The following is a 72,089-nucleotide window of genomic DNA, read 5'->3' as shown; positions in this document are numbered from 1 at the left end:
CATGAAGATCATGCATGAGTATGTCTCTGAAGTCCAGACAGTTTCAAAGAAACTGAGGAAGGACGTCACAACCATCCAGAACCAAATAAAGGTTCCAAATAAAAATAACATTCCTCTGAGAACTCAGTACCAAGGTACTCGGCAGAGATGGAATCCCCAGCGAAAAGTCCAGTGTGACTTTTGTGGTAAGTTAGGACACACCACTAAGGTGTGCTGGCACGCTCAGCACTGGGGTGCTGACAAGTCAGTAAAAAATCCTAAACAGAAGGTCAGTTGTGACTTCTGTGGAAAGAATGGCCATACTGTCCATGTATGCCGCCATAAAATAAAGTATGATGCTATACCTATTGCACCTAACAAGTCAGGACCCAAAAAGAATTGGGTACCTAAAAGTAACTAGTTACAATGCAGGTAAGCCTGAGATGTGCCGAGAAGTCAAAGATGTGGTATATTGACAGCACATGCTCAAGGCATATGACGGGTGATGAAACTCAGTTCATCACGTTTGAACGTAAACGAGGAGGGAGCGTAAGTTTTGGAGACAACAAGAAGGGTAAGATAGTAGGCTCAGGAACCATCGGAGGTAATCCTACTATTGAATCTGTCTCCCTAGTCAGCGGACTCAAATATAACTTACTCAGCGTAGCTCAGCTATGTGACAATGGGAGAAAAGTTATATTTGATGCTACTGGATGTAAAATATACGAGGGTAAAACAAATGAGTTAATTTTAACTGCCCCTCGGATAGATAATGTCTTTATGCTAGACTTAGAGAAAAAGTTTTCAAAAACTGTGTGCTTAGTAACAAAGGAAGAAAATTCCTGGCTATGGCACAGGAGACTTGGTCATGTAAGCATGGACCTCCTGGCCAAACTAGCAAGAAAGCAATTGGTTGAGGGACTGCCCGAACTTAAATTTCAAAAAGATCAATTATGCCACGCTTGCCAAGCTGGAAAACAAACCAAACAATCTTTTTTACAGTAAAAACATTGTCTCAACTAAACGTCCGTTAGAGTTGCTCCACTTGGATCTCTTTGGTCCAGTCCAGCCGCTGAGCCTGGGTGGAAGAAGATTTTTCTTGGTCATTGTAGATGACTTCTCTCGGTTTACGTGGGTCATCTTGCTGACCAGCAAGGATGAGACTTTTGAGACATTTTCAAATTTGGTTAGAAAAATTGAAAATGAAAAAGACCTAAAATTAGCTCATATCCGTAGTGATAACAGTGGAGAGTTCAAAAACCAAAAGTTTGTTGAATTCTGTGAAGCCAGCGGCATTGACCACAATTTTTCTACTCCTAGAACACCTCAGCAGAATGGGGTTGTGGAAAGGAAGAACAGAACTCTGGTTGAAATAGCCAGGACAATGCTGGATGAGCATAGGTTTCCAAAGTATTTTTGGGGAGAGGCTGTTAACACAGCATGCTACATTCTTAATAGGGCTCTAGTTAGACCTATACTCAAGAAAACCCCCTATGAACTTTGGAAAGGACGAAAGCCCAATATTGGATACTTTCGTGCCTTTGGCTGTAGATGTTTTATTTTAAATACCAAAGATAGCTTAGCAAAGTTTGATTCAAAAGCTGATGAGGCTATCTTTTTGGGCTACTCAACAAATAGCAAAGCATACAGAGTTTTTAATAAGCGAACTCAAGTGTTAGAAGAGTCAATACATGTAGAGTTCGATGAAACTGACCCTGCAGGTAGATACCAGCCGCTGACCGAAGATGATCCAAACTCAGTAACCATCGCTGACCCAGAACCAGCTACTGAGTCATTCACGAAAAGGCTGACCAAGAGTAAGAGTGAACCTAAGATTACTTTTACTGACCCATCTACTTCTGCAGAGATTGTTGAAACGGGAACAACACAAGACGTAAATCTACCCAAAGAAATACGGATTCCAAGAGGGCACTCCGAAAGTGCAATCCTTGATTCTGCTGGGAATACCCTGATGACGAGGAATCAACTCAGGAAGTACCTCAGCAATGTTGCTTTCGTCTCAGTACAAGAACCGAAGAATTTCGCTGAAGCTGAGTACGATGAATTTTGGATGAACGCAATGCAAGAGGAGCTCGATCAATTTCGAAGAAATGATGTATGGGAGTTAGTGCCTCATCCAAAGAGTCAAAAGACCATCGGAACAAGATGGGTCTTCAGGAACAAGATGGACGAACAAGGAAACGTAGTCAGGAACAAAGCAAGGCTTGTAGCTCAGGGCTACAGTCAGCAAGAAGGTATAGACTAAGGTGAGACCTTTGCCCCAGTGGCAAGGCTAGAGGCAATTAGAATATTATGTGCATATGCATCTTACATGAATTTTAAATTATTCCAAATGGATGTCAAAAGTGCATTTCTTAATGGAGTTATAAACGAGGAGGTTTATATAAATCAACCTCCAGGTTTTGAGGACCCTAAGTTCCCAAACCATGTTTACAAACTCAAAAAGGCTCTGTACGACCTCAAGCAAGCACCACGTGCTTGGTATGAGAGGCTGACCAGTTTCCTGCTGACTAGAAATTACGTCAGGGGTAAAGCTGAGACAACCTTATTCATTAAGAAAAAGGGTAAAGATACCCTGCTTGCCCAAATTTATGTTGATGATATAATATTTGGTGCAACTAACGAATCAATGTGCAAGGAGTTTAGCAAACAAATGCAGACTGAGTTTGAAATGTCTATGATGGGAGAACTCAACTTCTTCCTTGGTCTTCAAATTAAACAAGGAAAGAATGGCATCTTCATCAGTCAAGCCAAATATGCCAAGGAGATCTTAAAGAAATATGACTTGGAAAATTGCAAACCAATATCCACTCCTATGGGCACTGACACTGTCCTCTGCGCTGATGAGAATGGTAATTCAGTAGACAGCAAGTTATATCGAGGTATGATAGGCTCTCTACTTTACTTAACAGCCAGCAGACCGGACATTCAGTTTTCAGTATGCTACTGTGCTAGATATCAATCTAACCCTAAGGAATCTCATTACATTGCTGTAAAAAGAATCCTTAGATATTTGCAAAGCTCAGTGAACGCAGGTTTGTGGTATCCAAATACTCATGATTTTACACTCATCGGATACACTGATGCTGACTATGGACGAGATAAGCTGGAACGAAAAAGCACCTCTGGAGGATGCCACTTCTTAGGAAGCTGTCTTGTATCCTGGTTCAGCAAAAAGCAGGCGTCAGTAGCCTTGTCCACCACTGAAGCTGATTACATCGCTGCTGGTCATTGTGTTGCTCAAGTCATATGGATCAAGCAACAACTTGAAGATTATGGTGTTCAAACGAAGACAATTGAAGTCAAATGTGACAACAAAAGTGCAATTGATCTTTCCAAGAACCTAATTCAACACAGCAGAATGAAGCATGTCAGCATCAGACATCACTTCATTAGAGACCATGTACTCAAGGCTGAGATCAAGCTGACCTTTGTCCCAACGGACGAACAGGTTGCGGATATCTTCACGAAGCCACTGGCCCGTGAGCAGTTCAGCATACTGAGAGAAGCAATTGGTATGTTTAATCCTCTTCAGTAAATTCCTGTGCTAAATGAATATGAATGCTGAGTGAATTACATGCTGAATGATTTATTGTTTGCTGAGTAACTCATCGAAACTGACTGAATATACAATACTGAGTAAACTTGCACGCTGAGAAACTTAGTTTAGAACTTGAACTTAAAATCATCCTTAAATACTGCACTGACCACTCAGAATATCAAACGCTTGATATTCTAAATACTGAGTGATTAATCCGTTAGCATAAATGCAAAGCACACGTATAGCCTAGGATGACGTATTCGCCGTAATGTGTCATAAATGCCAGGATCGTTGTCGGTACATGATCCCAAGGCAAAACTGACACATGGATTCGATTAAGATCCACACCGTTCATTTCGTCTATAAATTATGGGTATTTCCCCATCTTTTACTCTTTACGCTTAATCAATTCTTAAGGCAAAGAAATCACTTGGAACTTCTTTTCTCTCAAATTCCTCTAATTCCTCCATCTTCGAAGAATGACTAAGTTATCTTTCAACGTCTCCGGTGCCGGCCACCAAAAGTCCAGCTCCGATGAACCTTCACAAAACCCCTCTACACCGAGCAAGGGTAAAACTGGCCAAACTTCTGGAAAAGGGAAAGCTGTTAAGATCAGGACCTACTCCAAGGTCTTCGAAAATGTCCGCGAATGGAAGGTTGAGCCCTCCAGATGGGTCTCTAAGCATTTCGTACAACATGAACAACCATTTGCCGAATGGATCTCCAAAAACGAATGGACTGGGCTGTTCTCGGTCAGAGATGAGACATATCCTGACCTGGTAAGGGAGTTTTACCACAACCTCAAGGTTGCCAGTGACTCCACCGACTACCTAAGCACTGAAGTAAGAGGAAAAACCATCTTCATCAACCCTCTGTACATAGGAAATCTCCTCCAGCTCAAAACTGAGGGAGTAGGGCTGAGGAAGTCAGGAGATCAGGACAAAACCAACTACGTCCATACCTTCTGCAAACCTGAGGGTCACTCAGGAGAGATCTCAGCATCTTCAATGGGACAGCACCAGAAGATGGCTCACTACCTGCTGAGCTATTTTATTTACCCAAAGATCAACTGCACTACATCAGCAACAAACTTTGAATAGTGCTTCATATGGCACATGCTGACGTACACCCCCATCAACATGCCGGTCTTCTTAGTTGCTGGGTTCCTACGCAGCACGGGTACGCTGAGGCTTGGGTCACTCATAACTCGAATTCTTCTTGACCACAAGATTGATCTTGAAGGCGAGGAATCCTTCAAAGGAACTGAGATCACAGCTGCCTCGCTGAGGGCACTGAAATTTGGGCAACCCTTGAAGAAAGGAAAAGCTGCTGCTGCTGGCCAAGCTGGCCAAACTGAGGAAACTGTTGCTGAGCCTAAGAAAGGGAGAAGAACTAAGGCTCCAGCTTCTCGCAAGAGAAAATCTACTGAGTCATCAAATGTTGAGTCTCCTGCAAAGAGGCAGAGGTCAGCTGGAAAGTCAGCTAAAAAGAGAACCAGGCAAGATGAGCCTGGAACTGAGGAAGCTGCTGAACTACCTCAGAAGAAGCAAAAGACTTCAACATTGGCACCTCTGGACGTTATACTGACCGACTTCATTATACCGGATGATTCTCATTTCACTCAATGCCAAGGTACTGATGCTACGGAAACTGAGGTCCAGTTAGATGACCACTTCATCTCCCAAGTTGAGGAAGAACTTGACGGAGATAGTTCTGAGGAGGAAGAGGAAGATGAAGAAACCAGCGGTCAGGATGACGCTGAGGATTCAGAAGAAACTGCTAGCGAAATTGAAGCTGAGGATGCTAACACTGGGTTAGCTGGCGGAAATGTGCAAACTGACACTGAGTTAGCTGCTGGAGTTGAGCAAGTTGAGCAAGTTGATGAAGCTGACCAGACCCATACTGAGGAAAAGGAACCTACTCCTACTCACTCAGAAGAACCTGCTCATCATACCACTCCACCACGTAGAAGGCGAAAGCTGGTTAAGGCCAGTGAAGTGATGGTCAGTGAACTTCCTGTGCAATCACCATCTATTCCTGAACTTGTCCTCTCTAAGACAACAAAGGACCCTTCTACTGTTCAACTAAAGTTTTTCAAACGGCCATCAACTTCCTCTACTACAATGCCGTTGGAAAAACAAGCCTCTGTTTCTTCTCAATAGGAACATGCCGACCATACCACTTCAACCACTTCAACAAGTCACGTTGAACCAACCACTGTCCATGCTGTCTCCTCAAGCATGGTGCCGACTCCCCATCTTTCTGCTGTCAGCACAGACAGTGTTCGGGTTATGTCTTCCTTCAACAACCTCTCTGCTGATCAATCAACAATTCCTTCAACTCAAGTGCAGATTGAGCCAACTCATCCAGTCACTGACCAGGGTACTCCTTTCACTCCACTTTCTTCTGGTCATACTGATGTACATCGGGATGCCACTAAGTCCGGCAAAAAGCTTATTGACTCAGTGCAAGCACTCATCCACGATCTTCAACATTCCGCTTCGCCTGCTGCTGGATCTTCAATTCCTGAGACAACTCAGCTCTCCCAGGTCACTCTACTTCTCAACGAAGTCAAAGGACTCAAGGATCTGCTGAATGTCGTCTTGTCATTCCAAGCCCAACAAGCTAAGCAGGATACACTTGCCAAGTTGGTAGAGATACAGCTGTCAACAATTCAACATCTGAACTCTCTCCATCAGCAAGTTCAGAAGTTGTCTGCTGTAAACACTGACTATGCCACTTCCTCAGAACTCAAGATGCTTTTTGCTCAGCTTCATACTGAGCAGCTTAAGACAAATGAGCAAATGATGTCCTATAGTCAGTGCTCAGTCGAGCAAATCGGTGAGGCCATCAGGCTACTTAACCTCAACAAGCAAGAGATGGATACTGACGCCTTGAAGCAGAATGAGTTGCTGTCTCTCGCACAGCAATCCTTCAATCACATCCGTCATAATAATATCCAGCGTCATCATTATGACTCAGCCCTCTTGAAAACTTTCCACCAAGTCTTTGCTGGCCTCTCTGAAGCTCTCATCTGGCAAGCAAAAGCTCAAGCTTTCAGTGTAAATATGCTCAGTGCTGCTGATCTTCGCATACCAGTCGAAGTATTAGCTAATGGAGTTGCCATCTTTGATGGCGTCAATGAAAGTGCTGACAAACTAAAAGAGCTTTCCCAAGAACTTTCTCGTGCTGTCTTAACCGATGCGTTCAAGCTCCCTGAAGTTGACAAAACGGGGGAGAAAGCGCAAGCTGCTATGAGCGACGTCAGTATGAGCGAAGTCAGTCACAGGGCAAGAAGAAGAAATAGATAGGCTAGCATAACTTAGGTAGTATCAGTGTAATCTATTTGTCTAGTTTATTTATTCTACTGTGTACTTGCTGACTTCTTTCAATATATATCATACTTATTTTTCTTATTCCAATACTGAGTTATGATATATGCTATTAAGTACTGAGTTATTATGTATCTTCATTTATATAATATTTATTGACTAAATGATATGCTGATAACATGTTTGACATTAACCTATGTACTTATGAAACATTCTGATAAGAACTCATTGAACAACAAATTACTCAGCGCGCTCTATATGTCTAAAACTTCCGCTTAACACTGAGTAAATAGAATATGTGATATAGCTGACCTATACCTAAAAACTGACCTTAGACTTACTCATTTAAATCCTTAAATGTTTTAAGTAAAACTAAGTCAGTAGCTCAACCCTTACGGGGGAGTTTGCTAAAGTATATTAGGTCAACTATCATGGGGGAGCTCATACTGAGTTCATTGCTGAATAGTTTTGCCAACATCAAAATGGGGGAGTTTGTTGAAACACCTTTCCACATAATTTTGATTTGACAAAATTGGTTAAGTATAATATATATACATATTCTAAACACACTAAGTTTAAATGCTTTGATTTAATTCTACTAATGTGTTTGTTCAATGTTGAGTTAAAATACTATAAGACATAAGAATCGAAAGGCCCAAGCCCAATACGGAAGCCAAGGCCCAAGTCAAACAACTCAGTACACTCGGCTCGCGTATGTCAAGACGTTGCCGTTTTTGAACAAAAACGCAACTCAGCAAACGGAAGGATCTAGAAGACCTTCGGGAACAACTTCACAATGAAGCTGCTGAGTCGTCTCGACAAAGCGTACAAGACAGCAGCTGGCAAAGGAAAACTTCCAGACAAAGTGTTTCCTCTTTTGGCAAAGTTCAGACGACACAGTATACTGCCTAGTTGACTTTACCATAAAAGGAGAGACCATCTGCTGAGCTGACCGAGGACAGAAGATACACGATTGTGATTGGCCGACAGCTCTGAGCAAGTCAGGATAACAACAACACATAGCCGTTTCCCTCCAACGGTTATTTCGAAATTCGAAATGACCGATGCCCAGACATCTCTATAAATAGTGCCATCACAAGCTTCACAAGACACAGAACTTGATCAAGCCATTACGCTGACCAAATCTCTACAAGTCCTGCAAGCAAGAAGCAAAGCAAAAATTCTTACACTACATTTCTCATATCTGTGTAAAAGTCTAGAGTGATTGTAAATCGTCTAAAGTGTCTTAGCACATCTTTGTATTAGGACAAAACACTTATCATTTCTAGAGATAGAAAGGAGAGGCTGAGTACTCGGTTTTAAGTACTCAGCGGAGAGATTAGGATTGAGTAGAAGTATAGAGGAAGGTACTCTTATCATACTCAATTGCTGATATTGTAAAAGGTTTGAGGCTCTACCTTTAAAGAGCTCAGTAGAGTATTTGAAATCTCGGAACGTGTTCCGGGGACAGGACGTAGGCTTAGAAGAAGCCGAACCTGGATAAATCTGCTGAGTGAAGTATTTCTTACCTTAACTCCTTATTTATATTGCTTGCTTTAAATAATCAAAACTGACCAAGTAAAGAGGTCAAGTTGAGTTGTGCGCGTTTGATGCGGTTTCTAGGAAACCTCACTAAGGGATAAGTGTACCCTGTCATTATCAAGTAATAAATTTCTGGTTTAAGTCCAGGTTATCGTCCACAGGATTTATTTCTGCAAGTACCGAGCTACTCGATCTCGGATGTTATCTAGGCTTAGGGGGTTTTGAGTTTGGTTTTGTTTAATTAATCTACTCCTAGGTTGAATTATGCTAATCCTAGCTAAGTTATCTAATTCTAACTAGTTATCTAATTCTAGCTAAGTTATTCTATGCCTAGCTAAGTTACTCTACCCCTAATTGATCTTTTACCAATATAATTAACTGAATGAACATGAAGGGATACGATGATAACAATGATAGAATGTTTAAGCAATTGAATTGAAACTAAGTCGCTTATGTCCAAGGCGATTAACCCGACCTATTCTCCTAAAGTCCCTAGTTCGTGATTCCCTTGTAAGGCCGAAACTAGCTCTAAGGCTCAGTAATTTGGGCTTAATCTTCTATAGGGTCGTCAATCCTATAGGCACTGACTAGGTCAGATTCAGCTCGCAATATGTTCCAACCTAATTTTGGGATTATCGAATGAGTTAAACCAATTAGACAAAGCGTAAGACAAAGATTAAAACATCAAAACAATTGAATGAACAAAAACTATATTATATATCAAAGATGGATGTATTGTCACGAAGTTACAATAAACCTAGAATTCATAGTATGTATCAGAGGTTAGACAGAATATAAAAGAAGAAAAATCCCTTTCAGGGAACCTGTCTACCAATGCAGGCGTCTTTCTAGGATTTAAGGATGGAGCTTGAGTAATCCTCGGTGAACGGAGCTTCGGAGGTGTCTTCAATGGAGGTTTGAAGGATATGGAGGAGGTGGAGAGGATTTCTCAAGGTGGAAGCTAAGCTAATTACAAAAGTAACAGATGTCTAATTTACAATTGAAAATTCCTATTTATAGACGCATCTCGGGTCTCGTTTTGACCTATTTTCGTATCCTTGTTAGTGTAGGAAGATGTGGGGCTGAACGTGGTTCCGTAGGGGCGGAATTGGTCTTTTTGACCAATTCCCGCAGGGCTGCTCGCCGAGCAGGAAAGGCTGCTCGGCGAGCAGGGCTGCTCGCACCGAGCAGCCCCCTGCTCGCCGAGTAGGCGCCTGGCGCCCTGCTCGGTGAGCAGGCCTCTGGCGGCCTGCTCGGCGAGCAGAAATGGCCCGGGGGGCCCTGCTCGCCGAGCGTTTTCGCCTGAAGCGCGCTCGATCCGTGCTGAATGACTTCTATACCCTTTTTCGTCCGAACTTACACCTGCACACGCATAAAAACTCCAGAAAACATTAGTCCAAAAGCCAAATTGATCCGTCAATCGCTTATTTTGAGCAAACGCTTCGTTTGGTGCGACTTTTGACGGACCAATTAGCTTCAAAAGATAACGGAATTCTAATACGCATGCTATTTCGGCCGTATTTGCCTAAATTGATTACAAAACGAGCCTAAACGACGAAAAGTAAATAGAATGTTCTCAATTCCTAACTTACTCACACAAAAGCATTTAAATGCGAGAATTGCTCGCTTATTAGCCAAATAACCCTAAAAACCGTCCTAAAACCGTACCCAAAGATATGGGTTTTTGACCCCTATCAAACCTCCTCGCACTTAAAACTTTACTTGTCCCCAAGTAAACTAAAAAAAACTAAACCCGCCATCACAAGCAAGCTAGAAAACTTCCCAGTTTGACTAGGTGCTTGACATAATTTCGAGTATCTGTAATTACATGCATTCAGAAGTACAAAGTAGAGACACGATATCCAAAAGCCGCATTTCCATTATCATGGGTTATAGTTTTAAGCAAATGGACACATGTTCAATTAAACGAGCTTGAGGGGATCGCTAAGTAAAACACCTCACCATAGGTAGTTCACTCATTCACACAATTTTTGGTGGCTAAGGTGTTTACTCTCGGCTTATGTTCTTGCTTAGGATTACGTTGATTTTGCACGTTCATCCGAGTTCCTCTACTATGCTATATGACTCCGATGATATCAAAAACAGCCTCTAATTGGGGTTGTAATGTGGTTAGAGGGTTAAAGGTACAACAAGGGTTAAATGTTCTAGCGCTACAAAAACAGAGTTAAAATGGCTTTAGCAATCATGAAGTGACTGAGCTTTTTATTCATCCCTTATTATTTTTGTTTTCTTTTGGGATGCTCTCTTGAGACGTTTTTTATTTTTAGGAACTGGGGAATGGAGTTCTTCCCTTTTGTTCGTCTTTTTTCTTTTTCTTTTTCTGTTTTTCTTTTCCCCTTTTTTTTCTTTTTGGGATAGTAATGCTCATTCACTTCTTAGCCTTTTGGCTTGCTACTGTAATGCCATAAACAAAGATAAAGCGCTAGAAGAAAACAAAGGCTCAGTTCGAGCTTTGCAAAAACAAGGGTTAAGTGGCGAACCAAGTTGTGGTTCGCAAAAACGGGTTAGAACGAAAGAAAAATCTACAAACTACAAAAATGTCGGCTCAAAGGGGCTTCCTAGAGTGGATGAAAAAGAAAAACAAGGTAAAGAAAAGGGTTAATTCTAATGAGGCTGATTCATCGTTTATCATCTCAAATCATTGCATGTAGGTTCAACACAGTATTAGGTGCAAAATCTGTAATCTTCCACAAGTCAAAGCATTCACACAAAAAATGTCAAGAAAAAGAGCTTTTTGGTGTTCGCTCTTAGGCTCAAATTCAGCTCACAATTCTTTGGGTTTCAATTTTGTGTTTACTAGTTTTCCCCAAACTCAAGTTTAATATCACATGCCTTCAATTCTTAAGTTATCTACCTAAGTAATGATTTTAGCATTTCTTCAAAAGTAGGGTCTAAATGCAAACTGTAGCTCATGCTTTTACAGATACAAGAGTTGTGTCTTACGCCTAAACTAGTTGTCATGCAATTTTAGATTCAGTTTTCAGCCCTCAAAGACAAATAACGAAGTTTAGATTCGAAGGAGGTTCACGGTTTCAGGACCTAAACATGCAAAAACATAAATAAAGCAAAAATAAAACACCAAAACGCAAACCTAAACTAGACACGACGCAACAAAAATTTAAAAATTTATACAATTTATACAATTTTGTAAGTTTGTCTACCCCTCCTCCTCACACTAAAAATATGCAATAAGTTCCAACATTGCATCATAAATCATGAAGTACGAGTGTAAAAAGTTAGGGTGGAGAAGACAACTTACTGATCATCCTGAAGCCGGAGGGTATGGCCAAGGCATGTTGTAGCGCTGGCAGTAGTCTGCTGCTACGTACTCAAGACCCGAAAGCCTTCGGTCCATGTTCTGCTCAAAGTTGGTGAACCGTTGGTCCATCTGCTGAACAGTGTTAAAGGTCCGTAGGTTAAGATCTCGCATTTCTGCCATCATGGTGTTGATGGCTTGGAACTGGGCCTCCGTCCCCGACGCTTGGTGTTCCCTTTGGTCTCCTGCTGACGCAGGTTCTTCTTCCTCAGGTTCTTCATCCCTTCGCAGTTGTGGAACTCGTGCTCTTTTTCTTCCTCCTCCGCTGGAGCTTGCTCCTCCAGTTGGGTTCCTGTTTAAGACTCCTTGAAAAGTAGATTTCCCCAAAAACTTGGAGTTGAGCAGAGTAGGATAAATAGCAATTTCGGGATTATCTAAATTCTTGAATTGGCTCTCAAGTAGGTTGGTAACTAAGTGCCCAAGACCTAGGGAACCGCGTTTTCTACTTGTTTGGCTTGAGAAGCCTTCAAATATGGCCTTGACATTGTCCACGTGTTTGTGGTTGGCCACGCACCACAGTATGAGCAATTTCGTCTTTGAGACTTTATTGCTCTCGTTTTTGCCCAATAAGTTGTGTGCCACAAATTTGTGGACAAGATTGAGAAGTGGGTCTAGGAGAGCGATTGGGCTAGCAGTCTGGGAGTTAAAGTCTGATATGCCTGTGAGTTGTTCCCAAGCTATATCTTTTGTTATAGGCTTCTCAAAGTCTGAGATCGCCCCTGGGTGATTATAAACTCCCATTAGGGCTGCTAGCGTGGTAGCATCAAGGCGGTAAGGTTTACCATTTAGCCTAAAGGAATGCTTCCCACCGCCCAAGGGTAGCTCCTTTTTCCAAGTGGTCAAGAATTCTATGGTGAAATTGTGATAAACCGGAGTCTGTGTTGTGGCTAGCCTATACCAGCCGTGGAATTTGAGGATTTCATTGAAATCCTTCTTTAAGCCTAGACTCGATAAATAGGTTTGATCGACAACTACATGTGTAGCAAGGTCTTGCTTGGAAAACCTATCATACAAAAGTCCCTCACGTTCATCAATAAGGCCAAAGGGTGGATCATACTTAGCTTGGAGGCTCTCGTCGAACTCGACCTCCGATTCGGCTTCGTTCTCGACAACGATCTTAGCTTTTCCTTTCCGACCCATATTTCCTGAGGAATAGACCAAAAATGGAAGAGTTAGAAAATATTTACAAGTTTCAACATAAACCCCTAATAAACCATTCATAGGCACAACCATAGCTTTAGGCACTTAGGGACTAAATCATACGTATTTGGTCCCTAAGTGTTTTACCCGAAATTCACAAAATTCATGCAAAATTGAAGATACCCAATGACTAAAATATAAAAAGAATGCAATTTACAACCTTTTTTACAAGTTTCTAACTATAAATTGAATAGTTGAACTTTGAGCTAAAATGGGGATTTTTCCCAAATTGAGCAATTTCTCCAAATATTCACAAATTGAGAATAGAAATCACACCCAAACTATAGATTAATCATTATGTTAACATAAATTGCAAGGAAATCAAGAATTTAGAAGCAAACAAGACATTAATTTGAGAAAAGAGAAAAGAAAATCCAAAACTTAGGTTTTTCTCAAACCTCAAAAATTATCACCCTAAGCTAAAATCTAAACCTATAAACATGTTAGAAATCAAAAATAAGTAAAGATTCATACCTTATATCTTGAATTCGGGTTAGAATGAAGAATTTGGGGGGTTAGGTTTTGAAGAAACAAAAGAGAAGGAGAAGAGAAGAATGAAGATAAATGTGATAAAAAGAAAAGAAAGAAGAGAGAAGGGAAGAAGAAGGTGGGGAAGGGGATGATGAGTCATCCCCCCCCCCTTTTTTTTCTCTTTTCTCACTCTTTTCTTTCTTTTATTTTATTAATTTATTTTTTTGGCTCGGGATTTTTAAAATCCCGAACAGCCCTTGTCGGCTGAGCCGGCTGGATCGGCCGACCAGCCCGGCGAGTTAGGCAGTGCCCAGCTCGCTTGGGTTGGGCGAAATTCTCTCTCTTTTTTTTAATAGAGTGCGGGGGAACAAAGTTTGACAGAAAAAAAACAAACGAGATCAAAATTCAATTAACCAAAATAATAAAAGGAAACAAAAAGGAAAGAAAATGCAGAATCAAATTGTTCAAACTTGGATTAAAAACCGAGGAGATCCCGATTTCTCCCCCTTACTCAATCCTTTCTCAGGATCTTTGGGTTCTTCTCCGTTGTGCTAGGGAGAGAACACTGTGGCCTTTCCTGCCTGTCCCTATTAATCTGAGCCACCTGATTGCTCAAGTCCTTGCAGAAGGCTTCGTTGTTGGCAAGCCTAGTTGAGATCTCCTTCAGAAGAGTGATCACTTCGTCAGATTCCTTAGGGTGTTGCACTGGCCCTTGATTTTGCTGTTGGTATGGGGGCATGCCAAGCCCCTGCTCTCTATGCTCTTGAACAAATCCGCTAGGAGGTCGGAGCACATTCTGATTTGAATTCCCGTAAGAGAGGTTCGGGTGCTGAGGCCTCCTGTAGTTGCCATTGTTGTTGTAGGAGTTGTAGTTGTTGGGGTTACCGTTGTTGTAGTTCTGATTGTATCTCGGCTGCCCCCCAACGTAATTGACCATCTCCACCCCATCTCCAGCGAAAGGGCTACCTGCTTGACAATCCTTTCCATTGTGGTCGCCGCCACAGTGAACGCAGGTGGGAGGTCGGCTAAGCGTAGCCAACAGTACATCCATCTTCCTACTCAAATCTGCAACAGCTGGATTTTGTTCCTGTTCTTCCACAGCAAATACCCGCTGCCTAGTGGGGCCGGCGAGCTTCTGTTCTTGCTATTGCACGCTCTTTCTGGCCAGCTCATTAATCATGTCATATGCCTCTGCTGCTGTCTTTCTAAACAAATCTCCACCCGCTGCGGAGTCGACAATGGCTCTGTTTGTGGGTGTCAGTCCGTGATAGAAGACGCTCACTAACTGATGCTTAGGTATGTCATGATGAGGGCACATGCACAGCATTTTCCTGAATCGAGTCCAAGATGTGTGGAGCGCCTCATGCTCGGGTTGGTGGAAGGATGTGATCTCACCCCTGAGCATTGCTGTCTTCGAGGGAGGGAAGTAGTAGGACAAGAATTCCTTCTCCAACCCTGCCCATGTTGTGATTGAACCAGGCTCCAGTGTTCTCAGCCACTCCAAAGCTTGCCCCGTCAGAGAGAATGGGAAAAGTTTCAGTCTAGCAGCATCTTGGGGGACCCCGTTGGTCCTTGCAGTGTCTGCGCACATTAGGAAGCGATCCAGATGATCATTCGGGCTTTCATGTTCTTCTCCTCCAAACAGTCCAGTCTGTTGGATCAAGTGAATTATACCAGACTTGATTTCGTATGTATTTGCCTGAATGTTTGGAGCAGCAATGCCTGACAGATGCTGATGTCGGTGCGGTGCCAGGATCTCACTCATTAGACGAGTGTTGGTTTCTGGTCCGGTGTTCTCAGGGTGCCGCTCATTGTTCCGTTCATTGTCAGTCATCTTGAGAGGCTTGATAGGCTCGATGATCTCGTCTTGCTTCAGCTTTCTGATCTGTTTGCTCCTGCGAAGAGTACGTTCAAGTTCAGGGTTAAGAGGGACAACCGGTATTTTTGCTGATCTCGTAGGCATACACTGAGAAAAGATAAATACAGAAATAAATGAAAGCTGAAGGGAAATCATACAAATCATACAGTTTTGTACAAGTATAAGAATGGTATAGATAAACATATACAGACACGCATAGGTAAAGTTGATAGCTACATGTTCGTACAAACGAATACACACAAGTGCAAGTTTAAACAAGGATGGTTATCATAAATGAGTATATATAAGTGAGTGTATATAAACAAGTATAAACGATATAGAAACGTAATAAAAAGAATCATGATTATAAACAAGCATATATGATATTAACAAAGAAAGTATTCACAAAGAATGCCTAAACTAACAAGTCGACCTTTGGTTCGATATTGCAGAAGAAATAAATCCCCGGCAACGGCGCCAAAAACTTGATGCGGTTTCTAGGAAACCTCACTAAGGGATAAGAAATTTTGCATAGTTCGGCATCTCCTCTAGTGCTTCCATTAATGGAATGTTTATTTCTAATCTACTAAGGATTTCCGAGAACCGGGCAAATTTCTTATCTAGGTTGGCCTTTTTCTGCTTCTGAGGGAATGGCAGTTTTGGTGTATAAGGCCTAACCACTTTTTCTACAGCTTTTTCAGAGGCTGAAGTTTCAGATGCGGGACCGGGGTTGCTTACCACTTCCGGTTGCCTACTTACCTGAGGTGACAGAGGCATTTGCGATGGAGATGCCACGAGTGTGTCCACTTCCTTGCCGCTCCTTAGGGCGATGGTTTGAGCCGCTTCTTCTTGCAAGAGGAACGCCTCATGGCATTCCCTTTCTTCTTGTCTGATTGTGGCGAACTGGTCACTCAGGGTCCTGCATGCCTCCTCATTGGCTGCCAGTCGAATGGATATCTCTTTTAGGAGAGTCATTATTCCTTCTGAGCACCCTGTCTGCCTGCCATAAAAATCAGAGTTAGAATGAGGACATGGAAGGGTATCCATAGGTGCCATGTAGGGCGCCGGTGGATATCGTGTATGCTCCTGATCGTAGTAGTTGTAAGTTGAGGGTTCAGAATTATACCTTTGATGATTACCCAAATAACTTACATTCTCACCTCTAGGTACGTAATAGTTGATGTGGCATACCCTACCGGGGTGATTCTGGCCGCATCTCTCGCAGAATGGTATCTTTGGTTGGTTATTTTGGTTGTATGAAGCCACCAGGAAGTCCATTTTTGTGTTAAGATCGTTCATGGATGGGTTTGATGCTCTGTTGTCCATGATTGCTGGAAGAACGATCCAATTTAAGTAATAGTATATCAACAAGTATATATATCTATACAAAAATGAACGATCCAAAAACTTGATGCGGTTTCTAAGAAACCTCACTAAGGGATAAGTGTACCCCGTCGTTATCAAGTAATAAATTTCTGGTTTAAGTCCAGGTTATCGTCCACAGGATTTATTTCTGCAAGTACCGAGCTACTCGATCTCGGATGTTATCTAGGCTTAGGGGGTTTTGAGTTTGGTTTTGTTTAATTAATCTACTCCTAGGTTGAATTATGCTAATCCTAGCTAAGTTATCTAATTCTAACTAGTTATCTAATTCTAGCTAAGTTATTCTATGCCTAGCTAAGTTACTCTACCCCTAATTGATCTTTTACCAATATAATTAACTGAATGAACATGAAGGGATACGATGATAACAATGATAGAATGTTTAAGCAATTGAATTGAAACTAAGTCGCTTATGTCCAAGGCGATTAACCCGACCTATCCTCCTAAAGTCCCTAGTTCGTGATTCCCTTGTAAGGCCGAAACTAGCTCTAAGGCTCAGTAATTTGGGCTTAATCTTCTATAGGGTCGTCAATCCTATAGGCACTGACTAGGTCAGATTCAGCTCGCAATATGTGCCAACCTAATTTTGGGATTATCGAATGAGTTAAACCAATTAGACAAAGCGTAAGACAAAGATTAAAATATCAAAACAATTGAATGAACAAAAACTATATTATATATCAAAGATGGATGTATTGTCACGAAGTTACAATAAACCTAGAATTCATAGTATGTATCAGAGGTTAGACAGAATATAAAAGAAGAAAAATCCCTTTCAGGGAACCTGTCTACCAATGCAGGCGTATTTCTAGGATTTAAGGATGGAGCTTGAGTAATCCTCGGTGACGGAGCTTCGGAGGTGTCTTCAATGGAGGTTTGAAGGATATGGAGGAGGTGGAGAGGATTTCTCAAGGTGGAAGCTAAGCTAATTACAAAAGTAAAAGATGTCTAATTTACAATTGAAAATTCCTATTTATAGACACGTCTCGGGTCTCGTTTTGACCTATTTTCGTGTCCTTGTTGGTGTAGGAAGACGTGGGGCCGAACGTGGTTCCGTGGGGGCGGAATTGGTCTTTTTGACCAATTCCCGCAGGGCTGCTCGCCGAGCAGGCGCCTGGTGGCCTGGTCGGCGAGCAGGCTCCTGCTCGCTGAGCAGGCGCCTGGCGCCCTGCTCGGCGAGCAGGCTCCTGCTCGCCGAGCAGGCCTCTGGCGGCCTACTCGGCGAGCAGAAATGGCCCGGGGGGCCCTGCTCGCCGAGCGTTTTCGCCGGAAGCGCGCTCGATCCGTGCTGAATGACTTCTATACCCTTTTTCGTCCGAACTTACACCTGCACACGCATAAAAACTCCAGAAAACATTAGTACAAAAGCCAAATTGATCCGTCAATCGCTTATTTTGAGCAAACGCTTCGTTTGGTGCGACTTTTGACGGACCAATTAGCTTCAAAAGATAACGGAATTCTAATACGCATGCTATTTCGGCCGTATTTGCCTAAATTGATTACAAAACGAGCCTAAACGACGAAAAGTAAATAGAATGTTCTCAATTCCTAACTTACTCACACAAAAGCATTTAAATGCGAGAATTGCTCGCTTATTAGCCAAATAACCCTAAAAACCGTCCTAAAACCGTACCCAAAGATAGGGGTTTTTGACCCCTATCAGCGTTGAACGTCTGAGCTCAGGAATAGACTCTAAGTGCTATCTCCTGACTCAAGCTAAGAAACTGACCTAGTCACCTGTTGACTAAGCCAGTACCTTACTGTTTACTCAGCGCCGCTGTTCAAACTCTTTTTAAAAAAAAAAAAAAAGTCTGCCTAAATTGCAAAAAGTTTAAATAGTTCCTAACCCCCCCCCTTGGAACTATACTTGCAACTAAACAAGGGACCAACAATTACAACCCCGATTAGAGGCTGTTTTTGATATCATCGGAATCATATAGCATAGTAGAGGAACGCGGATGAACGTGCAAAATCAACGTAATCCTAAGCAAGAACATAAGCCGAGAGTAAACACTTTATCCACCAAAATTGTGTGAAATGAGTGAACTACCTATGGTGAGGTGTTTCACTTAGCGATCCCCTCAAGCTCGTTTAATTGAACATGTGTCCTTTTGCTTAAAACTATGACCTATGATAATTGAAATGCGGCTTTTGGATATCATGTCTCTACTTTGTATTTCCGAATGCATGTAATTACAGATGCTCGAAATTGTGTCAAGCACCTAGTCAAACCGGGAGGTTTTCTAGCTTGCTTATGATTGCGGGTTTAGTTTTTTTAGTTTACTTGGGGACAAGTAAAGTTTTAAGTGCGAGGAGGTTTGATAGGGGTCAAAAACCCCTATCTTTGGGTACGGTTTTAGGACGGGTTTTAGCGTTATTTTGTTAATAAGAGAGCAATTCTCACATTTAAATGCTTTTATGTGAGTTAGTTAGAAATTGGAAACGTTTTATTTACTTTTCGTTGTTTAGGCTCGTTTTATGATCAATTTAGGCAAATACGGCCAAAATGGCATGCATATTATAATTCCGTTATCTTTTGAAGCTAATTGATCCGTCAAAAGTCGCACCAAACGAAGCGTTTGCTCAAATAAGCGATTGGCGGGTCAATTTAGCCCTTGGACTAATGTTGTTTGGAGTTTATGTGCGTGTGCAGGTTAAAACATGATCAATTTCAGGCAAAAATTGTTTCTCGGGGACCCCCGGCAGTCGCTCGGCGAATTGAGCATCGGCGCGCAGCCCGGGCGCTGCTCGGCGAGCAGCCCAGGCACTGTGCCTGCTCGCCGAGCAGGCTGTGCCTACTCGCCGAGCAGGCCACCAGAGGCCTGCTCGCCGAGCAGAATGCCTGCTCGCCGAGCAGAATGCCTGCTCGCCGAGCAGAATGCCTGCTCGCCGAGCAGGGCGCTGCTCGTCGCGAGTAGGGCCTGCTCGTCGAGCAGCTCGCCCTGCTCGGCGAGCAGACCTGCGGGAATTGGTCAAAAAGACCAATTTCACCCCCACGATGCCACGATGGACCCCACGAATTCCTACATCAATAAGGACACGAATTAGGTCAGGAAAAGGGCCTGAGCCGCGTCTATAAATAGAGTTTTTCCAATGTAAATTAGATATCTTTCGTTTTTGTAAATTATTTTAGCTTTCCCCTTGTAATTCCTCTCCATCTTCTCCATATCTTCTTCAACCTCCATTGAAGCTCCTTCAAAGCTTTTCCTCGAGGAATTATCAAGGTCCGTCCTTAAGATTAAGTCGCCGGCTGCAGAGTAAACAGGTTCCCTGAAAGGGATTTTTGTATCTCCTTTTATCTTTCCTTGTTTGTACTCTTTGATACAGTTGCCGAACTTGACTTATTGTATCTTGTGACAATTATCTTCGCCTTTGATAATAATTTAGCTCTTGTTTTGTTCTATGATTATTTGTTTAATCTCTGTCTTACGCTTTATTCAATTGGTTTAACTCATTCAAAAGCCCCAAAATCTAGTAGGCACATATTGCGAGCTGAATCTGACCTAGTTAGAGCCTAGGAGATTGACGACCTCTTAGTTGATTAAGTGCCAATTTACTGAGCCTTAGACCTAGTTTCAGCCTTAGGGAATCACGCGCTAGGAACCTCAGGAGGGTAAGTAGGGTTAATCGCCTTGAATACAAGTGACTCAGATTAGGTTTTTATTCAATAGACTTGATAATCTATCTTCATTATTATCGTTCATACCATGTTCCTTCGGATAATTTCATTAATGAAAGATCAATTAGGGGTAGAGTAACTTAGTTAGGCGTAGAATAACTTAGTTAGAATTAGATAACTTAGCTAGGATTAGTATAATCCAACCTAGGAGTAGATTAGTTTAAACAAACCAACTCAAAACCCCCTAAGCCTAGATAACATCCGAGATCGAGTAGCTCGGTACTTGCAGAAATAAATCCTGTGGACGATAACCTGGACTTAGACCAGAAATTTATTACTTGATAACGACGGGGTACACTTATCCCTTAGTGAGTCTTCACCGAGGACGCATCACATATTTAGCTTGACTGATGAATATGCCATTTTTCCCTTGTTTGATTTGAAGTCCAAGGAAGAAGTTGCGTTCTCCCATCATCGACATTTCAAACTCAGTCTGCATTTGCTTGCTAAATTCCTTGCACATTAACTCATTAGTAGCACCGAAAATAAAATCATCAACGTATATTTGAGCCAGCAGGGTATCTTTACCCTTTCTCTTAATGAATAAGGTTGTATCAGCTTTGCCCCTGACATAGTTTCTAGTCAGCAGGAAACTGGTAAGCCTCTCATACCAAGTACGTGGTGCTTGCTTGAGGCCGTACAGAGCCTTTTTGAGTTTATAAACGTGGTTTGGGAATTTAGGATCCTCAAACCATGGAGGTTGATTAACACAGACTTCCTCGTTTATAACTCCATTAAGGAATGCACTCTTAACATCCATTTGAAACAATTTAAAATTCATGTAAGATGCATATGCATATAAAATTCTAATAGCCTCTAGCCTTGCCACTGGGGCAAAGGTCTCACCATAGTCAATACCTTCTTGCTGACTGTAGCCCTGAGCTACGAGCCTTGCTTTGTTCCTGACTACGTTTCCTTGCTCATCCAGCTTGTTGCGAAAGACCCATCTTGTTCCAATGGTCTTCTGACTCCTTGGATGTGGCACTAGCTCCCATTCATCTTTCTTTTGAATTGGTCAAGTTCCTCTTGCATTGCACTCATCCAGAATTCATCTTCCTCAGCATCAGCGAAGTTCTTAGGTTCCTGAACTGAGACGAAGGCTACGTTGCTGAGGTATCTCCTGAGTTGGTTTCTTGTCATCAGGGTATTCTCAGCGGCATCAAGGATTGCACTCTCTGAGTGGCCTCTTGGAATTCTTATCTCCTTAGGTAGATTTATGTCTTGTGCTGTCTGTGTTTCAACAATCTCTGCAGGAGTAGACTGGTGATAGGGGTCAAAAACCCCTATCTTTGGGTACGGTTTTAGGACGGGTTTTAGGGTTATTTAGCTAATAAGCGAGCAATTCTCGCATTTAAATGCTTTTGTGTGAGTTAGTTAGAAATTGGAAACGTTTTATTTACTTTTCGTTGTTTAGGCTCGTTTTATGATCAATTTAGGCAAATACGGCCAAAATGGCGTGCATATTATAATTCCGTTATCTTTTGAAGCTAATTGATCCGTCAAAAGTCGCACCAAACGAAGCGTTTGCTCAAAATAAGCGATTGACGGATCAATTTAGCCTTTGGACTAATGTTATCTGGAGTTTCTATACGTGCGCAGGTGTAAATTCGGGCGAAAAAGGACATCGAGGTTGTTCGGCACGCTTCGGGAGCATTCCGGGCGAAAACGCTCGGCGAGCAGGCCGCCAGAGGCCTGCTCGCCGAGCAGGAGCCTGCTCGCCGAGCAGGCCGCCAAGCGCCTGCTCGCCGAGCAGGGGGCTACTCGTCACGAGCAGCCCTGCTCGCCGAGCAGCTCGCCCTGCTCGGCGAGCAGCCCTGCGGGAATTGGTCAAAAAGACCAATTCTGCCCCCACGAAGCCACGATTGGCCCCACATCTTCCTACACCAATAAGGACACGAAAATAGGTCAAAACGAGTCCCGAGCCGCATCTATAAATAGGATTTTTCCATTGTAATTTAGGATCTTTTTCCTTTGTAATTTTCTTAGCTTTTCACCTTGAGAAATCCTCTCCACCTCCTCCATATCCTTCAAACCTCCATTGAAGACACCTCCGAAGCTCCATTCACCGAGGATTGCTCAAGCTTCATCCTTAAATCCTAGAAAGACGCCTGCATTGGTAGACAGGTTCCTTGAAAGGGATTTTTCTTCTTTTACATTCTGTCTAGCCTCTGATACATGCTATGAATTCTAGGTTATTGTAACTTCGTGACAATGTTTCCATCTTTGATATATATTATAGTTCTTGTTTATTCAATTGTTTTGATGTTTTAATCTTTGTCTTACGCTTTGTCTGATTGGTTTAACTCATTCGATAATCCCAAAATTAGGTTGGCACATATTGCGAGCTGAATTTGACCTAGTCAGTGCCTATAGGATTGACGACCCTATAGAAGATTAAGCCCAAATTACTGAGCCTTAGAGCTAGTTTCGGCCTTACAAGGGAATCACGAACTAGGGACTTTAGGAGGATAGGTCGGGTTAATCGCCTTGGACACAAGTGACTTAGGTTTCAATTCAATTGTTTAAACATTCTATTTTCATTATCATCGTATCCCTTCATGTTCCTTCGGTTAATTGCATTGGTAAAAGATCATTTAGGAGTAGTTTAACTTAATTAGGGGTAGAGTAACTTAATTAGGCGTAGAATAACTTAGTTAGAATTGGATAACTTAGCTAGGAGTAGCGTAATTCAACCTAGGAGTAGACTAATTTAATCAAACAAACTCAAAACCCCCTAAGCCTAGATAACATCCGAGATCGAGAAGCTCGGTACTTGCAGAAATAAATCCTGTGGACGATAACCTGGACTTAAACCAGAAATTTATTACTTGATAACGACGGGGTACACTTATCCCTTAGTGAGTTCTCATCTAACCTTAGGTGAGGGCGCATCAACTGGTCAGTGAAAACAATCTTAGGTTCACTTTTACCTTTGGTCAGCCCTTGAGGGAATGACTCAGCGATTGTATCTTGATCAGCGGATGCTGAGTGTGGATCATCCTCGGTCAGCGGCTGGTATCTACCTGCAAGGTTAGTTTCGTCGAACTCAACATGTACTGACTCTTCTAAAACTTGAGTTCGTTTATTGAAAACTCTGTATGCTTTGCTGTTTGTTGAGTAGCCTAAAAAGATAGCTTCATCAGCTTTTGAGTCAAACTTAGCTAGGCTATCTTTAGTGTTTAAAATAAAACATTTACAGCCAAAGGCACGAAAGTATCCAATGTTGGGCTTTCGTCCTTTCCAAAGTTCGTAGGGGGTTTTCTTTAGTATAGGTCTAACAAGAGCCCTATTAAGAATATATCACGCTGTGTTAACAGCTTCTCCCCAAAAGTACTTTGGAAGCCTATGCTCACTCAGCATTGTCCTGGCTATTTCAACCAGTGTTCTGTTTTTCCTTTCAACAACCCCATTTTGTTGAGGCGTTCTAGGAGCAGAAAAGTTATGGTCAATGCCGCTGGCTTCACAGAATTCAACAAACTATAGGTTTTTGAATTCTCCACCATTATCACTTCGGATGTGAGCCAGTTTTAGGTCTTTATCATTTTCAAGTTTTCTAACCAAATTTGAAAATGTCTCAAAGGTCTCATCCTTGCTACTCAGCAAGATGACCCAAGTGTACCGAGAGAAGTCATCTACAATGACCAAGGAAAATCTTCTTCCACCCAGACTCAGCGGCTGGACTGGACCGAAGAGATCCAAGTGTAGTAATTCTAACGGACGCTTAGTTGAGACAATGTTTTTGCTATGAAAAGATTGTTTGGTTTGTTTTCCAGCTTGGCAAGCGTGGCATGATTGATCTTTTTCAAATCTAAGTTCAGGCAGTCCCTCAACCAATTGATTTCTTGCTAATTTGGCCAGGAGGTCCATGCTTACATGACCAAGTCTCCTGTGCCATAGCCAGGAATTTTCTTCCTTTGAAACTAAGCATACAGTTTTTGAAAACTTTTTCTCTAAGTCTCGCATAAAGACATTATCAATCCGAGGGGCAGTTAAAATTAACTCATTTGTTTTTCCCTCGTATATTTTACATCCAGTAGCATCAAATATAACTTTTCTCCCATTGTCACATAGCTGAGCTACGCTGAGTAAGTTATATTTGAGTCCGCTGACTAGGGAGACTGACTCAATAGTAGGATTACCTCCGATGGTTCCTGACCCTACTATCTTACCCTTTTTGTTGTCTCCAAAACTTACGCTTCCTCCTCGTTTACGCTCAAACGTGATGAACTGAGTTTCATCACCAGTCATGTACCTCGAGCATGCGTTGTCAATATACCACATCTTTGACTTCTCAGCACACCTCAGGCTTACCTGCATTGTAACTAGTTACTTTTAGGTACTGATAGGGGTCAAAAAAACCCTATCTTTGGGTACGGTTTTAGGACGGGTTTTAGCGTTATTTTGTTAATAAGCGAGCAATTCTCGCATTTAAATGCTTTTGTGTGAGTTAGTTAGAAATTGGAAACGTTTTATTTACTTTTCGTTGTTTAGGCTCGTTTTATGATCAATTTAGGCAAATACGGCCAAAATGGCATGCATATTATAATTCCGTTATCTTTTGAAGCTAATTGATCCGTCAAAATTCGCACCAAACGAAGCATTTGCTCAAATAAGCGATTGGCGGGTCAATTTAGCCCTTGGACTAATGTTGTTTGGAGTTTATGTGCGTGTGCAGGTTAAAACATGATCAATTTCAGGCAAAAATCGTGTCTCGGGGACCCCCGGCAGTCGTTCGGCGAATTGATCATCGGCGCGCAGCCCGAGCGTTGCTCGGCGAGCAGCCCAGGCACTGCCCAGGCACCGCCCAGGCACTGCCCAGGCACCGCCCAGGCACTGCCCAGGCACTGTGCCTGCTCGGCGAGCAGCCCTGCGGGAATTGGTCAAAAATACCAATTCCGCCCTCACGAAGCCACGATTGGCCCCACGTCTTCCTATACCAATAAGGACACGAAAATAGGTCAAAACGAGGCCCGAGCCGCGTCTATAAATAGGATTTTTCCATTGTAATTTAGGATCTTTTTCCTTTGTAATTTTCTTAGCTTTTCACCTTGAGAAATCCTCTCCACCTCCTCCATATCCTTCAAACCTCCATTGAAGACACCTCTGAAGCTCCATTCACCGAGGATTGCTCAAGCTTCATCCTTAAATCCTAGAAAGACGCCTGCATTGGTAGACAGGTTCCCTGAAAGGGATTTTTCTTCTTTTACATTCTGTCTAGCCTCTGATACATGCTATGAATTCTAGGTTTATTGTAACTTCGTGACAATGTTTCCATCTTTGATATATATTATAGTTCTTGTTTATTCAATTGTTTTGATGTTTTAATCTTTGTCTTACGCTTTGTCTGATTGGTTTAACTCATTCGATAATCCCAAAATTAGGTTGGCACATATTGCGAGCTGAATCTGACCTAGTCAGTGCCTATAGGATTGACGACCCTATAGAAGATTAAGCCCAAATTACTGAGCCTTAGAGCTAGTTTCGGCCTTACAAGGGAATCACGAACTAGGGACTTTAGGAGGATAGGTCGGGTTAATCGCCTTGGACACAAGTGACTTAGGTTTCAATTCAATTGTTTAAACATTCTATTTTCATTATCATCGTATCCCTTCATGTTCCTTCGGTTAATTGCATTGGTAAAAGATCACTTAGGAGTAGTTTAACTTAATTAGGGGTAGAGTAACTTAATTAGGCGTAGAATAACTTAGTTAGAATTGGATAACTTAGCTAGGAGTAGCGTAATTCAACCTAGGAGTAGACTAATTTAATCAAACAAACTCAAAACCCCCTAAGCCTAGATAACATCCGAGATCGAGTAGCTCGGTACTTGCAGAAATAAATCTTGTGGACGATAACCTGGACTTAAACCAGAAATTTATTACTTGATAACGACGGGGTACACTTATCCCTTAGTGAGTTCTCATCTAACCTTAGGTGAGGGCGCATCAGGTACCCAATTCTTTTTGGGTCCTTACTTGTTAGGTTCAACAGGTAAAGCATCATATTTTATTTTATGGCGACATACTTGGACAGTATGGCCATTCTTTCCACAGAAGTCACAGCTGACTTTCCGTTTAGGATTTCTCACTGACTGGTCAGCACCCCAGTGCTGAGCGTGCCAGCACACCTTTGTGGTGTGTCCTTTCTTCCCACAGAAGTCACATTGGACATTCCTCTGGGGATTCCATCTCTGCTGACCAGTACTTCGGTACTGAGCATTCAGAGGAATATTTCTTTTGTTTTGAACCTTTAGTTGGTTCTGGATATTTGTGACGTCCTTTCTTAGTTTCTTTGAATCTGATTGGACTTCAGAGACAGACTTATGTATGATCTCCATGTTATCATGCAAAGTTGAGTTGTCCTGAAGAAGGAATATGAGGTCACTTAGCTTGACCTCTTCAACCTCATCACACCGTCTGCTGAGTGCTCTAATTTTCTTATTACACTTTTTGACAAGTGTATAGAGGTCACTCAGGGCATTACCCATTTCGTTTCTGAGCTGGGGAAGTGATATTACCTCATTTGATTGCTCCTCATCGCCAGATGCCGTAGAGGGGTCAGCATGCTCAGAGACGCACGGCTCAGCAAGTTTGTTAGCCATGAAGCATATCTTTGCTGACTCGGTGGCCTCAGCTTCTGTTGATGAAGACTCATCACTGTCGCTCCATGTTGCCACCATTGCCTTTTTGCCGTTCTTCTTTTCTTTCCTCAGCGTGGGGCAGCTTGACTTGATATGGCCAGTTTGATGACATTCAAAGCATGTAATGGGCTTTGAGTTGTCCTTCTTGTATTTGCTGTCGCTGGACTCGGCTTTATACTTATCAAACTTTCTGTAAGGCTTCTTAGAATATTTGTCATTCTTTCTGAATAGCCTTTTCATCTTCCTTGTGAACATAGCCATCTCATCATCATCTATTGAGCTCCCATCAGTGGAGTCAGCTTTCATGACAAGAGATTTTTGCTTCTTGTCTTCAGACTTTTCCTTCACCTCGAAATTCTTCATCGAGATCTCATGGGTCACCAGCGAGCCGATAAGCTCATCATATTTGTAGGTGGTTAAGTCCTGAGCTTCCTCAACAGCGGTCTTCTTTGCTTGCCAGTCTTTGGGAAGGCTCCTGAGTATCTTCTTGACTTGTTCTTCCTCAGTGAAGATCTTCCCAAGTCTCTTGAGCTCATTGATGATGTTGGTAAACCTTGCATTCATGTTAGATATTCCCTCATTATTGTTCATTTCGAACAGCTCGTACATTCTCATCTGCTGGTTCACCTTGGACTCATTTACTTTATTGGTTCCTTCGTAGGTGACCTCCAGCTTCTTCCAGATCTCTTGCGCTGACTCACAACCTGAGATTTTATTATATTCTGCAGCATCGAGCGCACAGTGAAGCATGTTTATAGCCGAAGCATGATTTTGTAGCTTCTTGAGATCATCCTCTGTCCATTTGGCCTCAGCTTTAACAACTGTTTGGCCAGCCACAACTTCGACATGTACAAATGGACCTTGGACTATGGATAGCCAGGCACTCATATTTGTAGCCTGAATGAAATTTTTCATCCTATTCTTCCAGAAGGTATAGTTAGACCCGAAGAATAAGGGAGGCCGAGTAATGGACAGCCCCTAAGGTAAGATCTGAGTTGTTTGGTTTCCTGGGAGAAACCGAGTGCTATTTTCGCCCATAGTGGGGATCAGCTCAAGGTGGTTAAACCTTTTACAGTGAGCTTTTAAGCTCTGATACCACTTGTTGGTCCCTTATAACGTTACAAGTATAGTTCCAAGGGGGGGTTAGGAACTATTTAAAAAATTTAAGTTAGGGCAGACTTCTTTTTCGTGAGAAAAAAGGTTTTAACAGCGGCGCTGAGTGAATAGCAAGATACTGGCTTAGTCAACTGGTGACTAGGTCAGGTTCTTTACTTGAGTCAGGAGATAGCACTTAGAGTCTATTCCTGAGCTCAGATATTCAATGCGCACAACTCAGCTTGACCTCTTTACTTGGTCAGTTTTTGTTTAAGCAAGCAATAAATATATAAAGGAGTTTAAGGTTAGAAATATGTTACTCAGCAGATTTATCCAGGTTCGGCCTCCAAGCCTACGTCCTGTCCCCGGAACACGTTCCGAGATTTCGAATTCTCTACTGAGCTCTTTAACGGTAGAGCATCAAACCTTTTACAATCTTAGAAACTGAGTATAACAAGAGTACCTTCCTCTATACCTCTACTCAATCCTAATCTCTCGCTGAGTACTATAACCGAGTACTCAACCTCTCCTTTCTAATTCTAGAAATGATAAGTGTTTGTCCTAAACAACGATTGCTAAGACACCTTAGATGATTGAATAATCACTCTAGACTTTTACACAAAAGATATGAAATTTAGTGTAAGATTGCTTTGCTTTTTCTTGCAGAACTTTGCATAGAAATTTGGTCAGCGTAATGTCTTGATCAAGTTCTGTATTGAATGAAGCAACTGAAGGGCTCTATTTATAGAGACGTCTGAGGAATCGGTCATTTCGAATTTCGAAATAACCGTTGGAGGGAAACGGCTTCCTGTCGTTGTCATCCTGTCTTGCTCAGAGCTCTCGGCCAATCAGATTTGAGTATCTTCTGTCCTCGGTCAGCTTTTGGTCAGCTCGGCAGAATGTCTCTCCATTTATGGTAAGGTCAACTAGACAGCATTCTGTGTCTTCTGAACTTTACCCAAAGTGGAAACACTTTGTCTGGAAGTTGTTCTTGCTCAGCTGCTGTCTTGTACTCTTTGTCGAATCAACTCAGCAGCTTCATCCTGAAGTTGTTCCTCGAAGGTCTTCTAGATCCTTCTTCCGCTGAGCTGCGTTTTGTACATAACGACAGCGTTTTGACATACGCGGGCCGAGTTGCCTTAAACTGTTTGACTTGGGCTTTTGACTTCCGTATTGGGCTTTGGGCCTTTTAATCTTTGTGTCTTATAAACAATTTAACTCAACATTGAACAAACACATTAGTAGAATAAATCAAAGCATTTAAACTTAGTGTGTTTAGAATATTTTTTAATTACACTTAAACAATTTTGTCAAATCACAATTATGTGGAAAGGTGTTTCAACAAAAACAACTTTAAATAGCGGTGCAAGTTAATATATAAATAGCAGTTTCGTAAAACAAGTTGTGGAAATGTATGATCATGTGATTTATAAATTCAAAATAGTTTTTCCAAGAAAATTTTTTCAAAGTCATGCATGCCTTGAAATTGGACTATTGTAGGAAAAGGACATTGTAAGACCATCAATACCCACTGAGTTGTTCAGACTACTCAAAAATATCTGATCATTTATGCATTTATTCTCTTCGGGTAGAGTTAAATTGACCTCCATTAAGTCGAGATCTAAACCCTAGTCTCCTTTCTCTTGCACGCTTATGGTACCTGCGCAAGAGGAAACATAAAAAAAAGTTAGGACGAGAAGAAATATTACATTTTCGAGAATAAAATTATAGCAAGAATCATACTCTAATACTCACAAGTATATCTCTTGATGACAACTGCAACTTGCTCTAATAATTTAACCCTCTCAAGGGGGAAACCACACCTCTTAAGCACATTCTTCATCCCTTCCATATCCACTAGCATTCAGTTATGAACTCTTTCACTATTTTGCTCATGGATTGTGTTTAAGAGTGAGGTTATCTTATGCTTCCCATTAACCACCACCACCACGTGTCTTGCTCAATCTCAAAAGAAACCCACCCTAACATGTGTATGTGTCTACTCTTAAGGGTAGGGTTCCAATTTTTCGGAAAGGGAGAAAGAGTCTTCTTATGGATAATGGAAATTTTATCGGGAATTATCTTAGCAAGCTTGGAAAGTTGATGGTAGTTATGTGTCTTCTAACTCATATGACAAGAGTTTTTATTCTTAGTATGAGTGAAAATATACATTAGAAAGGTGGAAGAAAGCTTATACCACTCTCATTGAAAATTTTGGTAAATGGAGACCATCTAAGATAATGTGATAGGGGTTATTTAGCTTAGAGCTAGATTTGAATCTTACAGGACTTTTAAAAAAATGGTAGCAAAGGAACTTGAAATTCGTGCTCGAGATATATCAGGTATGAGCACCTCTAATGTATAAGCTCCTTCGCTCCTATACAATATGGCAATCAATGTTCGATCTTCCAGAGTGATTATGATGGCAACCTGGCCAACTGGGTGACACTTCTTAGGAGTGTGGATGATAATGGTGGCTCGTGTAAAGTACCCCAATAATTCTCTCCATACTTGCATAGCTTCTTTTTTGCCTATTCATACAACAAAAAATTTCAAAGTGAATTTTCAAGTTCAACTAAGTCATTTTTAAAATATTACCGAGATTAGTGTTGGAATTCTTGAAAGCTTGGGAGACGAATAACTCTTTCTTGTACTTAGGATAGTTGCGAAAAATATCCTAGAATATCGTGTGACAACCTCTAATATCTTTGGCCTCTCAATAGAGGAATTCCTACCCTCTTCAATGGAGTCGTCGGTCCAAGAAATGTTTAAAGAAAAAGAGAGTTTTGGCATTTTACGGGAATCAAAATGAAAAACAAACTATGGATCTCCAAAATTGAAAAACAAACTATGAATACTTGAAAACTGGGTCTAGAGATTCTTACAATAGTCGCGTACGTGATAGATTCGAGACAGATTTTGAGACTTTGTTGTATTTTTCTTCAATTAATTGCTGAGGTAAGCAATTTATCAACTACCTTTTTATGATTTGGAGTATATATATATATATATATATATATATATATATATATATATATATATATATATATATATATATATATATATGTATATGTATGTATAGTGACTTTCTATAAATTTATTTCTCAAAGTGAATTTTAGATTTTAAATAAAGATTGCTAAAATAGTAATTTTTAATTAATTATAAATTATTAAAATAATGTATATATTTTTAAGAAATTGAAATTGGTATTGATAAGTATATTTTTAAATTGTTTATTGGTGAATTTTAGTTTGTCGATGGATAATGATTTATGATTATGGAACTCATTGAATAAAGATATTGAAAAAATTGATGTTGTTGTTTATGGAATTTCGATTGAAGTCGAGAATTGATTTTTATGAGTTTTGTTATTTTAGAGTCAAATAAAATGGCTTTGTCCATCAAAGATTGTCCAAGTAGTAGTTAAAGACCATACCTAAGGACGGTATGGCCAGAGTGCACGGCTGGTGGTCCTAACGCTAGACAAGAAAGAGATATCTCAATTATTGATATTAATGATGTTACCATAAACTACATGAGTGAAATTTGAGGATGGACATAAATTTTGTATTAAGTATTTTAATTCAGTTATTTATTTAGTTTTGGCTGATTGTGATAGTTTGAGAAATAATAATATTTGATTACGAGCTTACAATATTTTATTATCCTTTTAGAACGTAAAATTTTCTAGTACTTAATTATGATTTAGTTGATAAATTGTTCATTTTTAAGAATATAAATTTTATATATATTTTGAAAAATGATAATATATATATATATAATTAATTCGAATATAATTAATTAATGTAATTGATAATTATTTAGTGAGATTTTGTCTCACTGTTTTCAAATGTTTTAGTTGAGAAAGAGCAAGGTATATGAGAAGTTACTGGTCAATAAATGAGGGTTGAAATAACGCAAGTTTTCGATTTCGTCTTTAGATAGAAACATTGCATTTCATTTGGAGATTTAGTTATATTAGATAATATTTTGGCTTTAAATTGTAATAGTGTAATTAGTCTAAAATTTATTTCAGATGAATGTTTGGAATTTATGATATTTATGATATTTGAAAACACCTAGATGTTGATTGTAACCTATCTATATCATATCCAATACTAATTAGGAGTGTTTCGGGTCGGGTGTGACATATAATACTTCCAACACATGCTGTATAAAAAGTAAGATGGTGTTATTTATTTTTTTAACCCAAAATGTATTCAATACAAAAATCTAGTCCATTTGTTTATTAGAAAATATTTTCATGATTTTCTGGTTTTGTTTGCTTAAGAGGTAAATAACGAACAATTTTAAATTAGTTAATAGAAATATATATGAAAAAAAGTGAAAAAAATACTTTTAAAAAGAGTGAAACATTTTCGTTAAGTTTTTGAAGCCCTATTTCATTTCTTCTTCTTTTTTTTTTTTTTTTTTTTTTTTTTTTTTTTGTTGTTGTTGTTGTAAAAAAAGTGGCCACCTACCATTGAAGGTCGGGCTTCTTATTACTATTTTGTAAAAAAAAAAGTGGCCACCTACCATTCAAGGTCGGGCCTGGGCCTGGGCCTAGGCTAGAAGTATACTGGCCTAGGAACCAAGGTTAGAAATGATCTATAATATATAGAGGAAAGTTTAAATAAAACCCACGTGATTTCACTAACTTTCAGATAAAGGACTGTGGTTTATTTTTTGTTAAAACGAGGACTGAGATTTCGCACGTTTAATAATGCTATTAAAACTATCTTTAACGACCTAAAAATAAAAATTTTCAAGAATTAAAGTTGTTCAATGTCATATTTTCTATGGAACTACATTTTCGATTTTAGAAAATCATCTTTTTTGGAACTTTCTCTCTCTAAACATTAACTTTCTCTCTCTTTACCAAACATCGTCTAAATAATCTCGAAATAAAAAAGTTGAAGAATTAAAGTTGCTTAGAATATTAGTAGTTCTTAAAATATGTCATTTTTGAAGTTGTTAAGGGTGATTTTAATAGTATCAATCGAAAAAATCCTTATTTTGCTAAAATTGAAAACCTCAGTCCTCGTTTTAATAAAAAGTAAACTACAGTCCTTTATCTGAAAATTAGTAAAACCACAGAGGTTTTATTTAAACTTTACCCTAATATATATATAACTTTTTTTACTTATACTAATATTATTTAAATTTTAAATGGTTCAAATAATTGATATTTTAAACTTAAAAGTATCGAATTGATTTTTTAAACATAGATTGTGGATAATTTAAAGAAATTGTGAAATATTTTTTTTTATTTTTGATAAACATAAATATTCAGTGAACGTTATAATATGTGTCGTACAATTATTAATGAAATATTTTTTTTTGCTTATCATTTATTGAAATATATGTTAAATTTTTTTACGTACAGTTTTATATTTGTCAAGTAATGGCAAAATTCTATTTTTACTTGCATAAACTCCATCAAGATGATGAAATAATTAAGAACACTTAAATCAGCCTTGACCAAACGATTATACTGTTCAAAAACTCATTAGTTGGTTTTATTTTTAAGTGTCAACCTGCGACTATATTTAGAGGTTAAAAGTGCTGAAGAACCTACAAAATACAAATGGGAAACTTTCGTTTCATTTTATATTCATTTTGAATAATTTTCAAACAGCAGTCTGCGGATAAACAGACTACATCTCACCACATAAGCACGCATACTTAAGGTCCAACACGAAGAAATCGCTGCCCAAAAAGACGAGAAAATATACACTTTCGAATTGGTTGATGTTTAACATTAATTTAGGGGCATGGCATGTATGGGCAACCTTTAGATTACTCGACCCAGCACGATCACAACTTACATAATCAAAGGAATACGTTAAGAGCGTCGAAAAGCAGTTCAAAAGACAAGCATCGATGTCAGAAAACCAGAAGCTGAGTTAATTGAACCTTTGCTGTTGGAAAATTTTGATGTCAACAAGGAACAGACTACCAGGGGAAGCTGAATGGGATCATCATGAAGTAGGATTCGGGTGTCAATGAATGGAATTAACCTTCCGAGGATCCCAATGTATTGTTAAATCAAACAATATGTCAAGTTCATTGGGTTTCTTCGAGCTCCATTTTGCATATTGTAAATTCTCTCTCAAATAATAGAAATTCCTGCCCAATAGACGGCGATAAAACAAAGTCAGATGAAGCATAATCCAACAAACAGACAACACACACCGACATGCTCACTTAAACCAAGAAACTGAAAATTTCATGGATTAAATCAGTGTCGCCTTAAAAATGCATGACAAAATTCATTGAACTCAAGCGTTTTGCAACTATGGCAATGGCATTATCCACAAATGTGACCAAAGAAATGATGGTTTCTGAAGAAATGTCAGCTGTGAATTCCTAAAACTGGCCTTTCATAATTATGCATGCATATCAAAATTTTGCGCAGCCGATACTAAGACTTAGAAGGAAACCACATAAAAGCAAAATGCAGGTACTGAATATTCACTAACCTTCAACTGTTGCTTACTAAACAAATGCATGAACCCAGTTTCTGGGCAAGCAACAAGCTCGATCAACCCATCATGGTTTTCTGGTGGATTACCCGACTCCATCAATGAAATAGAAACCTGAGAAACCTCGTTACAATTAAATGCACAAAAGAAACTCAAAAAATAGTACTGTGTATCAGAAACCAAATAAATAGCATGATGGCAAAATATTATATTTGGTGCATTTTATCTCGTGTCAGAATGTGAATACAAAATCTGAACTGCAAACGAATTAGATCAAAAGAGAATTACTAGGCACATATAGCAATTACCTGAATTGATCGAAGTATGATCTCAGGAAGACAACATCTACGACAAAGACCCTGCACGATATAAGTAGCCGGCTCATCCAAAGAGCCATCTGTGGTTGAATACCAAGCATCTAATCTGGATATTTCCAATGTCACTCCTTCTTGAAATCTAACAAGCTCCCCTGTATTACATATTTCAAATCTTATCAGCACTACTGAAACAACACCAATGTCCTCATAGATATCTTTTTTAATGCATGAATACTTTTTTTTGTGAAGGTTCATTCCCAAACGCTTTATATTTCGTGGAAATGATTTCTTTCAATTTCTTATGCAGCATTATCAACGAGATATGAGATACCAGGACATCATCATTCTTAACACCATATAATTCAAACACATATTAATCACATAAAAGCCATGAACTAAACAGTGGCATCGCCAAGTCTTACAGTCCTGCTAATTTGAAATCTTTACACCCTTCCTGAAATTCTAAGCATATATACCATATAATCATAAAAGTTTGCATGTAATATAAAATTTTCCTGTGTGCGCTAATATATATACACACACAAATATACGGGTTAAAAATTTCCTGAAACTTCAAGTGGAGCAGGAATATATATATACACACACACACAACGTATACAGGGGGGACCACCATGACCAGGGGTAGTTCCGGCCCCCCTGTCTCCACAAAATTTGATGATGTGGGGTGCTAAATTAGTGATTTGATTTAACTTTGATTAGGTATTTGATAAATTGGGCATTTGACCTAGAACTTTGATTGGGTATTTGACCTAGAACTTTGATAGGGCATTTGATAAATTGGGGATTGTTATATGATTAATACAAAATTAACTCATTTGTATTTAATTAAGGTTTGGAGTGGTTAATTAACTCATTGAGTTTGTATTTAATTACAAAATTCAACTAGATTAATATATGATAAGCGATAAATTTCTCGAAGTTTGTTAAAAACGACTCAATCTTACTTTTTGTAGTCCAAATCTAGCTTAATTTTGAGAAGTTTTACATTGGTACGTGAAAAATTGATTCTGGACCACTCAAATGATAACACGTATATATTCTGAAAAAATTTGAGTAAGTTCGATTTAGCAAAAAAAAAAAAAAATTACGCATGCAAGTGTAAAATCGGCCCCCAACGACCGATCTTTTATTCGCCACTGCTTCCCAGATGAAACTCATTTCTTTAATGACAGGCACTAACCTAGAACTCTAACAATATATATTGCACTTTAGTGATAACATGATGAGCTTCAGCAAAAAATCATACCATAAATATATTGTGCATAAATACACAAAGTATACCACATCTTTCAACTAGAGATGAAAAGTTTGATAATGAAAACTTGGCAATATGTTGGATGAATGAATTTCTTAAAAAAAAAAATGCACAGAGTTGTTCGTCATTGATAAGTTGCAAATGGCTCTTAAAAGCACAAATGCAACCCAAAATGATTTAGATGAAACTTTTCTCTATACCTTTAAATCCAGCTGCCATGACTACACCAAGAAGGCCACCATCATTAGCTTGGTGTGACCCAAGTCCATCCCCCTCAACAGCTAAACAGCGAAGAACAACCTCAATGCAGTGTTTGTCCCTTGGTGAAATAGAAACATTCACCTGGTCAATAAAATTGATGCAATAGTTAAGATAATCACAGAGAAATATTTATCTGAAAAGTCTGCTGCGCTTGGTCATAACCACATGAACAAATCTTTCTAGAGTCTGCATTTTTTATTTAATTAGCATTTGCATCTGAGACTATGCTCCTGAACTCCTCCCAAAAGACCAAATGGAAGTAATATGTCATCCACATGATACATTTAGGATAATTACACAACCACAATGCAGACAAGCACAGCCACAATCAATCAATCAACTGAAAATCGAATCATTAGAATTGCCTCAAAAATTCCTACCTCGGGCATTCACGCTCATGTATAGCTGATGAACTATACTTTCTAATTCTGATTTTATGATAGCAAAAGTCTCTTTCAGTCCCACGAATTTACTATATAGTTTAGCTCCAATTTTTGTCAACAAGTTAACCTAATGTCCTGATATCTACAATAATCAATAAGAACGAACCATTAATTGAACCCTAGAAATCAGCCATGAACTCAATATGTGGAACATTCATGATGGAACATCTCATCGAAATTTAGAATTGAACTTAAATTAGATTTAGAAATATTGGTGTTCAAAGTTAATCATCAATGCATATCCAGCATCTAAACTTTCTAAAACTATTCTATTTCCACATTTACGGGTGCAGATGCGGCAAACGGCATTTTTAAAAAATGTGAGACACGGATACGGCGGGGACACCCCAAATATATATATATATAAGGGTCAGTAGGTGGCATTTACAGCCGGTCCCAAGTCCGATAAAGGAGGAGGGTTGCGGTAGGTTTGTAGCGGCCAACGTAAAACTTAGCCACATCTTATGTATATGAACCAAAATATGAATATCGTGGGGACGTTCCCTACTCATCAACGCGCTGCACTTCATAGACCCGAGTGTAGTAAAAAATGTGCAAGGGTTGCTAGGTCGTCGTCCCAAAGCAGTGCGCCACCCCGGTGCCCGGAGGTGGTGTCAAATGTGCAAGGGTCCCCACATGATGGACGCATGCGGGTAAATAAGCTAGCCCACGGTAACGGTAGGGGTAGTAGGTTACGCTTTGGGACATGGAACATAGGCTCTTTGACAGGAAGATTAGTTGAAATTGTAGATGTTATGGAGAGGAGGAGAATAAATATAATGTGCCTACAAGAAACCAAGTGGGTTGGAGCCAAGGCCAGAGAGATAGCTCATTGGGGTTATAACCTTTGGTACTCAGTAAAAGATAAGGGTAGAAATGGATCATGTATTCTTATTAATCAGGAGTATATTGATGATGTAGGAGCGCTGTCCAGAAAGAGCGATCGAATTTTGAGTATTAAGCTTGCGATAGAGGATGAGATTGTGAATGTCATAAGTGCATATGCACCACAAATAGGATTAGATGCCTTTATAAGACAAGCTTTTTGGGAGGACTTGGAGGAAGTGGTACAACAGGTTCATATGGATGAGAAGATAGTACTGGGTGGTGACATCAATGGACATGTGGGTTCTAGGCGAGATGGGTTTGAGAGTGTTCATGGAGGTTTTGATTTTGGAGATAGGAATGAAGCAGGAAATGATACTCTCGAATTCGCATCAGCGTATGACTCGAGTATCATGAACACTTGGTTTACAAAAAGAACCTCCCACTTAGTGACCTATCGGAGTGGCGGTAATGCGAGCCAAATTGACTTCTTCCTAGTAAGGAGTGCTTGGAGAAAGAGTTATATTGATTGTAAGGTGATACCTGGTGAGAGTACGACAACTCAACATAGAGTAGTGGTGCTTGATTTTCGAAGTAGGAGATGTATAAGAAAACGAATACCACAAGTGGAGACTAAGATTAAGTGGTGGAAACTGCAAGGGGAGAACCAACAAAAATTTGTGGATAAGATGGCTACAAAAGATATTTGGTCTTGTAACATGGATTTAGATATAGATTCGGTGTGGACTAAGATGGAACATAGTATAAAGGAAGTAGCGAAGGAAGTTCAAGGGGAATCTAAAGGTAGCATGCCACCGGCTAAGGACACGTCTTGGTGGACCGAAGAAGTACGAAAAGCAATAAAAAGTAAGCGAGAATACTATAAAAATATTGGGGAAATGCATGAGTGATGAGAACTACGAAAAGTATAAAGAGGCTAAAAGGGAAACAAAGAAGGTCATACGAAATGCCAGAGCCAAGGTTAATCGGGCTCTATATATAAGATTGGATACGAAAGAAGGGGAAAGAGACATATATAGAATTGCCCGTATGAGAGATAGGAAGACGCGAGGTCTCGGAAAAGTTAAATGTGTGAAGGATGTGGATCAAAGAGTCCTGGTTGGAGATAAGGATATCAAGGAACGATGGAGGTCCTATTTTGATGACTTATTTAATGGAGATCGCGGACAAGATGTTGAAGATATAAGTATCCCTCACGATATGAAAGATATGATAAATCGTGACTGCATGCGGAGAATTCAAAAGGGTGAAGTCAAATGGCAATAAAAAAAGATGACATTGAAGAAAGCAGTAGGACCCCTATTTAGATTTGGAGATGTTTGGGAGAGAGAGGAATCGAATGGTTGACGACTTTCTTCAACAAGATTTGGAGAAGCAATAAGATGTCATCGGAATGGAGGAAAAGTACCCTAATCCCTTTGTATAAGAACAAAGGCAACATCCAAGATTGTGCCAACTATCGAGGAATCAAATTAATGAGTCATATTATGAAACTTTAGGAGCGAGTGATCGAACAAAGGCTAAGGAGGAGGGTGAAGATCTCCGAAAACCAATTTGGATTTATGCCGGGAAGATCAACTATGGAGGTCATCCATCTAATGAGACAATTAATGGAGCACTATCGAAATAAGAAGAAAGACTTGCATATGGTTTTTATTAACTTAGAGAAAGCATATGATAAAGTACCAAGGGAAGTACTTTGGTAGGCCTTAAAAGGCATTTCACGAAAATATATTGACATCATAAAAGATATGTATGAGGGAGCGTGCACGAGTGTATGTACCAGTGTTACTAAAGAGTTCCCTATTACGATTTGAGTGCATCAACGTTCCGCACTTAGCCCATTTCTTTTTGCCGCCGTTATGGATGAATTAACGAGTTCACTTCAAGACGGTATACCATGATGCATGTTGTTTGCGGATGATATTGTGTTGGTTGATGAGACGAAAGAAGGCGTGGAGAGAAAGTTGGAACTATGGAGACAAACTTTGGAATCTAGAGGCTTTAAGTTGAGCAGAAGTAAGATGGAATATCTGGAGTGTAAGTTTAGCGGCGATAGAAGTAAGGAGGCAGGGAAATCACCCTGGATGGAAGGGTTGTCCAGGGCTCGAATTGCTTCCGTTATTTAGGGTCCATTATTCAAACGGATGGAGAAGTTGATAGAGATGTTGCTCATAGGATTAAATCTGGTTGGTCGAAGTGGAAAAGTGTTACGGGTTTCCTTTGCGACCCCAGCATGCTTAATAGATTGAAGGGAAAATTCTACTGCACAGCAATTAGACCTGCATTGTTATATGGTACGGAGTGTTGGGCAGTGAAACACTGTCACATTCATAAGATGTCGATGGCGGAGATGCGTATGTTGCAATGGATGTGTGGTCATACGAGAAAGGATCGGGTGAGTAATGAAATAATTAGGACAAAAGTAGGGGTTACATCTATTGAGAATAAAATGAGGGAAAACCGACTAAGGTGATTTGTCCATGTAAGACGAAGAGCGCTTGATGCGCCGGTTAGAAGGATTGAAGAGTGGCAATGGATGCAAGGGTGATTGAGCGTGATATGAGTTTATTGGGGATTGAGGAAAATATGGTAGTGGATAGAACGGAGTGGAGGGAGAGAATTTAGGTTGCTGACACGACTTGATTTCACGGTTTTGTATGACGGTTCATGTTAGCCGACACCGAATCATTTCGGGAATAAGGCTTTGTTGTTGTTGTATAGAGAGAGAGATCATAAATAGCATTCATAAGTCATTATAAACCGTAAATAACATCCATAATAAGTCATTAATTCATCAAGAAACATTTAATACTTCAGCTAGTTAAACTACCAAAAAATGGCAGTTGTGATATTGTTTTTTTTATAGGGTTTTTTTATTTTTTTATATATCAACCCCTCTTATTTGTAAAATTATTAAAAAAAAAAACACTTATATTCTACTTAATTAACTTAGAAGTCGTGTCCCTGAACTGTCCCCGAAGTGTCCCAACAGTGTCCCCATGTTTATAAAAAAAAAAAGAGGCGACACTTATTTTGGAGTCTCGGGTGCGTGTCCCCGGAGAGTCGGAGTGCCGGATACTCATACATTTAACTTCCTATAAGTGTCCATGCTTCCTTGCTCATAACCATAACAAGAGGGGAAAAAAACCTACCATCAATTGGCGGTGTAACACCATTTCCTCACTCACTGAAGAGTAAAGAGCACTCATCAATGCAGTACAAATGGTGGCATCTGGACACATGCATTCACCAGAAGACGGGCAGAGCATAGCAGTGGCATGCAGTTCAAGAAATACAGTTGTGGTCGATTCATATGCATGATCTTCAGCACAAGCCAACCAAGGGTTTTCCTTCCCTATAAAAGGCATAACAAGAAGAGATACGAAGTCATTAGTAATTCCAGCAAAGTTTCGTGAATGGAACGGAATAACAGGCCAGCAAATATGCACCATCACAACAATGGTATGAAGGAACAGACTTGCCGCTCGATCTGCTACCGTGCTTATGATACAATGAATCAAAAACATTCTCTTACTTGATAGTAATGACAGCGAGGAACTCAATGCTTCTTTTGCTGCCGTAATGGCTCTTTTTCTTTCATCCATTGAGAGTTCATGGGGAGGCACCTCTGCATTCTCTAGGTCAATTTTGAGCCAGTTGCGATATGTTGCGTCACAAGAGTAATACTCTTTCTAATCGATGCAGAAACATAGGTTAAAATGTAAAATAAATAAAATAGTCAGAATATACAAGCGAGAGAGACAGACAGACAGAAAAGCCAGAACAACAATGGGATATTAATGTCCTGCATACCCAGTCTTGAAACTCTGTCAAGTTCTCAGAAACATAATCATCCAGGGTGTCAGGTATTTCTGAAAGCTGCTTCAATGGCTCAGCAAGTAAACTAAGCAAAGCATGTGCACCTATTGGCATTGCTGGCACTCTCCACATAGAAATCAGAGCAAATTCTCTAAACAGTATGTTGCTATAAAAAGAAACAAGAAGTTGTGTTTAGAGGAATAGCAGCAGTGCAAAAAAGGCTAGAAAACAAAGAGAACACTCATATTAAAAAGGGTAAAGTTCAAATAAAACCCCTGTGGTTTCACTAATTTTCAGATAAAGGACTGTGGTTTACTTTTTGTCAAAACAAGGATTGAGGTTTCAAACTCGGATTAATGCTATTAAAACCATCTTTAACGACCTGAAAATGAAAATTTTCAAGAATTAAAGTTGTTCAATGTCATATTTTTTATGGAACTACATTTTCGATTTTCGAAAATCATCTTTTTTGGAACTTTCTCTCTCTAAACATTAACTTTCTCTCTCTTTACCAAACATCATCTAAACAATCTCAAAATAAAAAAGTTGAAGAATTAAAGTTGCTTAGAATATTAGTAGTTCTTAAAATATATCATTTTTGAAGTCGTCAAAGGTGATTTTAATAGTATCAATCGAAAAAGTCCTTATTTTGTTAAAGTTAAAAACCTCAATCCCCGTTTTGATAAAAAGTAAACCACGGTCCTTTATCTGAAAATTAGTAAAACCACAGGGGTTTTATTTGAACTTTACCCTATTAAAAATACTATGACAGCATTTAAAATGACAGATTTTGCTTTTATCAAACTGAGATTTAACACCTTGTATTGTGTGCAATTTAAAGTCAACAATCCTTGGACAAAGGTCATAAATATGATCTGTGGAAGCTATTTCTCTACACAAAGCAGTATAAAGAAAAGCAAGGGAAACCCAATTGTATGACAGACATTATCTCGCCACCCTAGCAAAGCAAGGAATTTCGTGCAATGAACAACTCGGTGACTAGCTAAAAATTGTTCATTAAAATCAATAAGCACCCATAATAACATAGTAATGAAAATTACTTATCAACATTCACTAAAGATCAAATATCATAATGCAACTCAGGACAATTACTAGCAGGCAGAAATAAATATTTTCCTGGACCAATCTATTTCCAAAGAAATCCATTATATACTTTGCTGCGTTGAACCATTACCTGTGCATCAATGCCCGTAGAAGAATTTTGAAGCTAACATCTCTAACATTTGCAATTGTAGAGGGTGGTGTAAAGCAAAGCCACTGGATCACCGTTGCTTTCTGAAGACTCTGCAAACGGTGCTGCTCTGCAACCTCTGATAGGTTATCATATTTCCCAGCTTTGATTTCTCGAGATCTTGAAAGAACCCTGTTATAGAATATTTTAATTGAAGTAAAGTAAATATTGACTTGATTGAACTTGTTCTCAGAATTAAGAAAAATATGTCTCAGTAACTTTAAGTACCTCCCAATGATTTCTTCAAAACTGCCTTTTGAATCATCATCTGAAGAAAATGGCAAGTATTCCATTGCAGAAAGGAAAATTTTGTACTTTACATGTACACTGTATATTGGGCACAAGGGATAGAATTAGCACATTAATATGGTTGGCAAATGCAGGCTCTAACAGTAAAGACAACTAAAGTGAGTTTTATTTCAGTTTGACATGGTTATTTTGCACCCCATAAAATAAAGGAATACCATGTTATCACGGACTAACTGCAAAGAATGACATGACAGAGGAATGACAAACCCTGCATTCAGTCTTATGATCATCACCTAAATACCTTTAGGCCTCATTCGAAGAAATTCCATAGGCAAGCCTGTTTTTGATGAGGTGCACCGTGAACATAAAATTGTGTATCACCACATCCATAAGATAAAAATCCCCCAATAATCTAGATTCTCCTATTATGCATTATTTACTTTTATAATAATATTCCACTAAATAAGTGGGAGATTACAAGAAAATATAATATTTTGGAAAGAAAAGAAAGTCTCTTTTCTTGTTGGTCTCTTTTGTTTCACAAACTTAATGGCCTATGAAAATTACCTGCTATTTAGCCTGAGTTCCATCATGTGCACAAAAATGTCAATGCAACGGTGACGTGCAAGCTGAGAAGCATAAATCCCAACTAACTCCTCATGCTGCTTCGAGAACAAAAACATCACATACCTGAGATTTGGATTTTGCAAAGAAATATGATGAGCAAAGCAACTCAGATTCTCAGCACTAAAAGCCTCAAACCAAAAGAACCATGTCCCCATCATCAGTACATATGTCGGACGTTTTCATAGCCTGAGGAGTGGTGTGTGTGAGTGCCCAGCAAAGTGCTGCATTTCTTCAATGGATGAATCACATGGACATAAAGATTATTCAAATACTGTATAACTTATTACAATCACTTGTTGGACTTTATGTGAGTTCATTATGTGTGCACCTTTTGCAAACATGTCCATCTATTCTCTCTATTGACATCCTATTGAGATCTTTACCAAAACTTCAAATCCGATTAGGATAAGCAAATTCCCTGAATCACAGTCTAACACAGCATAACCATTGAAACTGAAATTTTGAAGTACTCACATATGGAGAATAAGATCGCCAACATTCATAAGCTTCTCTCTAAAAGAATCCTTCATTTCATCTGCAAGTAAATACCTAAGCACAAGCACTAGGTGAGCACCAAATCTGATCATTTGAGGATCACCATGAGGCCTGACAGGAAAGAAAATCAGATACTGAGTTGAAATGACAAAAAGAAGGAAAATTTTATTTCAGAACACAATCTCCAATTAGCTCACAACCAAAGTTGTAAGAAATATGCTGCCAATTGAAATGAACTTTTCCAACTCTGACACTTCACCTGAAGACATGTTGATCATCATCTGAAGGTGCTATCCATGACCAGATTAGGTCTAGCAGGTGTGGTATGTTACCTAACATAAGATCCATCTGACAAACAAAATGCGATTCAAGGAAAAGAAAAGAAAAAATATGGAGTAAAGAGAAAAAACTATTCTCAACAGTAACTATGAAATGAGAAACTATATACAAGTTACTGAAATATTTTGCAGAGAGAAACCTCAATTTGCCGTTGCTGCTCCTTGCACCCTCGGGTAACAGCTTCTGCGATCATTTCCCTACACAAAGCATAAAATGTAGACATACACAAATCAGCACAACCCAAAGTTGATATAAAAGAATGAAAAATAAAATAGTAGATTGTAAAAGATACCCTGAATGGAGCTTCTGAAGAAGAGCAGAAAAGTTTCGTGGTTGCTGGTTCATAACTTGGAGTGGCCAACTTTCTGGCCCAGAGGAAGCATGAGAAGCATTGTCAAGTTGTCCTGGACTTCCATCCATAAAATTTCCAGAGCTTTTAAGCTGTTCCATCCTCCCAGGTTGTGAGCGAGCTAACTCTAAATCCACCTGAACATCAAGCCAAGACTTTGCCATTGCCCAGCAAGCTGACTGCAGACAGTATTTTGTTTATCACAGCACTGTCGGAATTAAACCGATATACAAAAGAAGGAAGACTAAATGGCAAAAATTAAAGGATATAAAAACTTTAAGCAACCAGCTAGAGCATCAAAGAAACAGGTCTTCACTATCTTTGTGCAAAGTATGAAACCAGAGAGCATATCAATGCATAACCCTGAAATATAGCACCTTCTGGACCAAAATATTTTCCTGCACCCCCATCAGCTGTATGCTCAGGGGAGGATCGTCTATTGTACACAACCTTCCTAGTGCCTTTTGGTAAGAAGGCTATTTCTGTTATATTTACGAACTAGACTTACCAATCAGTTACTGCTTGTAATCATAATATTCATCATATATCAAAAAGGATATCCCCAGATTCTGTAAGAAGAAAGATACCTCCCAGTCGGTGCAGATTGGAAGCATGCGCTTTAAATCACTGCATTGTGATGCATATACAGCTACTTCATATTTTCCACCATTTTGCTCTGCAATTTTCTTCAACAACAGGATGAAGGACAAAAATGAGTCAACTCCAAGAAATATATGAAGTTGAAACAGATTATTCTAGTAAAGCAAGTCATGAATCTCTACAGTGGCAAAGGTCTTCTCAAATAGACACTAGATCAGGAATAGCAACTTCATAGTAAAAACTGTCTTTAGGAAATCTTCACTGAGAAATTTCGAACTGTGCGTATAGAATAAGTTTGTAACCAAAAAGGACTCTGTTTATTATGAGAATAACAATAAACAGAAATAGTTATGAGATATTATAGATTTGAGTGCAAAGAGAAAAGAGAATTTTCTCTATATACTCCTTAAATCTTACCTTTGATGCACAATATGAAGCCCATTTCCACAGACGCCATTGGTAACCTATGCCACTTTCTAACTCAACTGCTTGCAGGGTTCGATTCTTCCCATTCTTCACCAAGGCTTCAACAGAAGGAGTTAGGTCACACCCTCCAAAAGGGCATAAAGTTGCAGCTCTCCATGGCTGCCAACAAAGAAGCATATCAAGAATGGACAAATAAAAAAGATAAAAAGATAAAAATAGAAAGTAGGAACACTGAACTATCCCATGAACTAGAACTTATAAAACTTTGAATACCTGTCCAGCAGAGCGGCAAAGATCACACGCCTCATCCAGTCTCCCTGCCCTCAACAGAGTCCAAACATCTTCTAGAAGAGACTCATCTTGCTTCTGCAGAGGTGAAATGATATGAGTGTTATAATTTAGGAATTTGTAGAGCATGCACATATTGAAGCAACATAAACAAAATTAATTTTACCATAATAATTCATAACCTAAATAACATCAATATACAGGAACTGAAGTAACAGACATCAGAGTTAGCAGTCAACAGTGCACAAATAAAAACAAAATTGCTAGCATTTGTGCATGTAACATTACTTCATCATCTGGTAGCTGATGCGCATGTTCACGTGTTGGAGCATCAAAATCCAAGTGGTGAACAGTATCATTACTCAGAGTGCCTTTCTTCAAAAGTCGTTGAGTATGATGCCAAATTCCAGAATTTGGGAGATAAGTACCAACATGAGATCCCCTTATCTGCAGAATCATTGAATAAACATGTCAAGTATAACTGAAAAACTCTTAGAATCTTTAATGCCTCTCATGGTGACTATTTCCATGCAAAACTTAAGGTTGCTCAATAACTCAAGACCAAATTTGACAAAAAAGTACCTATAAAAATGACAGAACTGTAGACTGCCTAAATTGAAGTTGGTCATGTGGGTGGGTGCATTCAAGCAAATATCTATTTTTGGAATGCAGCTTCCCCCAATATGATAACACTTTCTAAAGGAAAGCTGATTGTCTTCCATGACTTGAACATTTCACAGGAATTAAAAGTTGCAGCTGTTAAATATTTAAATGGCAAAAGTTCAAATACCAATCCACAAAATATCAATTTCCTAACAAATCCAGACAAAATAGAAGATTTCTTGGGGTGAAAATACATGGATAATAATGTACTTTCCATTTTGCGGGGAGGTGATAGGTAGTGGAGGGGAAGGGAGGAACGCATGCCAAAACAAATGAAAAATGATGAATTATATCCAATACACATCCATATAAAACAAGCCTAATGTTTTTACAGAAAAAGGTATGCATTAACATAGCAATATTGATCAGTTTGGCACAGAAAAACCCAACTGAAAATGGACCTGGCACATTTTTCAATACAAATTCTGAAAGATATTGTGTGCATATGTAGTTATAAAATAAATAATGCCACAAGAACAGTATAATTCAATAGAATGATCAGTGTGTTGCTAGACTAAAATAATGCAACTGGCCATTGTAGCTCTTTCAGGCATTTGTATGATAAGCATTTAGCACACTGATTTTTGGCCATAAACGATACAGCCCATTTTCCAGTGTCACAATACATGGCTCTCAAATCTGTCCTCAGACCATTGCCAACCCAGTGGCAATTTACCGCTGGATTGGGCATTTAGTAAATGCCGCTGCTCCAACCAGCGGCAAATCATATGTGGCAATTTGCTGCATACCATGGTGTTGTGGCAATTTTACTGCAACACCACATGCAAAAGCAATAGCATTATTTTTGTTTTTATTTATATATATATATATATATATAGTTTTGGTTATTTTTTATGGATATATAGTGTTTTGTTATTTGTTGAATTTATGTGCTTATATGTGTATATTTGGATTAATTTTGTTTGTTATGTCAATATATTTATATTTTTAATTGATTTTGTTTCTCCAGTGATTTTGTATAAATTAAATTAAATTTGAATGTAGTAGTTTTAATTTAATGAAGACATTATAATATAAAATTAAAGTCAACAAAAATAAATTAACATGACAAATAACCAAAACAAAATAGAAAATAAAAAGTACACAGATTAAAAAAAATGACCAAAATAACATAGAATAGAATTTATTATATACATTTTAATAAAACATGGTAAAAAATAATTTTGGATATATTTTGTTGAATTAATAAAAACATAAATGGTTTGTGAAAATTAATTTAATACAACATCAACAACAAAGCCTTAGTCCCGAAATGATTCGGGGTCGGCTAAAATGAACCGTCATATGAAACCGTTAAATCAAGTCGTGCCAGCGACATAAATTCTCTCCCTCCACTCCGTCCTATCCACTACCATATTTTCCTCAATCCCCAATAAACTCATATCACTCTCAATCACCCTCTTCCAAGTTTGCTTAGGCCTGCCCCTACCCCTCACCATTGCGTCCCTTTGCCACTCTTCAATCCTTCTAACCCGCGCATCAAGCGCTCTTCGTCTTACATGACCAAACAACCTTAGTCGGCTTTACCTCATTTTATTCTCAATAGATGTAACCCCCTACTTTTGTCCTAATTATTTCATTACTCACCCGATCCTTACTCATATGACCACACATCCATCGCAACATATCCATCTCCGCCATCGACATCTTATGAATGTGACATTGTTTCACTGCCCAACATTCCATACCATATAACAATGCAGGTCTAATTGTTGTGCGGTAGAATTTTCCCTTCAATCTATTAGAGTGTGAAAATTAATTTAATACAACAACAACAACAAAGCCTTAGTCCCGAAATGATTCGAGATCGGCTAACATGAACCATCATATAAAACCGTGAAATCAGATCGAGTCAGTGACACAAATTCTCTCCCTCCACTCTGTCCTATCCACTACCATATTTTCTTCAATCCCCAATAAACTCACATCACTCTCGATCACCTTCTTCCAAGTTTGTTTAGGCCTTCCCCTACCTCTCACCTCTACATCCCTTTGCCACTCTTCAGTCCTCCTAACCGGCGCATCAAGCGCTCTTCATCTTACATGGCCAAACCACCTTTAGTCGGTTTTCCCTCATTTTATTCTTAATAGATGTAACCCCTGCTTTTATTAATTTAATAATAAAAAATATTATTTGTTTAAAGTAATTTTCTTTTCTTTTTTGAGTTTGAAATACAGTACTGGGTTGGAGAAGATTCACTACAGTTTAGAGTAGAAAAAATAGGGAAATGGTTGGAGATGGTCTCAAATCCTCAATTCATCTAACTATAACAGTGTACAGTGATTTTTTACATCGGAAAATGTGAAGGATGACCTTTGCCAAGGACTTCATGTTAACCAGTTCTAACTTGTGAACGTGTCATGTTCAAGTTGACATAAGAAAATGTGAAGGATGACCTCTTTCTTATCAACTCTTATTTCCTCTTTCAATTCACATGTTCTCCTTGAATACAAGAGGTAGCTTTGCAAATAGTTTTCCAACGCATATGAACTCACTTGACATGGTATTAGATCAGTAGACACAACTCTACCAACAGAAATCACAGAAAGTGCACTGTATCTCAATGCAACAATTTTGTGATTGCTAGCCTACAATCCCCTTGAAGTTGAAATTACAACAAAAAATTGACCTAGCCAATCTGAATTATGGCAACTTCTATCACAAAATGACAATTTTTAAGTATCATAACATAAAGTGACAAGTATATGCAAATGTATTAGATGGTTTGTGGCTGCTCCTCTCATAATATCATTCCACTGGTTTATTAATACGCTTTCATCAAGTTACATTCATGTTTTTAATTACCTCCATCTGTAAACAACATCCTATACCAAATAAAGAACATAAAAAGAAAGAAAGTTCATATCATACTATTGAGAATTGATAGAATATGGAAGGCCAAAGTAGTGCCCTTAAAACCACTCAAAATACCAACCTTTTCTCCAGCATCAAAAAATATTACAATATAAGTATGCCGGAACATAATTATGCTCCATTTACTAGTTAAGAACAACCAAACTTAAAAGAATAAATAAATAATAACAATAATGAGGATGGCAATAAACATTAAGATTTATCACCTTGCTTTCCAAATCAAGTGCTTTTGAGGCTAATCCTTCAAGCCATTGAACAACTCGGAGGCACAACTGTGCTGTATGATCATTCACAGCAAATTGGCAAGCTTCTACATGTGATGTTGAGGGTGACTGACATAAGCCAATTAAACTTAGATGAGAATATACTCGTTGAACAATGTCAAGTCGAGGTACACGATAATTTTAGATGAAATGAGAAGAGATATTATTTTCCTATTAATTTAACACACTGAACTGTGAGAAAGTACCAAAATAAACTCTTCAGGGGGTTCCTCTGTCACTGCAAGAATGCAAAAAAATATTATTAACCAGAAGCTCAGTCATCAAGTTTGACGCAAGCAGAATCAAAGAAACTGCAACAATGGAAGCAGAGTCTGATGAATAATTGAGGGAAATGAAATCAGATGCTTAAAAGGGGATCAATGCAACATGGGAAGTAAATTTATAAAAAAATATTATGAAGAATCAAACACAAGAAAGTGGTTTCAGCATTTTGCAGTTTGCATCAAAAAGATGCATTCCAGTGGCACTGGCCTTGAAAACACTAAGCAAACTTAATGAGCATAGATTTCAATTTTCAACAAACTACTTTTCTCACTTAAATACATTGATCCTATGCAGTAAATTTTGTAACACTTGAAATACCTAAGCAACTAACATCTGATATGTCTCTCCATTCCATATTAACAGCCAAAGAAAGGGATGAGAGGGAAAGAAAAATCAAGTATTTAGGCGTATAACAAACACATCCAACCATCCAAATTCATGCACACTCAATGGTAGGTGTGCAAATGTCATCCAACTCAAGATCCTATCTATCTTTTCAAGCATTCTGTGGACGTGTGCAAAGAACATGCATGACCCTTCATGGCAATGAAATACTGGACTTTTCTATTAAGTTCTTCTCAAATTCATGTTAGTATGTTACATTCAAGTCAAGAAGTAAAAATACTATAGGACAAAGATTGATTGCCTTTCCCATATAGATACCAAAGAAGAGACCAGGTAGCAGCCTCATCAAGCAATAGCTGAGCCTTTTGCCTCATCAGTCTGTCCTCCATTACTCGATGCCGTATGTTGGGTCCATATCTAGGAAAACGAGGCAAAATGTTGTAATTAGGAAACCCATTTAAGACCTCATACTAAATAAATTATGAGACCATTTAACAAGTATAAGTGAGAGGAGATCCTGTAATGTCCAAAAACAGACAGACCGATCATAACTTACAGAACATAACTATAGTTTTTCTTCCAAAAAAAAACTGTTACAAGAACTATTCACATGAAACCTTAGCTTTAATAACATGATTCGCGGACCATAAGAAAAACAAAAGAAACACAATGATAAGTGCAGATTAAATATACCAGACTAATGTTGAAAAGTCGTTCATATATAAAAAGTTGAGTAATCATACTGGAATTTATGGCAACTAACACAATTTACAGATTCTCTAAAAAAGCACAACACACCTGATGGATTCTGAAACGTTTCTGCATGATTTCTCAAATCTTAAAATCAAATCAGGGATAGACATCAACCCTGCAAAGAGAAATGAACAAGGGGACAAATAAATGAATCATCAATGCTCTTCAAGTTTTGAGCAGGTTTATAGTGAAATAAACATCATAAAAATGATAACAATATGCAAAGCTGACATTTTTCTAAATTGTGTGATTTCCATTCACAAGGTATTCCTCCTATGGCTGAATTTCTCATTTTCTACTCCTAATTGAACAAAAAATTGAAAGTTTACAAACTTAAAAGACAGACATGTTTACTAGCTTTATTATTGCTTTCACACTGCATAAGATTTTAGGGAGTTTCTGAGTTAACTCCAGTAAGGTTGAGACATCTTCATGCTTTAATAAGCTATATCATATTATATTCTGTACCTTAATTATCTCAAGCCTCAGCACCAAAATTCTTAATATTTTGTCCGTCAACAGGAAAAAGCTGGTGCCGTAGCAAACCATTCCTAAACTTTTGACAGATTTGACATTTCAACTATTAAAACATGACTAATAGAGGGTTTAATACAAGGGGAAAAGGTACGTTGTTGGATCAATTATTTCACGGCCCCACGGTGTGGAAAGATTATGCAGGGAGAAAAGGGGGACAAGCATGTGGTTGCGTATATGAGTTAGTCATCATCATGTATTGATTTCGGTGCATGGAAGGATAATGGGTGAGGTAAGTTATGTATGTTAGCTGTTTGGAGAGCGACATGTAGCTTTTGAATGCTTTTCTTGGTAGTATCGTCTACTTGTAAGCTTTGAGATGGAGTTAGTCCCTGTAAGAGCAGAAATATCCATTTCTATTCATCTCACTATACTATCTAATATTTCTAGATTCTCAAATTTTATTTTGTTTGCAGTCCTGAGCCTAGCAATTGGGAATAAAATGAGAGAAAACCGACTAAGGTGGTTTGGCCATGTGAGACGTAGAGCGCTTGATGCGCCGGTTAGGAGGACCGGAGAGTGGCAAAGGGATGTAGTGGTGAGGGGTAGGGGAAGACCTAAGCAAACTTGGAGGAGAGTGATCAAGAGTGATATGAGTTTACTGGGAATTGAGGAAACTATGGTAGTGGATAGGACGGAGTGGAGGGAGCGAATTTGTGTCGCTGACACGACTTGATTTCACGGTTTTATATAATGGTTCATGTTAGCCGACCCCGAATCATTTCGGGACTAAGGCTTTGTTGTTGTTGTTGTTGTTGTTGTTGTTGTTGTTGTTGTTGTTGTTGTTGTTGTTGCAGTCCTGAGCCTAGCAATTGGGAAAAGTTTATCAACAAAAATTCATTCCACTATCTTGAGTTTGGTTACTTGTTTCTATGAATGACAAATTTCAAACATCCTAAAAGTGAGAGTAAAAAAATAAATGCAAATGGTCAGCATAACTAACTAAATAAAGAATTGAAATATGGAGCAATAAAAATGGCAACAAAAAAAAATATATCTTCAAAATGAATTTCCACACCATCAATTTTTTTCCATTTTTCTTCATAAACACCTAAAGCTTTATGTTATAAGAGAAAGAAAATGTAATATTTAAGACCACAACCTTGTCAAAACTTCTATTTTGATTAGTTAGTGCTTTGTATATTTTCCCTCCACCATACTAAAACATGTAATTTTTTGGACAAATATTATCCATCCTTCAACCACTATGTTAATGAATAAAGAAAGTATATCCTGAATGCTCTCCTTATCATAGACCAAAGAAACAATCCCTTTTCTAACGGTTTGAATTTGTCTACAATCACTGTTGCTTTTGTTATAAGCTTTTCCCTAGATAACAACATGATCTACCCAAAGGAAGAACTAGATAAGAATATATATTCATGATAAATACCTTGAATACCAGAATCAAGGAGAGAAGCAAAGAGACCAAAAACTGCCTCTCCACTGTCTGTCAATGACTCATCCTCAATCTTGCAAGCTTTAAGAGATTCACTTCCAAGTCTTGAATCAAAACCAAGATCAACTGCTGATATACCACTATTATCAACAGACAGTCTTCTTTTATAAGCAGACAGTGTTCTTGCAGGTGTACCTTCAAAGTGATCCGCATCAATGCTATCAGCCTCTTGTTTGATATTATCAAGAAGAAGTGCAGCATTTGTCGGTCTGTGGATGCTCTGCCCCTCGTAAAATAACCTGGACTCCTTGAACTTGGACACTGAAGTGTCTTGATGGGGTGATACACTTGACACAGAATGCCTTTTTCTGCACATAAATACAGGAGGTGTTAAGTACAAAAACATGCAATAACAAACTTATAAACACTGTGCTCCAAACAAAAGGATTCACAGAAAACCAGTAGGAACCCAAAAATAACTTAACAAATTGGAACATAAAGTAAAAATAAAAGCAGAATAACACAAATAGTGCACTATGGCAGCGCTCTGAGGTTTCTATAAGCTAATTTGTTGTGTGCCATTGCTTGTGCAGCCCCGTGGTTTATTTACTAACCGGCTAATTACCTTAACTTCTGAAAATACTAATCATTATTAAGCTGCATCATATCTTAAGTTTCCAAATTCCGAGGGTATTTATGATTTTTATTTAAAAGAATTACAATGCAGTAAGCTCTCCGAAATTCTTATAATCGAAAAGCAATAAACCCTAGCCAGCTTTTATATTAAAACTATAGTAACAAAATATTTCATTCTCCACAGTTCACAAGTAGCTGAGTCTCAATTTTGCACAAATAGATAAAATAGACAGTGAAGTGAGTAGGGAGAGAAAAAGAAAGAGAAATAGAGAGAACAGAATTTGTACCCGAAACGGCGAAACTGTTCTCTAGTGGTGAGATCTTCCGGATCAAAATAGCTAGGAGAAGTTTCCATTTCAACGTCCATTTTGTGCTCAGGATTATGCTCGGAAAAATCGTGATACAAAGGAAAATTTTACACTTTTCAGTTGAGTAGAGCTAAAACCCCTTCATCTGATGCCTGAGCGCGGGAATGCAAAAACAAAACCCTACAGACCATGAAGTGGAGTCAGTCGCACACGGAACTCAATTTTGAACCAGAAACCCCACAATAGAAAAAACGGGTTTCTTTCTATGAACCGCTTCGTTTTTTACTCGTGGTGCATTGTCTAAAAGATAAATTAGAAAAAAAAAAAAAATGTGGTTTACAAATATAAGTTTTAAAAAAAATTCACCAATGGATTTTTTATAACTATTTTGTGACTATGACTATAAAATCTCGTATGGGGGCAAATTTCACATGGTTGCTCAAAGCCTTTATAATCAATTTTTTTTAAAACTCATATTTATCCTTCAACCACGTCAACAAATAAACGACATCTTCACCAAATCCGTAAATAGTGTAATGGAATAAATCACAGTCTTGTATTTGAAAAGAAAAAACCACATTTTTTTTCTGAAAAAAAAAAAGTGAAACCACTGGTTTTTTTTTTTTTGAAATTTACCAAATTTTTTTAAAAACTCATATTTGCCCTTCAGCCACGTCAGCAAATAAACGGTATCTTCACCAATTCCATAAATAGTGTAACGGAATAAACCACGGTCCTATATTTGAAAAGAAAAAAACCACATTCCTTTTTCTGTAAAAAAAGTGAAAACATAGGGTGTTTTTTTAAATTTACCTTTGTCTAAAACGTGTGTCGTTAATTGGAATTACAAAGTGTTGACGAGTTTGAGTATCCGTCCGAAATTAAAGTTGATTTGTGTTGCTAAATACCTTAAATCGTTTAAGTTAGATCTCGAGTTCGAGTCATAACATGAGCGTAAAGTTTTAATTAGAATCTACCTAAAAGATATCTGACGAGTCTCGAACCGAAAAATCGAACAAAATATAAAAAGCTTCAAACAAAACGTCTTCATCGTGGAACAAAACGCGTCAATAAACAGCATTCATGACACGAGTTTTAAAAGGTTCCAATAGAATTTCACGAGTTTCAACGAGATTCACTTTTCATGAAATTGGATTAAACTCATGTGAACCTGGTTGAAGTTATTTGAAACATTAACACAATTTTATTAAATTTCACTCAAGTTTCAACATGTTTCAATCAGTTTCACTTTTTTTTATAAAACTAGATGAATTCATGTGAAGTTTATTGATTTGGAACATGAACACAAAAGGGTTCATCGTGTTTCAACAGGTTCAAATCGAGTTTAACAAAACTTTTACCTAATTTAACTTTTTGTGAAACTCGGCTAAACTCGTATAAAATTATTCTCAAATATTATCACAATTTTTTTGCATGACATCAACAGGTTTAAATCGAGTTTCAACCAATTTCACCTTTTATGAAACCGAAACGAAACTTGTATGAGACACATGCAAAATTGATAGAAATTATTATAAAACATTAACACAAAAATTTCATCAAGTTTTCAATAGTTTTCAATCGAGCTTGAAAGAAGTTTCATCCACCTTTCCCTTTTTGTGAAACTCATGTGAACCTATTAAGAAGCATTTCCTTGAAAAAAATTATTAAGTTTTACTGGAGTTTTATGTTTTCTAAAAACCTAGTAAAACTTATGTGAAATTTAATTTCAAGAGTTTCTCAAAGTTTCAAGAAGCATATGAAGCATTTTTCAATGCGTAATATCAAAACAAATCAAGAACCATTGTAAAATAAATATATTGAATTTTTATTTGTTGCAAATTCACATACTTCGGGAAAAAAAATCAAAGAATCTAAATTTCAGATTTTAATGTTATATCTGGAGTAACATTAATTCTTGGACCTTGATGAAATTTCTCATCTTTTAGTCTCTATAAATTATGAAAGCATAATAATTGGGCGAAATTAAGGAAAATAAATTAAATTGAGTTAAATATAATTTTTGGATCCCCATTCAAATAAATTTAAAAATATAGTTAAAAAATAATTATTGAGGAGGGATTTGACTAAACATAAATAATTAATTAATTAATTAATTAATTAATTATGCTATTAGAATTATTGATTATTTAATTTGATCGAAATTTATTTTGCGTATGAATTACAAATATAAATGTTTATATATATTGGTTGAAGATGAGTAATTTTGGAAGCAAACATTCAAATTAATTCTGCTATTATTATATTGGGAAAAGTACAAAAATAAACCTTGTGGTTATACCTGTTTTCGATCGGCACTCTTGTGGTTTAAAAGTTTACAAAATGGTACATTGAGGTTCATTCCGTTAGCAAACACATACTAAATTGACTAACGGTGTTAAAAGTCAAAATAAAAAGAGTTAATTTGATCCTTACATTTATTTATTTTATAAATTAACCTCCTTTATTATCTAATTGTTACAAACAAACTCCAAAATAAAAAATTAAAATCAATTATACTATCTTCTACCCCTCTCTCTCTCATTCCTTGATTTTCTTTTTCTCCATCATTTTTTCATTTTCCTCCATGCCTGAACACAAAAAGAAATTCATTTGTCAATTTTTATAATATTTGAAATCAGATAAAACGCAATCATAACATCAATTACAATTAGGATCGAAAATAAAACCTGGAATCCTTTATCATAGGTTGAAATCTCTGTGTTCATCTAACAATAGGCTTCTGATCGTGTATCTCCCTTTCCCTTTTTCTGGTACAAACAACGGCCTTAGCTTCATCGTCTTTAATGTTCTTTACATCCTCCTTCGATCCATCTGTGCAATCTTCCGATGATAAAGAGAATAACGAAAGTACCGTGACGATCAGCTCATAAAGAAAATCTGAATGACCGTGATGATCACCGCTCTCGTTTTCCTCTTGTGTTTCATCCTCACTCACCTCCATTTCTTGATTTGTTTCCTTTGCAAGATCCGTCATCGTAAGACTTCTACAAAATAAATCCGCAAATTGAAAAGAAAACAGCCAATTAAAAGAAACTTTTGAATTTGAGATTGAATTAGTGATCTGAAAACTCACGGCGGCACATCTGATATGAAAGTGAATGAGGGAAATCACGATCGCAGAAGAACACACGCCTAAATTTGGTGGATGTATGAAAATAAATGAAACTTGGGGAACGGGAAGAAGGGAAATGGAGTTAATTTATCTCTAAAATCATAAATTACTATAAATTACAAACTAAAAGATGGAAGTTCAAATGACCTTAGAGAGAGAAATTAACAAAGAGGAGAGAGAAGAGAGAGAAAGAAGAAGAAAAATAAGAAATTAAAGAGGGAGGAAGAAGATAGTATAATTGATTTTAATTTTTTTATTTTGGGGTTGATCTGTGATAATTAAATAATAAGGGGAGCTAATTTATAAAATAAATAAATATAAGGACCAAATTAACTCTTTTCCCTTTGACTTTTAACACCGTTAGTCAATTTGATATGTGTTTGCTAACGGAATGAACCTCAAGGTACCATTTTGTAAATTTTTAAACCACAATGCTGCAATCGAAAACAGGTGTAACCACAAGGTTTATTTTTATACTTTTCCCTATTATATTTGTTAAATATGTTTGTTTATATTGTATTTATCTGATATAATTAGTTGTAATATTTTTTCTGTTATTTTAGCTTATCTCTTTGTATCGTCTAGGGTTGTACTTCTATTTATACTAAGTTTACAATCAATAATAATTACTTCTTCAATTTTCCTATAGGGTATCATAGCTTTTTTTTATCATCTTTATCTCTTCAAAAATTCTTCTTTATCTTCTCCCATCAAATCTCACGTAACCTTCATGCCCAATAACAGCTCCTCTTTCCAAATTCCGAACAAAAATGATCTCATCAAACCTTTTATCTTCATAACCATCCAAAACACAATCAGGCTCACCTTTACCACATACCTTTCCTGAAAATTACAAATCCAAGCCATTTTAATAGGATATGACCTCTATTAGTTCGTTGATGGCAGTCTTCCCTCTCCTCCCGCTAGTATCGCTGCCGATGGGGTTAGGAAATCAAATCCAGCCCTAAAATTTTGGAATCGACAAGACAAACTTCTATTTGGTGCCTTAGTTGGTTCTCTTTCCCAATCTCTTATTCCATTAATTTCTAATGCCAAAACTACCAAAGATGTCTGAGATATCCTTGTAAATACATATGTCAAACCCAGTAGCAATTGAAAGACCAATTCCACTGAATCTCAAAAGGCAACAACACCATCACCGAATATATGCAGGCTATTAAAGCTTGTGTAGATCAGTTTGCTTCCTTGGGCAATCCATTGAACATGAGGATCTCATTGATCGCGTTCTCCACGGTCTCACTAATTACAACTATGTAATTAAGCCTGTTAATTCCAGAGACAATCTTAATTCTTTTGATGAACTACATGAGCGGTTGATAAACCGAGAACTCAATATCAAGCAAAGTCATCATGACTCGTCACTTCCCACCACTACTTTTGTTGCCTCCTCCCGTCCACCACACCGAAACTATCATTGCCCCAATTTTGCTAGTATTCTCTCAACTCCTGCAAATAATAATACCAGGCAGCCTCGATCTTTCTTAGGAAACATCAATGGTGCGAAACACATGGACATGTTTTATCTCGTTGGTCCCTCTTTACTCAGTTATTTCCCAAAGCAACACCACATGCTTCCTCTTTTAGCAACAATCGGGTTGCATCTCCCAGTTACATAACTAGTTCACCGGAAGCACATGTTGCTCGCGCCCTCAGTCAATCATCTCCTTCAACTTGGTTACTTGACAATGGAGCATCCTATCACGTTGCCAATGATCTTTAGAATCTAGTCGTGCATGCACCCTATGATGGCACTAAGGAGCTAATTATTGGTGATGGTACAGGTTTACATATCTTCCATATTGGCTCTCTTACCTTTTCAAATTTCTCATCTCCTTTTAAACTTACTAATGTGCTTTACGTACCATCAATCTCCCGAAATATTATCTCTATTTCTCAATTATGTGCTGACAATAATGCCTCTATTGAAGTCTTACCATACTCTTTTCTTGTGGATATGAAAACGAGGGAACCTCTCTTTCAGGGTCTAGTTAAGTTTAGTGTCTATGAAATCCAACCAATTGTTCCTCGAGTCTTCACCAGCACCACAATCAATTCTCTTGATTGGCATCATAGACTGGGTCATCCATCTCTTAAAATTTTCAAATATCTAGTCTCCAAGAATAATTTAAATGTTTATAGCATCTCTACTCTATATTGTAATTCGTGCTCTTGCAATGAAAGTCATAAGCTTTATTTCTCTATGTCTTCTAGTTCCTCTACTGCTCCTTTATAATACATTTATACCGATTTATGGGCTTCTCCTACTTATTCTCATGATGGTTTTAAATATTACCTTATTTTTTTATCATTTTAAAAAATATATATGGTTCTATCCATTAAAACGGAAGTCAGATACTCATGTCATTTTTATTCGGTACAAAGCTTTGGCTGGAAAATTCTTTCAACTCCCTCTTGTAACTCCATACTCGGATAATGGTAGTGAATATAAAGCATTTAAAAGTTATCTTGCTACTAATGGGATTTCTCACCTTACTACTCCTCCTCATACCCCTCAGCATAATGGTCAATCCGAACGATGTCATAGACATATTATTGAAACTTGCCTAACCCTTTTAACCCATGCCTCCATGCTGTTAGAATTTTGGCCAAATGCTTGCTCCAGAACTGTTTATCTCATAAAATGTCTCCCAACTCTAATCTTACAACATTACTCCCCGTATCTCAAACTTTTTGGAAAATTTCCAAATTATCAAAAGCTACGCAAGTTTTGGTTGTCTCTGCTATTCGTGGCTCAAACCTTATACCAAACACAAACTTGACTCTAAATTTGTTCCTTGTGTCTTATTTATTGGTTCCTCTTCCACTCAAAGTGTTTATTATTGCCTCGACCCAAAATCTCATAAAAATATACACCTCTCGCCATGTTTATTTTGTAGAACATAAATTTCCATATTCAGATTTCTGCTCTCCCAAACACTATACTGAAACTCTATTGGAATAATGGCGCCCTCTATCTCTTCCTATTTCATCACTTTTAGCCCCTTCTCCTTAAAATATTTCTCTTCAACCTCTAACTCAAATCCTACTACACAGTCTTCAACTTCCTCTTTTGGTGCCACAAAATCACCCTCCCAATCTTCAACAATCAACCCCAATTTGCTTGTATCTCCTTCATCCCAGTCTGCAGCTTCTACTAGAAATTCACCCCAGTTATCGCCTTCCCATTCCGCTGCCAACAGTGCCAATTCATCCCCTCCTTTGATTTTGCTACCTCAAATCCCAATGATTTGTTAAATTCATCTTCTTTGTCCCTCCCTCCTTCACCAATCCATTCCTCACATCCTATGACTACTTTCTTACAAAATAATATCTGTAAACCTGTTACCAAACTCAATCTTTTTGCTCAAGTAGCCGATTCTAAAACTCTTCCCAAAACCATTGCTCAAGCTCTAAAAGTTCATGTATGGAGAAAGGTCATGGATGAAGAATTCAATGCCCTTGTTTGCAACAATAGATGGTCATCCATCCATCTCTCAAAATGTTGTAAGTTGTAAATGGGTGTTTCACATTAAAAGGGACCCTGTTGGAAAATTTATTCAGTATAAAGCCAAGCTTATTGCACAGGGTTTTCACTAAAAGACTCAGGCTTGATTATAATGATACATTCAGTCCCGTTGTTAAACCGACAACTGTTCGCCTAATTCTTTCTATTGCTGCTAGTCAAGGGTGGCCTTTGCGCCAACTCGATATTTACAATGCTTTTTTGTAGGGGACTTTATTTGATGAAGTTTATACCATTCAACTGTCTGGGTATAGTGATGCGTCCCAATTTTGTGTACAAATTGAATATGGCTCTCTATGGTCTTAAATAGGCCCCATGGGCTTGGTATAAGGACTTGCGGTAATTTTTGCTTCCTTTGGGATTCAAGAACTCAGTTTCTGACTCCTCTATATTCACTCTTCACTCAAAAGGTTGAATCATATATTTATTGGTCAATGTAGACGATATCATTGTTACTAGTGGTAATCCATCCTTTCTTGAAGAATTCATCACGAACATCTCTTCTCGCTTCTCTCTCAAGGATTTGGGACCCCTATCCTATTTTCTCGATGTGGAAGTTCTTCCTCATTGTGTTGGTTTATTTTTAAGTCAGCCAAAATATATATCTGACATCTTGTACAGGGCCAATATGGATGCTGTCAAACCCATCGCCACACCTCAAACTACTCATCCTCCTTTGACATTTGAAGGGAAAGCTATTTTCGATCCAACTGCCTATCATGCTCTCATTGGTAGTTGATAGGGACATTTTATCCATATCTTTAGCATAATTCATGGTTTATTCTTGAGCTAAATATTCAAGTTTAGTTCACATATATTTCTAAATTAATGATAAGTAATAAAACATGTACTTTTAGTTAATTTTAATCATTTTGAATCTCGTTTTTTTATAAATAAAGTAAATAAAAAAATCAAATAATCTCGAGTTCAATGGTTGTATTTTACGGGCTTAAGGAACGCACACAAGATGCAAGAGACAGACGAAAAGCACAAAAGTGACGCATCACACGCCATGTGAACGGAAGAAAATACTCTTCCAAAGTCCTACAAGACGCGTGGGAAGTCAACACTGTGTGTGGGTATGAAGAGGACAAGAACGACAGTCAAATAAAGACATTTTGGAGTTGTCCCCTAGTCAACAGGCATCCCATACGTCGTGTGGTTGTCCCACACGGCGTGTGGGAAGCCCCACATGGTGTGTGGATGCCCCACACGACATGTGGGGAGCCTGAAACATCATCGTCGAATTTCACCCAGTTTTTGCTAGAAGCAAGCCCACACGACGTGTGAGCCACCCACACACCATGTGGGACCAATTTTCAACATTCTAGTATGTGAAACGATGGTAACGAAATGTAATTATGATTATGCCCAAGCTTGATTTCTGTATAAATAAAAGTGTTTATCACTCAATTAGACATTCAATTTTTGTGTAATAAAATCCTTACACCTTGAGAGCTTGTTGTAATTCTCCCATTACTCCAACGAAGTTACGTTCCATCTGCATTCCCCAAGCTCAAGAGTTCCACCTCCAAGCGACAGCTTTGAGTTCGGTTAGTTATGTGCTAAATTCGGTTGTATTCTGTATTTATGCTTTTCACAGTTATGATATCTCGTTACGGTTTTCAGTTACACTATACTTATTAATGTTTATTCCTTGCCTTGATTCTTATAACTAATTATTGTGTAGGTTGATTATAAACTCATAAATCCATTAGAATTTACATAGGTGTTACTTTACCGGAATTGACAACCCGAAAACCATATGAATTGATGAGCCACGGAACTTACGGGCCCTATTTTCTAAACCTAAGAATTAGAGTCGCCTTAAAAGGGAACCACGACCTAAGTACTTCACCGAGTTGGTCAGTTTACATATAATCATCTTCACCGAGTTGGTCTGTTTACAAATTAGCACAATATATGCACCGTCTTACTGAAGATCATATGCAAGCTTTAGATCGCCTTTTTCGTTACTTAAGTGGTACATCCACCACAGGTTTGGTTCTTCATGTCTTTTTAGATGCAGATTGGGCTCGTGATCGCGATGATTATATCTCCACTACTTCTTATATTGTTTATCTTGGTAAAATCCAATCTATTGGTCTTCAAAGAAACAATGAACTCGTGCTCGTTTATCTACAGAAGTAGAATACCGAGTTGTAACTAGTGCGAGTGCTGAAATTCTTTAGTTCCAAAATATATTTCAATAACTTCAATTACCATCTTTTGTTATTCCTGTAATTTACTGTGATAATGCATGTGCTACCTATGTTGGTGCGAATCTCATCTTTCACTCCAAAGTGAAATATCTAGCTCTTGATTATCACTTTGTCTCCGAAAACATGTAATCGGGAAATTTAAGGGCGTCCTACACATCAACTAATGACCAACTTGCAGATGCTCTCACAAAACCTCTTCCTCCCTCTACTTTTATCGCGATGGTTCACAAAATCGGTCTCTCCGCTTGGCTGGCCATTTTGAGGGGGCGTGATAAGGATTAACAATTCAAATAAATTCTTTTATTATTATATTTGTTAAATGCGTTTGTTTATATTTTATTTATCTGATGTAATTAGTTGTAATATCTTTATGTTATTCTAGCTTATCTCTTTGTATCCTATAGGGCTATACTTCTATTTATACTAAGTTTACAATCAAAAATAATTACTTCTTCATTTTTTCTAGGGTAATTAATTTATTAGTCCTCATATTTTGACAAATCACACTGTTTAATCCCTATATTTTCAAAAATACATGGTAAGGTCCCTAATCTTTTTTTTCGATGAACTGTTTAGTCCCTAACGTTTTTATCGGTGAACTGTTTAGTCCCTACCGTTAGACTCTCATGAAGATTCTGTTAATCAATTTGGATTTGAGTCAAAATCTATTCAAAATAAAAATGTTTACTATAAAATCAAATATATAACACCATTATCTTAATTGTTTCTCATCTTCGCGTTCTTCTTTTCCTTTATTTTCCCTTCCTTCTTCTTTATCTTTATTTTCCTTTCCTTTAGACTCTACTGCATCTGAAATCAACCTTGAGTATTCTTCTTCTTGATTTTCTCCTTAATCGTTCAAATTCGTAAGCATTGGGCATGTGTTCTTTTTCTTGTTCTCCATACAAATAACCGATATGGAGAACAAGAAAAAGAACGCAAATCCAATGCTTACGAATCTGAACGATTAAGAAGAAAATCAAGAAGAAGAACGCTCAAGGTTGATTTCAGATGCAGTAGAGTCTAAAGGAAAGAAAAATAAAGGAAAAAAAGAATATTGAGATGAGAAACAATAAAGATAATGATCTTATATATTTGATTTTGTGGTAAACATTTTTATTTTAAATAGATTTTGACTCAAATCTAAAGTGACAAACAGAATCTTCATGAGAGTCTAACGACAAGGACTAAATAGTTCACCGAGAAAAACGTTAGGGACTAAACAGTTTATCGAGATAAAGGTTAGGGACCTTATCGTGTGTTTTTGAAAATACAAAGACTAAACAGTGTGTTTTGTCAAAATATAGGGACTAATAAATTAATTACCCTTTTTTCTATATAAAGCATTATAATTATTGACAATTGTGGAATTGATGGATGATTGTTGTTTAGCCAGGTTGATAAATTGCAGTCTATGAAATCCCGATTTGGACTTTGAATGATGATTTTAAATATAAAAGTGTTAGAATATACACCTATATCATTGTCTATATTGGTGTTATATAGACAGAGGTTGTCTATATTGGTGTTATATAGACAAGGGTATTAGAGTCTTTAGACATAGAAAGTAAACTTCCATATTCCGTATTAATTGTTTGTATATAAATACTGTAATCCTCTCTGATTCAGATATACAAAAAATATCTTTCTCTTCATCTCTTTTCAATTTCAGTTAGGTTAATATGGTATCAGAGCGGGTGGTGGATTCCAAATTCCGGCGACTGGAAATTGAGATGATCGGAGAATGAGAAGAAAGAAACAACAGTATAGATCGTACGCTGATATCGTGAATTCAAGTTTTGAAGAGGTTGAATCAGAATCAAGCGATTCTGAATCAAGAAATTCTGATCGTGATTCTGAATCAAGCAATCCCAATCGGAACTCAGATCAAGATTTCAATCACGATTCAAATCGTAATATTCCTAACTCAGAATCAACGATGAATACATCTGGTAATTCATCAAACAACCAGAGCAGTGACAATCCCGGTTTGATGATCGTTAATATAATTCTTGATGGAAAGAACTATAATCTGTGGAAGAGAGCATTGTTGCTTGCCATTAGTGCAAAACGCAAGACAAATTTCATCATGAAGAACGATGAACCAGCAGATCGAACCTCAGATGGTAATTTGAAGTGGAAAGAAACAGATGATATGGTCTTCTCTTGGATCTTAAATTCTCTCACCAAAGAATTGGCTGCAGTCTTCATTCATGCAAAATCTGCTCAAGGATTGTGGAAGGAGATAGAGCAAAGGTATGGAGAAAGTAATGGTCCTCTTATTTTTCAACTCCGCAAGGAGATTTGCAGTTCGACTCAAGGAGGTATGTCTTTAGTAGATTTTTTTAATAAGATGAAAATGATGTGGGATGAATATGCAATATTGAAGCCTATTGAAAATTGCACTTGTGGAGAGTCAAGGAAACTTGCTCAAACACAGATTGAGGATGAACAATTGATGCAATTTTTGTCTGGATTAAATGCTGAGTTTGATCATGTTAGAGATCAAATCTTGATCATGGAGCCATTACCTCCTGTTAATAATGCATTTTCAATTCTTTCACGAATTGAGAAACAAAGAAGTGGAAGCACAAATAACAATATTGTGGAGTTTGTTAATCTGTCTGCTGGTGGTAGAAAACAAGGATATAACAATGGTTATAATGGTGGAAAAAGTGGCTATCAGGCTAAGAACAAATCGGATAAGGTTTGTACTTATTGCAGAAAAGAAGGACATGAGCGTCAAGATTGTTTCAGGATTAAAGGATATCCAGATTGGTTCAAAGGAAAGAGGATAACCGGACCAGCCAAACACCAAGCAAATATGACACAAGAACCATCTTCTGAACTCGAAACTCCTTTATCAAACTGTGATTTTGATGATAGTGAGGCATGCAGGAAAGACTCAATACAGGAAATGTTGCATAAATTGGAGGTAATGCAAAGGGAGGTTCAGAGAGCCATCAAAGGAAAACAACCAGACCAGGAATTTTCTGCATTCGTTGGTTTTGCTGGTGCTTGTGCAGGTAATAATTCAGTTCGAAATTCTGAAATATATGCTGAATGGATAATAGATTCAGGTGCTACTACACATATGACATAAAATTTAGGCATAATGACTAATGTTACTAAGTTGACAAACACAAAAAGGATTTTCCTACCAACAGGAGAAGTACATTTAGTCAGTTTCAGGGGAGAGGTATTATTTCAGAAGAATTTGCAATTGCATAATGTTCTATATGTTCCCAATTTTAAGCAAAATTTGATGTCAGTTGGTAGATTGTTGAAAGATCAACACATTACAGTGAAAGAGGAGCAAATAGTAGAATTTCATTTTCATTCCAAGAGGTATATTTTTTTAGGGTTAATTTCAAATAAATATCATGTGGTTTCATGTTTTTGCAGATTGCTATTTATGTTTTTTTGTTACAAACTGAATCATGTGGTTTGCAAAATTTTTTTTTTACTTTGTCAAATTGGGTCGATAACGACCTCAAAAATGAAAATTTTCAAGAATTAAATAATATTTTAAACAACTTTAATTTTTCAACTTCTTAGGTTTGAAGCCATTTATGTGTTATTTTTTTTTATGAGAGCAAGTTAATGTTTAGAGAGAAAAACTTTAAAAATGATGATTTTGAAAAATAAAAAAAGGTGGTTCCATATTAAATATGATACTTAACAACTTTAATTTTCTTTTGTAGGGTTGCCGCTAGAGAGAGAAGGGCTTCTCTCTAGGATTCCCACCATCGCCCCTCACCATCCTCCCTCACCATCTCCATTTTTCTCCTCATTTTTTCTCTCCCACCCCGGCTCTACTCTTGCCTGCCTCTCTTTTGTTGCTGTCTAGTTGAGGAGGAAGAAGGAAACTTGTCTTCCTTCTTTCTCCTCCCACCGTTTTTTGTTTTTCTGTTTTCGTAGTTCTTTTCGTTTTGTTTGTATTAGTGTTTTAGTTGGATCATATATGTATTGTATCTTTGAATCCGTTTGAAGCCTGTTGGTCAAAATCTTTGCTTTTGTAACCTTTTCCGTGTTAGCAAGGACGGAAACGGTTGATCTTATCTGTAGATCACTGGATCTACGGGATTGCAAAAGAAAGGGCTTAGATCCGAAGGTTCAGAATAATTCAAATGCTGAAGATTGGACTACAGTTGCTTTGCGGCGAATTTGGAGTTACGATCTATATATATTTCAACTGTAGATCATGTTTATGTTTAGTATATCTTTAATGGCTTTTTTTGCTTTTAATAGTCATTTTCTTGCCTTAGTGGACTATATATTAGACGTAGCTTATATATGTGTAAGGTTTTATTTCTTACTGGTTTTATGTTGTACTTGTAATTTTCCGATTTAATGAAATATTAGCATTACTATAAAAAAACAACTTTAATTTTTGCAATTTTTCATTTTGAAGAAGTTATTGAACAAATTGGAATAAAAAATAAAATTTTTACAAAATGACAGATGAGTACCGATATGCAAAAACACATTGCATTTATTTGAATTTTTTTTATTATTATTACTAAACCACAGTGGGATATAGTTAGGCCTTGTTTGATAAAGCACTTAATTGCTTAAATTAAAATGTTAAACACTTATTTAATTTAAGTGCGTTTGATAACAGTTGTTTTTCCACCACTTAAATTAGTTAATTAAGTTAAAAACCACTTATTTTGATAAGTCAAAATATTTAACTTATCATTTTAAGTTAAACATTATCAACTCATACTTTTTAAAAATTAAATCATTCAATATTTTCAGCACTTATAATATTCAGCACTTAAAATTCAGTACTTATTTTTTCAGCACTTAATTTTCAGTTTTATCAAACAACACCTTACGATGAAATTTCATTTCCCAAAAATTGAAAAAGAAACGGTGTCGTTCCGGTGCCACCCTTCCTTTATCCCAGTGTGGTCGCAGATAACTCGCAGATTCATTCAGATTTTATAATATATAAACACAATATAAGTATTATCCTTTTCTTTTTTGGATAAAAATAAGTATTATCCTTTCAGAAGTAAAGAAAAAAATGGCAGGCATAATAATCCGTTCTTCCGGGTTCCTCTGCCGCCCTTCTCCGCCCTCCGATCTCATCATCTCCGGCAATCTACCCATTCCCGGTTAGTACTTCCCAAACAATTCCCTCTCCCACTGCATCACTCATTTTCTTTATGTACGACGACTAGTATCTACATTTGCATGCTTGATTTCAGTTTGTATTTTAGTTCTATAGCTTCCAATTCACGGTTTTACTTTTTGATTTTGATTTTTATTTTGATTTTCGGTTTCACTTGCATTTACTTCTGTTGGCTGAAAAGATAGCAGCCGCCAGGAAAGTAATGGATGCTTCAATTTTTTGTTTTTGTAATTCATTGGCAACACAATTATGCTGTTTGTAGTATGACCATTGGATTGGAAATTAGGGGGAGTATTGCGAATCTGAAGGGAATTTTTGATTCTGGTTGACAGGGAAGTTAGATTCAGTAATGTTTAAAGTAGACAAGTTTTCATCAGCAATTGGAGATGGTTCAAATGCACCATCATCTCTCTTCCGTTTCAAGTGTATTGGGGGGAAAACTTTACATTCGATCTCTGCAATCGAAGGGCTTAAGGTCATCATCCATGGAAAATTCTTTCCAAATTTGTCAGCTCATCAGGTATGATGGTGAGTGGTTCGTGTTCTTTTCTTTCACCTGCCTATTTATTTACTGAGCTTTTGGTTGCTTTGAATTTCTGCAAGATAAATTTAGAGGAATGGGGCCAAAACGATATATATTTGCCATGCATTTGGTTGAATTTTTACTTTTAGTCTTTGAATTCCATTTTAGTGAGATTTAGCCCTTGAACTTTGATTTTTCTTAAAATGTAGCCCTTATAGATGAAATCATCAGTCATCACACTTGGACATGAATGTGGAGGTTCATGGCTCATTGCATTCAACATGAAAAGTTCATCCATTAAGGTTTTATTTAACGAAAATTCAACTAAAGAGCTAAATTGCAGCAAATCAAAGTCCTGAGGTCGAAAACATCGTTCATATTATTATATGATGATTATTCTTGGATGGTTATACTTGCTGTAACCTGTATGTTGCCATTGGATGTCATAATTTGTTTCCATTAACACGTTTCAAGTTTCCTCACAGCAATAAGTAATTTGAGCACAGGACTTATGATTCTTCTATTACAATTGCAATTTTGTGTGATCGGATGATACTGTATTCTCTTTGCAGGACAAATTAAAATGGAGATCCTCCGCAATGACTTTTTTTGTTACTAACGCATTGATGTGGAATACACCTTTTGAAGCTTTAGCTGAAACATCGTGTGAGGTTGATAACGACTTTCTCAACATGCCTCTACTGCTTTTTGTGGCTCTTGTAGGAGCCACTGTTGGAGGTATGGTGCTTTTGATGTGAGTATGAGTGCTTCCTGTGCAATTTTACGACGATCGAGTCTTGCACTGATACATACATGATAGAAGATTATTGTGGAAGTGTCCTGCATTCTTCTGCACTTGTGTTCTTGCATTTGATGCCTTCTTTAATTCTATTTTGTAAAGGTGCAATACATTTTGCAATCTTTACTTAAAAAAGAGCTTATGAATCCTCATAGTCCTTGCCCTAACAACCGACTGCTTGAATGGTAGGGTTGCTTGCACGACAGAGAAAAGGGGAATTGAAGCGGTTGAATGAACAATTGCGCCAAATCAATGCTGCTCTAAGAAGGCAGGCTAAAATCGAGTCTTATGCCCCCAGCTTGAGTTATGCTCCTGTTGGCAGCAGAATACAAGATGAAGTGATTGTTGATCCAAGAAAGCAGGAGTTGATATCTCGGCTAAAAACTGGGAAGAATTTTCTGAGAATTCAAGACCCAGAAAAGGCATATATTGAGTTTAAGGCAGCTCTTGAGCTTGCTCAGAGTCTGCAGGATCCAACAGAAGAGAAAAAAGCTGCAAGAGGATTAGGTTTGTCTTATTGTTTCGTATACGTATATTTTCATATCTTTATGCAATTGTGCAGAAATGCATATTTATTTAGTTCCTTCTAATCTTAACGTTGTTTTGTTTAGGGGCCTCGTTGCAAAGGCAGGGTAAGTATTATGAAGCGATTAAATATCACTCAATGGTTCTTGCAATCTCCGAACGACAAGGAGAGGACTCGGGAAATACGGAGGCTTATGGCGCTATAGCCGACTGTTATACTGAACTTGGAGATCTAGAGCGAGCCGGGAAATTCTATGACCAGTACATTGCAAGGCTGGAAACCGACTGATCACTTTCCATGTTCTAATACTTGTATGCCCTATCTACATAATTTATTGTTTTAAGATGATGTAATGATGAGTTTTTGCAGTTTTGTATCTTCACTATTATGTAATCGGATTAGTCCTCAATGAAGAATGTCTCTGATCATTTAAATCAGTAACTTTTTCAAAGTTCTTGTTAACTAAGCTTTAATTAGGTCGGATTGGGTTGATATAATAATGTTATTTTCAAGGAAATTATGTACTTTTTGGGGTTATTTCACAACTTAGAGCATCTCTAGTGGTTAAGTGGTTGGAGGGTTTTCAATAGGGTGGTTAAATAACCCTATTAAAAATTAATCTTTAACATGCCAAACATTTACATCATTTCAATATCTTTTTAAATGTAAATTGGAAAATACACATTTATAGTATTATACTTCAAATCTATTATAATAAAACCAGAAAGACTGTAATAAATATCATTTAAATCTCATTCTTTGTGGACTATAGACTTAACAATAATAGACCATCTAACAAAAGATAGAAATTCCTTCATAGCATTTGTGTACGAATCTCTCGCATGGAGTAAAATGAATTTATGTTAGGAACGATTCAAAAATAGAAGTCGAAGACATTGGCATATGCAAGTTATTCATGTGGCGATGTGTTGAGACATTTGTAGACTCGATTGTTATGATTAAACTTTTGGGGTTCGGTATAATTGCAAGCATACTCTTTTTGTCACAATTGTAGCACATGGCTTTTGCAATATTCTTACTCTTGAGATTATGTTTCTCCTTTTCATGGTGATTGAATCTCTCTCTTCTTGAAGCTTACACCATTTCCTATTTCCACCTTGTGAACTAGAACCTATCATCGCCTCAAGGCCATCATCTTGTGGTAATTATATAAAAATGAATCAAATGGTGTAAAAAAAACTCATATTGTAACCATTCAAGAGTAATTTTACTGCTATATTAAATTTGATATCATTAACATTCAAATCACAATTAAAGACAAATGGGTTGGATTGAAAAGTCAATACGTGATACATTATTTTTGAGCGTCTAATATATAACTAGGATACATACGGGCATTTTGAAATGAATTGACCAGTGTTGCATTCAGGAACTAGATTAACCTTTAATCTAATATATGGCACAAAATGGAGGGGAAGGGGCTAAAAAAAGCACATACATAATGCATAACTCTTCATAAAATTCTCATACAACAGAGAAACATCAAAGCAAATTAGTATTCATGCTAGACACCTCTTCCTCACCACAACCCACTCATCCCCTATTATAACAGTCCTTCCTAATTGGTAGTAGATAATAAACAAAGGGACCCCGAAAAGGAAAAAAAAAAAGTACATTAACATGTATACATCCATACAAATGGCAACCATATTTAGCAAACATGCCGATGATGATGACAACCTCACCGCATGACGAGAGAGAGAGAGAGAGAGAGAGATAACATAAGACTTCCTAATAAAACCTGCAAAAGGCAGGAAATTAAGCTATTGCATTAACCTTATTTTAATGATATTACTGGTAATACATGAGCTGCTGGGCTGCAGCAACATTCTGGAAACCGCCGTCGTATATTGCTTGGCTTGCTCCGGCTGCACCCATTCCCATTGCTGCTTGTTTAAGAGGATGATGCTGACCCTGCGGGTGCATCAAGGCATGGACACCA

At 37.8% G+C, this 72,089-nt stretch overlaps 3 protein-coding genes across 6 annotated transcripts in view; 1 reads left to right on the top strand and 2 right to left on the bottom strand.

The window, feature by feature from the left end:
- Nucleotides 1-33,661: 33,661 nt before the first annotated feature.
- LOC136223101 (nuclear pore complex protein NUP107) lies at nt 33,662-54,476 on the bottom strand. 2 transcript variants are annotated; one of them, XM_066010908.1, is made up of 25 exons: nt 54,216-54,476; nt 53,488-53,660; nt 53,287-53,418; nt 51,405-51,474; nt 50,908-51,023; nt 50,183-50,214; nt 49,920-50,045; nt 46,443-46,601; nt 46,140-46,232; nt 45,858-46,025; nt 45,428-45,526; nt 44,784-45,019; nt 44,631-44,688; nt 44,412-44,500; nt 44,132-44,263; nt 43,598-43,720; nt 43,010-43,108; nt 42,725-42,913; nt 41,524-41,695; nt 41,246-41,402; nt 40,863-41,065; nt 36,358-36,499; nt 34,873-35,033; nt 34,562-34,678; nt 33,662-34,208 (listed from the first exon to the last, which is right to left on the bottom strand). In XM_066010908.1, exons 1-25 carry the CDS (start codon nt 54,293-54,295, stop codon nt 34,146-34,148), a joined length of 3,189 nt encoding a protein of 1,062 aa, XP_065866980.1. In that variant the 5' UTR covers nt 54,296-54,476; the 3' UTR covers nt 33,662-34,145. The 2 variants fall into 2 exon arrangements, with proteins under 2 accessions (XP_065866980.1, XP_065866979.1); XM_066010907.1 differs by having other exon boundaries at nt 53,287-53,660.
- A 13,627-nt stretch (nt 54,477-68,103) lies between these two features.
- On the top strand, nt 68,104-70,563 carry LOC136221551 (protein FLUORESCENT IN BLUE LIGHT, chloroplastic). Of its 2 annotated transcripts, XM_066008925.1 has the most exons (5): nt 68,104-68,261; nt 68,611-68,798; nt 69,374-69,539; nt 69,790-70,107; nt 70,212-70,563. In XM_066008925.1, the coding sequence occupies exons 1-5, from the start codon at nt 68,171-68,173 to the stop codon at nt 70,412-70,414; spliced, it is 966 nt and encodes a 321-aa protein (XP_065864997.1). In that variant the 5' UTR covers nt 68,104-68,170; the 3' UTR covers nt 70,415-70,563. The 2 variants fall into 2 exon arrangements, with proteins under 2 accessions (XP_065864997.1, XP_065864998.1); XM_066008926.1 differs by lacking the exon at nt 68,104-68,261 and having other exon boundaries at nt 68,669-68,806.
- Nucleotides 70,564-71,569: 1,006 nt separating this feature from the next.
- The window catches only part of LOC136223099 (oligouridylate-binding protein 1B-like), a 5,258-nt gene continuing 4,738 nt past the window's right edge, over nt 71,570-72,089 (bottom strand). For both annotated transcript variants that reach the window (XM_066010900.1, XM_066010901.1), the window contains one exon: nt 71,570-72,089. This exon is cut by the window's right edge and continues 137 nt beyond it. In XM_066010900.1, coding sequence (XP_065866972.1) covers nt 71,939-72,089 — 151 coding nt within the window. In that variant the 3' untranslated portion in view covers nt 71,570-71,938.

This window comes from Euphorbia lathyris, chromosome 3 (genome assembly GCF_963576675.1).
Source record: "Euphorbia lathyris chromosome 3, ddEupLath1.1, whole genome shotgun sequence".
NCBI lineage: Eukaryota > Viridiplantae > Streptophyta > Magnoliopsida > Malpighiales > Euphorbiaceae > Euphorbia > Euphorbia lathyris.
This window is presented reverse-complemented; position numbering and strand designations above follow the sequence as displayed.

Coding starts and splice junctions, on each gene's coding strand:
- LOC136223101 (XM_066010907.1), bottom strand. CDS start 54,295: ATGGACGTTGAAATGGAAACTTCTCCTAGCTATTTTGATCCGGAAGAT. Junction 45,020..45,427: donor CAATCTGCACCGACTGGGAG/GTATCTTTCTTC, acceptor TACTGTCTGCAG/TCAGCTTGCTGGGCAATGGC. Junction 41,696..42,724: donor CTACGGGCATTGATGCACAG/GTAATGGTTCAA, acceptor TTCTTTTTATAG/CAACATACTGTTTAGAGAAT.
- LOC136221551 (XM_066008925.1), top strand. CDS start 68,171: ATGGCAGGCATAATAATCCGTTCTTCCGGGTTCCTCTGCCGCCCTTCT. Junction 68,262..68,610: donor CGGCAATCTACCCATTCCCG/GTTAGTACTTCC, acceptor TCTGGTTGACAG/GGAAGTTAGATTCAGTAATG. Junction 70,108..70,211: donor AAAAGCTGCAAGAGGATTAG/GTTTGTCTTATT, acceptor TGTTTTGTTTAG/GGGCCTCGTTGCAAAGGCAG.